Consider the following 72,089-nt stretch of genomic DNA (forward strand, 5'->3'; position numbering starts at 1 on the left):
TATTGTTGTTTTGGCTGCAGTTAAGAGAAGCTTAAATGTTATACTTACATATGCCACTTGTCCCTCAGACAGAATTGCTTCACTGAAAAAGGTGCTCCTTCGGTCAGTTTCTGCTCTGGACAAGAAGTAATTTTAGAAAACAATACATTTTTCTCCCTTTGACCTGGCACAACATTTTTCTGGCAAATTTTCATTTTTGTAACAGCAACGATAAAACTGCTTACTATAGATTGCGGCCCAAATCATTCCAGCTTATTCCTTACATTATACCGTGGAGCAAGATTCAAGCAGTGGCGCAAAGAAGAACATGGATGTGAAGTTCCATCTGGAATGTGGAAGAAACACAAAATACATTTTGTAATAACACATGCAAAATATTACAATTGAGTGCATTGAAAGTCGGTGTCCAACGACATTATGTACTGAAGTGTACTACACTGTACGTAGTCATTATACTTATGAAAAGTATACGGTGATTCCAGCATTGCCAAACTATAATAATTAGAGAAAAAGTTTTAAGATAAATGTTGTGTGGAATTTTTAAAAAATCAGTGTAAATTGCTCTGCAAGCTCATATATCACAAAACACAATAAAAGGGGAGACTTTCCACCATTTTTGTGTATCATAGGGGAACATTGAGCTGTGGGGTTAGTACTCACCTGAGTAGCATATTCCCAATCCCAACACATTTTGTGGGATTAGACCTAATTATTGTTTCCCCTGAGAGTTCCCTGGATTATAATTTGTTAGCCACAGGGAACTTGCAGGTGTGGGAGCAGAATGTGCGGTTCAGCTGTAGGCCTTTAAAGGGCTGCAGCTGCTGTTTAAAGTTTTCCAGACAAACCTTGATATGACTATTTTCTTACTTGTTTATCAACTTACAATGGAGCACTGCCAAGACAAAGGCCCTGGAATTTCTGTCACAGCAGGATGTAGGTTAATGGAGCACTGCCTTTTTGGCACTGCAGGCACCCTACCTAGAATAGAGGCACAGATTATGACACAATTTTTTTTTTTCCCATTGATTATTTTGTTTTTCGCTTAGTTTTCAATACCACACTCAAAGCAGAGGTTACACCTTCATTAGAAGTCAAAGACAAGGCCCTGAATTTTCCTCCAGGACAAGGCTTTTATCTGCTGCCCTGATCCCGCTGTGACCACTGCCCATTTTTCTTGGGTCAGCAATGATTAATGAGGCAGGCTGAGCTCCCAGTGGGATTTCCATTAGCTGGAGTAAGCCTGCAACTGCCGGGAAGAAGATGTAGCAGTTTGACAACCACAGTAGCACTGAGTTAAAGGGGCAGAAGAGACCCAACTTTATTCCTGGAAAAATCTATCAATTTTTTTTTAAAAGACAAGGTCTATCACCAGCCTTATCCAGGTGGTCTCTGGATTGGTGGTGATAGTGGCGGAAGGCAAGGAAATAAAGTGAATTTCTGGACTGCACGCGGTTCACAAACCCGGAAGTCCCGCCGGTAATTGTGTTTCCCGCACCATGGGTAACTAGACGGGTTGCAGCCAGCAGCCTTTTGGCCATTTAAATCCCTGTTTGACAGATGGGGATAAAAGGTGAGTAATTACAGCAGGGCAATCAGTTCTCTCAGACATACTTTTGGCTGGGAGTTCTTTGTGTTTAGACGAAAATTCTTGGTTCACACTCAGAATTGTTCTGTTTACACATATTTACCTACTTTTTGGACCACCTCAAATTGACAACATCAGGATGGGGATGCAATGGCTGCATTCACCAGTACATCCGAGGATGAGGAACATCACTATCCTTGCCAGGCACTTCTGCCACTTGCAGCTCCACAACACAGAAGTATGCCACAGAGGTCTGCACAAGAGCAGAAAGGGGAACAACAGAGGAACCAATGTCGCAGGAGGCACTACCCTCATGAGAGGACCTACAGACCGAGGCTGAGCTTCCAGGACCTTTCTGAGGAGCAGTGCCTATGAAGGCTCAGAGTGAGTCACCAGGTGGTCGCAGACACCTGCAGCCTCCTTCATGCAGAGCTGCTCTCAGCTGAACCTGGTGGCATCGCACTGCCTGTGGCAGTTAAAGTGATCACTGCCCTCAACTTCTTCGCCTCCGGATCTTTCCTGAGTGCCACTGGTGACATCGCCGGGGTCTCTCAGTCATCTGCCCACAAGTACATAAGACACTTGTTTGTTTCGCAGGGCGTCCCACTACGTCAACTTCCCCATCGATAACCTCAGCCAGACGGAAAGGGCAGTGGGTTTCCGCTCTGTGGCTGGCTTCCCACGTGTACAGGGTGCAATTGATTGCATGCATATAGCAATCCCAGAACCTCCACATGAGCCAGGACTATCCATCAACATAAAGGGATATCACTCCATCAACACGCAGCTCATTTGCGACCACTGGAAAAGATTCCTTCTCGTGTTTGCCAGATTTCCTGGCAGCTGCCATGATTCATTCATTCTGCGGGAATCCAACATCTCAGCCCTCTTCCCCGCACCAAACAGCCTTAGGGACGGGCTCCTCAGAAACAAGGGATGCCCCCTGCACACGTGGCTCATGGCGCCTGTGAGAAACCCCATCAGCGAGGCACAGTTTCTGTCTGCCTGAGTCCGAACGGCCATTGTCAGGGCCTGAATGAATTCATTTGTGAGCTGTGCTTGAAGCTCAATGGAGGCTAGCCTTCTCTCCATCGCAGACATCCCCGCACTTACCTGCACCACTATCTCAGACATTCCCTCCCGTACCTGTGCCACCATTCCTCCAATGCAGGAGGTGGACTCCTCCATCCTCTGCGCTATTGTGGAGAGTGTGTGTAGCACCTGTTCCAGTACCTTGCAAATGTGCTGTTGTCCCTTGATCACACTCCTTTTAAAGGATGGCCCCGGAGTTCAGCATCTGCGTCCAGCTGATGCAGAGCCTGGAGATAAGTCCACCCACCCACATGGACTCTCCACAGCTGCCCCTGCCACCAGTGTCTGCTCGTGCTCACTTGTGTGTGGTGACTTACTGGGTGCCAACCCAACTAACTGACTACTAGGACCCACCGAGGTGTGAGTATCTGCGCTGGTGGATGGCTCACTAAGATAAAAGGCCAGGAGCTCCTCTGAGGAATCGCCCCCTCCCGTCACTTTGGTCACTGAAGGGCCTGGAAGAGAACAGAAGGCAATATTAAGCTTCATCACAGATGTGTCATGTTGCAATGAGCATACTGAGGTGTTCAACATGCCAAGCATTGTTAACATCAATTCATGTTGTGTGTGATGAATGTTAAAGTTGTGTCACCAGACACTTGTAGGATGCCAGTCTCAGCACCCCTGACAGGTACTCGAGGGTGCGGCTGATCTGCAGGGTCTCCTCCTCCGCCTCTGTGACCACCACTATTTGTTGTGGCCCCCTCCAGTCCTCACCCTCTCTTGTGCATTTTGTGCTCTCTTCTCCCAGAAGGGGAGAAAAAACAGACGTGTGAGTGAGTGATGGTGAAGTGGCCAACCGATTAATGCATTGCTTTGGGTGAGGCTGACCATGAAAGAGATGCATCAGAGGGTGACTATCGGACAGAGACATCACATTGGATCAGGATTGGGGTGAGTGGTAGTGGTGGGTTCACAAATGGGGAGGTGAGGAAATGCTCAGGAAGTGAAGGGAAGTTGATGATGAGCCTTACGTGGGTGTGAGGAGTGATGTGATAGAGTAGTCTTGGCAGTCAGAATGATGTAAGAGGGACGGGGGGTCTTGTGCAACATGGAATGCAGGAGAATCAGTAAGTGTACTCACTTTTGCTGACCTAATTAGGTCATTGAATCACTTCCTGCACTGGACAAATGTGAGGGAGATGTTGCTGCTGCTGGTGACGTCCTCTGCCACTTCGAACCGGGCCTCCTTGGTGGCAGAGGCAAAGCGCTTCCTCCTGTCGGCCAGGTAGAATATTTCCCTCCTCCTCCTCACCCCGGCCAGCAGCACAAGTGAGGCGTCACTGTATCTTGGAGCTGGCTTGCCCCTCTGCTGTTCCATTCTACGTGGTTGCTCCTTTGTCGAGCAAAAGCCATTGATGCAATGGCTCTTTAAATCCAAACACTCAAGCTGACAGCGGGTCATGCGGGTACGCAGTCCGCCTGCTCCGCAGCTCTTGGATGACAAACCCGGAATCAACGTTACGAGCCATCAATTAAGTCGTGATTGTGTGGGGGACGGTAAGTTTGTATCTTTCGGGTTACCCACGCGCCCATTGACACCCCTCCCAAACCCCCGCTGCCACCCCGCCGGCATTTTAAAATCATGCCCATGAGGTCAAGTGAAATCCTATATACATGCGCCAAAAAGTTTACAATGCAAGGGAGGTGTCTTTACCCAGTTAAACACTATAGGGTAAAAATTCTGCTGCAACACTTAGACAGTAAGATTCCGACCATTAACTTTAATGGATGCAAAGACATAGGCTGGAAGTACATAATTTCCTGATATGTGCGACTAAGGAGCAGCACAGTATAATTGTTATCTGAATCCCAGTACTATACATAAAAGGTTAAGTTTCAGAATATAGCGAGCATGGGTTTGCTCAATGAAGCTGCTTTTTGCAGTGTGAATAAGCAAGAAATATTGGAAGCAATCCCAAATCATTATTCAAATGTCTGTCAGGAGGCTGTGCAAAGGGTCATTTCTACCAACGCTACTTTGAGGAGAAGGGGCCAAATAGGAGAATAGTTTGTGGACTTGAAAAAAACCACCGAAGTAAGGCTACCCACCAATATCTTCTACAAATAGATGGGCTGAGTATGTATGGTGATACATTGAGTGCAGTCTGGCTCTGGTGCCTGCTGATCTCCCTGGCATGCCTTCTTTCATCTTAGATCAGTTCAACCATGAAATACTGTGATTAACGTGCTTTGAATGCACCCCCATCATTAATGTCCTACCAACTGGCATTGGACTCTGTGCTGGAAGTTAGCTGTCCAGGCACTCCTTGAGCTGGAGTGAAAGTTTATGTTGTAAGAGTTTTCCATATCTGCTCTTTTACAATCTTTCCATTCTGCTGAACTCTTCTAAATGTTTCAGTTATTGTTAGCTTCCCAGTGATTTTGCAGACAATACCTGGCAGTTTCTGTTTCCTCGTAAATATTCCCAGCAGGGTTTGATGCCAAAAAAGCCAAAAAAACAAAAGCAAAAAGGAAAAAAAAAACAAAATAACATTAAAAACCCACAAAAACCAGCAATTAAAAGACATTGAAAAAAAGTAAATAAGAACACTCATTAAAAACCCTTTAGGGGCTCCCTTGCACCTGGAGCATCTCTTTACATCCATTCCAGATGGGCAGGCTGACAACACATTGTGAACAATGAGAAATTGTCCGATTTCTGATTTACACACGTTATCTACTTACTTAAATATTACAATGAATCTGGTGCACAAAATGAGTGAGAGCAATACAGCTGTTAAACCCAATTGGAAAGTTGCGTAGAGATGGGTCCTGGGCAAGATCACAGGATGCCCAATTTTCCAGTGTCTATGCACCTGAATCATGTTGGGGAATAATCCTGGCAGCCGGATAGATTTCCTCTTTCTCGATCTAACATTTCCATTGCTGGATCCTCAAGCTAAAATGGACACAAAGCCAACAGGTGCTGCATTGAAAATGTTGTTTCTTCAAATTCTATGACTCTATTTTGCAGGGCTATGGTGAAAGGGCAGGGGAATGGGACTAATTGGATAGCTCTGTCAAAGAGACAGCACAGACACAATGGGCCAAATGGCCTCCTTCTGTGCTGTATAGTTCTATGATTTTATGAAATCTGTGAATGTCTCATGGCAGTTAATCCTTGTGCATCTTAGGATTCACGTCAGGAGGTGAGTGGTAATTCCTCCATAAATTTCAATGAACCAAAATGATTCAATCTGTAACCTCTGTTTTTGAAATGTAGCAAGGCTTCTATTAGGAGGCGTTTTGCAAAATATATTTTTCTGCTCTTTCAAACAATCATCCTAATCTCCAATTACATACACATGAGACTGTCCACATATCGTTCATAACTTTACCTTAGTACAAAAGAGGGTAACTAAATTTCCAATGCGCTGATACTACTGCCTCACCTTGATTACATCTTACTGAACTCCCTCTCCCCTGAGCTAATACACGAGGCTCCTGGTGAATGGTGGTGGGGAAAGCAGTGGTAACATTTCAACATGTACCCACTCTTATCTTTGTCCTGTGCAAATACCTTTATTACCAGCACCACTAGCAATCACAGCCTTTTCCGAAAAAAACCAGCGGACAAAGGAGGAGCCATAGTCATACAGAACAGAACAGACTATTGCAAAGAAGCATACCGACAACTGGACAACCAGGAACACTACAGACGGTTACCCGCAGATCCGACCAAAGAACACACCCACCAGCTCAACAAACTGATCAAGACCTTCGATCCAGACCTTCAAAGCATCCTACGCATTCTCATCCCACGTAATCCCCGCGTGGGAGACTTCTACTGCCTCCCAAAGATACACAAAGCCAACACACCCGGACGTCCCATCGTATCAGGCAACGGAACCCTGTGTGAGAACCTCTCTGGATACATCGAGGGCATCCTGAAACCCATCGTACAGGGAACCCCCAGCTTCTGTCGTGACACTACAGACTTCCTACAAAAACTCAGTACCCACGGACCAGTTGAACCAGGAACACTTCTCACCACGATGGACGTCTCGGCACTATACACCAGTATCCCCCACGATGACGGCATCGCTGCGACAGCATCAATACTCAACACCAACAACAGCCAATCTCCGGAAGCCATCCTACAACTCATCCGCTTCATCCTGGATCACAATGTCTTCACCTTCGATAACCAGTTCTTTACCCAAACACACGGAACAGCCATGGGGACCAAATTCGCACCCCAATACGCCAACATTTTCATGCACAAGTTCGAGCAGGACTTCTTCACTGCACAAGACCTCCAACCAACACTATACACCAGATACATCGACGACATTTTCTTTCTATGGACCCACGGCAAGGAATCACTAAAGAGACTACACGATAACATCAACAAGTTCCATCCCACCATCAAGCTCACCATGGACTACTCCTCAGAATCAGTTTCTTTCTTGGACACACGAATCTCCATCAAAGACGGGCACCTCAGCACCTCACTCTACCGCAAGCCCACGGACAACCTCACGATGCTCCACTTTTCCAGCTTCCACCCTAACCACGTCAAAGAGGCCATCCCCTATGGACAGGCCCTGCGAATACACAGGGTCTGCTCAGACGAGGAGGAACGCGATGGACACCTACAGACGCTGAAAGACGCCCTCGTAAGAACGGGATATGACGCTCGACTCATCGATCGACAGTTCCGACGGGCCACAGCAAAAAATCGCATAGACCTCCTCAGGAGACTAACACGGGACGCAACCAACAGAGTACCCTTTGTCGTCCAGTACTTCCCCGGAGCGGAGAAACTACGCCATGTTCTCCGCAGCCTTCAACATGTCATCAATGAGGACAAACACCTCGCTATGGCCATCCCCACACCTCCACTACTCGCCTTTAAACAGCCACCCAACCTCAAACAGACCATCGTTCGCAGCAAACTACCTAGCTTTCAAGAGAACAGCGTCCACGACGCCACACAACCCTGCCACGGTAACCTCTGCAAGACATGCCAGATCATCGACACAGATACCACCATCACACGAGATGACACCACCCACCAGGTGCATGGTTCATACTCCTGTGACTCAGCCAACGTTGTCTACCTCATACGTTGCAGGAAAGGATGCCCCAGAGCATGGTACATTGGCGAGACCATGCAGACGCTGCGACAACGGATGAACGGACACCGCGCAACAATCGCCAAACAGGAGGGTTCCCTCCCAGTCGGGGAACACTTCAGCAGTCATGGACATTCATCCACCGACCTTCGGGTAAGCGTACTCCAAGGCGGCCTTCGAGACACACGACAACGCAAAATCGTCGAGCAGAAATTGATAGCCAAGTTCCGCACCCATGAGGACGGCCTCAACCGGGATCTTGGGTTCATGTCACGCTACACGTTACCCCACCAGCGAACAAATGTTATCTGTTTTTAATATAATGGGTCATTTGCTGGCTCTCTCTGCCTTCCGGATGTTTCTGCCTCTCTCTGTGTTTTTTTTTCTCTTTTTTTTCCCTGTTTGTTTTTTTGTTGAATGTGTATTCGGGGGTTCTGCAGGTAACACCTCTCTGTCTGAACACGGTGATTGCCTTGGCAACGGGCAGTTGCAGGGGCAGTCTGTAAACACCATGTATTGTTCAATATGTATAAATGCGTAGGCTTCAAGGAGATCTTGAAACATTTGCCTGAGGAAGGAGAAAATCTCCGAAAGCTTGTGAATTTAAAATAAAATTGCTGGACTATAACTTGGTGTTGTAAAATTGTTTACAATTTTCTGAAAAAGACATTTAGAGCATTGCCATGATAATAGTAAAGTGCAAAGTATTATATTGTCACTAAATTGAAAATTGAACAGTAATCAAGAAACATGCTGATTGTAATGTCATGCTAGCAGATGACTTACCAATGTTATGTCAGAATATAGGTTTGTTTTCAGTTGATACCTTTATGAGTCATACTGTGAATACATATTACTCTTGTTAAAGTAGTAAAGTGTTGTATTGAATGCGAGAAATTTCTCTAGTAGTTTAGTAGTGCCGAGTCATCACTGCAAAAGATGGTCAACGTTAGCAAGGCATCCTTGTACCCACAGAGACAGTTCTATCAACCTTCAAAAGGAAGGTGATCAAAATCTCTTGTATCATGAAAGAGAGTTGACTCTATCAACTCTCAATATCAAATGCTAACAAAATGTATTTGATAAGACCCTCACTGTCTGTAATTGTAAGTACCAGGTAATGTAATCTATAATGTACCATAACCCAGGAAGTTTTGTAAACCTTACTGAATTTAATAAAATAATATACATGTAACAGTTAATGATGATGATGTATGATCAGCAAATGGATCAGGAATAAATAAAATTATTGCAACTCTTTCTGTCACATTTAGGTTCCATTGGGGGCAATATTGACTTTGTACGATAGTGTAAAATGGGTGAAAGCAAATCGGCAGTCCGTTTTACATCTTTCCCGACTTTTATTTCCATGACTTCATTGAAAAGTTCTTGTGGGAAAAATGATGGGAGCAATTCTAGAGCTTCAAATATTATACAGTTTTATAGTTGGCCACAATGCTACTGATACCTTTCAGCTCAGTGATTAAAAAGCAAATTTTCTCAGAAAAGTCTACATTGTAAATGTTAGTTGTGCTTGCAGATTGCTTTTCATCTGATTTATTTTCAAGCTTCTTCTGGGTTCTGGCCTACTTACCACATGTTATTCCCTGATCTGCTTACAGACGTCTACTAGTCCATCTCTCTCTCTAGTTGAGATGAGGTTTATAAGAGTGGGCTGAGGTGACTCTTGTTTTGAATTTACGCCCTCTTCTTCGTATGAGAAAATATCTACCCTACGTTTTATGTGTCACACTAAAGAGGAGGTGAAGTTTGAAACTTGCTGTGTAGAAACTGCTGCTCATGAACTGCAGCTTATAATTTAATGGCACATTATATTGGTACATCAATACACTCTGCTACCAGGTCACTAAACATGTAAGTATTAAAACCATTTTCTGACAGGCTAATAGGAATGTCAGATCTGTGAGATGACAGTAATGGTCTCTGGTTTGTGCAGTTGGGCAATGAAGCAGTAACAAACAAAGCAAATAGAATGCTGAATTATATTGCTAAATCACTGGAGCCTAAGTAAAGGGATGTCAGTACAAACTATACAGTGCTCTGGTCAGACTGCACCTTGAGGACTGTGTCCAGCTTTAGTTATCAAGATCGAATTCAAGTCTCAGCGAAGGTGCAGGGAAGAGCTTCTAGCATTAGAGGATTCAGTAATGAAGAAAGACTGGAGAAACATGGGCCGTTAAATTGGTTAAGACCCAAAAGTTACGTGGCTGCCTGGTGATTTCAATGATTGCTGCGTGCAGCCAGCGCTACCTGTGCTTTTGAGAGGCTGCACGCACCAACAGGGAGCCCCGATATCGGGAATGGTTAGCACCACTTAAAGGCAGCCTGCATCTCTTAAAGGGGAGGTGCACTGTGGCTGTAGGAAGTGGTGGAAGTCAATTGTGAAGTGAATTTGTGCCGCAATATAGTGAAGCATAGTGATGATGGGAACTCTGGAATTTTTAATGAGCAACAACTGGGCTACTCAATTTTTGTGGGAATCTTATAGTTTCAAACTATAAGATACGGGTCTGAACGGGATCTAAACGGAGATCAGAAATCGCACACGTTAAACACAGATGCAGGTCTCGTCCTTATGTTTAAAAATTGTTGTTCCATTTTAAAATATTGAATAAAGGCTACTCAAAACCACATCCCACATCCTCCAATCTGCACGCCAGACCCCACCAATCTGCTGATCTGAGTTTGTACCAGGCCTGCGCATGAGCGTGCATTAAGGTTCTCTGATGATGCACCAGAGGCCTTGGTGCAAGAGGTGGACAGAAGGAGGGGCATCCTATATCAAAAAGATAGTATGCAGGTACGGCAAGTGATTAGGAAGGCAAATGGAATCTTGTCATTTATTGCAAGGGGAATGGAATATAAAAGTAGAGATGTTTTGCTACATTTGTACAGGGCATTGGTGAGGCCACATCTAGAATACTATGTGCAGTTTTGGTCTCCCTATTTAAGAAAGGACATAATTGCCTTGGAGGCGGTTCAGAGAAGGTTCACTCTACTGATTCCCGGGATGAGGGGTTTATCTTATGAGGAAAGGTTGGACAAGTTGGGCCTGTATACACTGGAGTTTAGAAGAATGAGAGGTGATTTTATTGAAACATATAAGATCCTGAGGGGACTAGAAGGGGTAGATGCTGAGGGGATATTTCCCCTTGTGCGAGAGACTAGAACTAGGGACCACAGTTTAAAAATAAGGGGTCTCCCATTTAAGACGGAGATAAGGAGAATTTTTTTTCTCTTAAAGGGTCATGAGTCTGTGGAACTCCCTTCCCCAGAGAGCAGTGGAGGCAGGGTCATCAAATATTTTTAAGGCTGAGTTAGATAGATTCCTGATTAACAAGGGAATCAAAGGTTATAGGAGGTAGACGGGAAAGTAGGGTTGAGGTCACAATCAGATCAGCCATAATCTTATCAAATGGCAGAGCAGGCTCAAGGGGCCGAATGGCCTATTCCTGCTCTTAATTCGTATGTATGTTCGTATGTATATCTGCAGCAGGGGTGAGGCCCTCCAGACGTATGCTCCCAAGGCAGTTGGAGGCAGTAGGGGACGAGGTCAATGCAAGGAGCATAGCACCACGAACATGGATGCAGTGCAGGAAAAAGAGCAATGATTTGACACAAGTGGTCAAGGCGCATGAGTTCAACTGTCAAGTGGCATATCCCACCAAATGCTCCGCTAGCCTCATCCACTGCTCCACGACCACACCTGTTACTTTCACTAAAATAAATAGAGTTATCCAATAATTTGAATTAAGCAACCAAACAACACAGCAAAGTGGGAACTTAGAACAATATGAATTATCATCATTTTATTTAAGCAACCTTGTATTAAGGGGAGTAGACTGTATAACTGATAGATTCAGAATTGATGTGTAATTAAACAATGGAATAGAATAGATTTTCCTCTGCAGTGACATTTTGACATTTGTCATGTGAGATACTCTTGAAATATTACATTTACTGAGCAGAATTTGAGGCCAATAAGTTTTGCATTTTGTTTTTTGAAAATTAATATGACTGTTCAACCAATGCTGTTTACCAAATGGACTGTTAAAGTGAAACATGTGAGGTTGCCTTTTCTTGGAACAATAACCCATCTGATGCCATGTTCTGTAAGAGGACAGCATCCTGATCCCTGGGTTGTATCCAATATTCCATGCTGCTAGTTGCCAGTTTGAAAAATTTCCAAAATAATTTCAAGCATTGCATCACGCTGGATATAATTCGGTGAAAGGTGGTGCTGTTATCTGAACAATAACAGATGTTCCGATTTCCGAACTGTAAATTTGTGAAGTTGATTAAGTTATTAAAACTGGTGACTATTCCATAGCGGGGGTTTTCTACTTAGAATCATAGAATGGTTACAGACGAGAAGGGGGCCATTCATCCCATCGAGCCCATGCCGGCTCTTTGTAAGAGCAATCCAGTTAGTCTCATTCCCCCATTCTTTCCCGGTAGCCCTGCAAATTTTTTCCCTTCAAGTATTCATCCAATTCATTTTTGAAAGCCGCGATTGAATGTGCTTCCACTACCCTTTCAGGCAGCGCATTCCAGATCATAACAACTTGCTGCCTAAAAAAGCTTTTCCTCATGTCATTTTTGGTTCTTTTGCCAATTCACCTTAAATCTGTGTCCTCTGGTTATCGACCCTTCATGATTTTGAACACTTCTATCAAATCTCCTCTCAACATTCTCTGCTCTGAAGAGAACAACCCCAGCTTCTCCAGTCTATCCACTTAACTGAAGTACCTCATCCCTGGAACCATTCTAGTAAATCTTTTCTGCACCCTCTCTAAGGCCTTCACATCCTTCCTAAAGTACGGTGCCCAGAATTGGACTCAATACTCCAGTTGTGGCTGAACCAGTGTTTTATGAAGGTTCATCATAACTTCCTTGTTTTTGTACTCTATGCTTCTATTTATAAAGCCCAGGGTCCCGTATGCTTTTTTAACTGCTTTCTCAACCTGTCCTACCACCTTCAAAGATTTGTGCACATATACCCTCAGGTCTCCCTGTTCCTGCACCCCCTTTAGAATTGTACCATTTAGTTTATATTACCTCTCCTCGTTCTTCCTGCCAAAATGTATCACTTTGCACTTCTCTGTGTTAAATTTCATCTGCCATTTGTCCGCCCATTCCACCAGCCTGTCAATGTCCTCTTGAAGTCTATTACTATCCTCCTCACTGTTTACTACACTTCCAAGTTTTGTGTCATCTGCAAATTTTTAAATTGTGCCCTGTACACCCAAGTCCAAGTCATTAATATATATCAAAAAAAGCAGTGGTCCTAGTACTGACCCCTGGAGAACACCACTGTATACCTTCCTCCAGTCTGAAAAACAACCGTTCACCACTACTCTCTGTTTCCTGTCACTTAGCCAATTTCATATCCATGCTGCCACTGCTCCTTTTATTCCATGGGCTTTTTAAAAAGAATTTTGATTACTCATGCTTTTACATATAACTCAGCTTTGTTCAGGATCTATTAAAAAGGAGAACTTAAAAGGGTACATGGAAAGGTCAAGTGAATGGGACGAAGTGGATAGTTCTTTAAGCGAGCCGGTACAGGCGTGATGGGCTGAATGGCCTCCTTCTGTACTGTGATTCTATTCTATTGCTAAACAGTGTGTTCTAATTGATTCTTAACTGAGGATGAGTGCAGTCACTATGCATCCTTCCTTGGATATTTGGCCAAAGTATTGTGTGGGGTTTTACATAATGCAGTATATTCTATTCACACAAACAAACAGCCGTAAATGTTTTTACAGCATTTACCGTATAAAGAAATAAAACTGGGCCTCTCCCTTATTAGGGGTTTACTGGCAATGTGGTTCACTTTCATTTCCATCAATTATTGCATGTTGTTTAAATGTTATTGACTTAGTGAAATATGTCCTATAATGCATAGAATAATAAAATGAAATTTAAAATAGTTAACAGTACTGTGTATACTTCAGTCACTTTGAACTCAACCTGAGGGTTAAATACTAAGTGGGCTATCTTTAGGGTACAGGGAGATAGATAGACCCTTTGAGGAGGAAAACTACAGCTGTCTATCTCTGCCAAATCAGCCAGTACACAACACAAAACTCTTTGGACGTGATATTATTCCATCAACAATCATAAAGTCACAGTTAAGCAGCAAGAGCCAAAAAGTAGACCGTTGATCCATAGAAAAGACACACGCTGAGATTTTCTGTCAACAATTTCATTGGAAAATTGGGTGGAGAATGGAATGAAGAATGAGAAGGTCAAAGTTTCCCATGAGGTGAATTGGAATGTTTTGACAGACGAGCTGAGGGCCAGAAGGACAGTAATAAATGTCACCAGACTTTTTCTAGGGGTTTATGTGAACCTAAGCTGAATGAGCAAGGATATTTAGCTTTAAAACAAAGAGGAACTCGGGAAGTTGAGAACCTGAGACTTTGTTACACCAATGATCGGATCTCAGGTGAATGGGAACCCGCCCAAAAGACTTACATTTACACAGTACCTTATCACATTGTTAAAATGTCACAACGTGCTTCAAAGCATGAATTCTTGTGGAATGCAGTGACTGTTACACTTAAGATTCAGAACACATAGGCCTGAAATTCCTGAGGCGGGGTAGGACTTCTAACTTCCAGTCTGCTGTGACTTTGATCTTGTTCCAAATCTTTGGGTCAAGATAATTTGCATAGAGGATGCAAATTATCCCGGCAGGAGAGCAGGAGTATCAGAGCAGCACCTTGCTGTAACATCATGGGCTAGACTTTCTGGCTGAATATGCTTTAACACTGTTGAAAAATTCACACAAGTTCAAAATTGCCATTAGTAAGCCTGCATTTGTTGAAGTTATGGGTCTGACTTGTGCCAGGATCTGGTCCTAGATTGCAGATATATGTGTAAACAATTTTACAACACCAAGTTATATTCCAGCAATTTTATTTTAAATTCACAAGCTTTCGGAGGCTACCTCCTTCCTCAGGTGAACGATGTGAAAATATACATATATCGATGCTACATGATCCAATGCTACATATATCGCAGATATATGTAGCATTGGAGGCAGAACTGCCAGAATTTCTGAGGATGATCCCAATTTAACATAAGAACATAAGAAATAGGAGCAGGAGTAGGCCAATCGGCCCCTCGAGCCTGCTCCGCCATTCAATAAGATCATGGCTGATCTGATCCTAACCTCAAATCTAAATTCATGTCCAATTTCCTGCCCGATCCCCGTAACCCCTAATTCCCTTTACTTCTAGGAAACTGTCTATTTCTGTTTTAAATTTATTTAATGGTGTAGCTTCCACAGCTTCCTGGGGCAGCAAATTCCACAGACCTACTACCCTCTGAGTGAAGAAGTTTCTCCTCATCTCAGTTTTGAAAGAGCAGCCCCTTATTCTAAGACTATGCCCCCTCATTCTAGTTTCACCCATCCTTGGGAACATCCTTACCGCATCCACCCGATCAAGCCCCTTCACAATCTTATATGTTTCAATAAGATCGCCTCCCATTCTTCTGAACTCCAATGAGTTGAGTCCCAATCTACTCAACCTCCCCTCATATGTCTGCCCCCTCATCCCTGGGATTAACCGAGTGAACCTTCTTTGTACTGCCTCGAGAGCAAGTATGTCTTTTCTTAAGTATGGAGACCAAAACTGTATGCAGTATTCCAGGTGCGGTCTCACCAATACCTTATATAACTGCAGCAATACCTCCCTGTTTTTATATTCTATCCCCCTAGCAATAAAAGCCAACATTCCGTTGGCCTTCTTGATCATCTGCTGCACCTGCATACTAACCTTTTGATTTTCTTGCACTAGGATTCCCAGATCCCTTTGTACTGCAGTACTTTCCAGTTTCTCGCCAATAAGATAATAACTTGCTCTCTGATTTTTCCTGCCAAAGTGCATAACCTCTCATTTTCCAATATTGTATTGCATATCTTTTATGATGGTATCAGTTCCGGGGGGGGCGGTGGGGGGAGGGAGAATTGCAAGAAGCACACGCCCCTGCTGCCAGCAGAATTTGGCAGCATGAAAAGAGACCCAGCAGAACTAGCTTCTGGTCTGCCTGCCTTGTTTGTGCATCTCCCCCCACCCCACCTCCCACCCAGCCCAGGAATTTCAGACACAAGGAATCTGAGTTATTCTCCATTGTGCTGTCAAGTTCCAGAATTTCTCACTTTTGGCAGAGTACTTTATAGGGCCCTATCTCGACTGCACCTTTTGGATTAACATAGTGGAAAGACATGATACATCAAGCATGGTGGACAAACGCTGGCCCTTTATCATACTCACCAAACTCCAAATGTACTTAAGATAAGGGCATTGGACAGATTAGTGAGGGTATTCAAAATATTCCTAAACTAAGCAGCCTGGTTTCACCCAGATTTACAGTGACAAGACAATATTTCCAGACATAAACCAATTTACGTGGGATCAGTAGTTAATTTGCTTGCACAATCGGTTGGAAACCAGAAAGCCTCGCTGGAACATCGGAATGCAGCTGTTCAGAATTCCATCACTATTGGGATATTCAGCACCACATTTCCTTTTAATTTTAAGTGTGGATGGCAATGATCTGAGATCATGCAACAGACCAATTTGAACATGGTTTAGTAATATAAAATGAAGATGGCAGTACCTCTACCCAGAATAACAGCTTCAGGTTCATTCCTGCGCTTGTGCAATACTGTTCACAATTTACTCTCCAAGCTTCAGCGGTTCAGAGAAGTCACCAATCTCATTGCAATATTTTGAAGTGCATTGAGTGTAAGTAGGCATTTAAAGGCATATTACTAGTCTCTGACACAATGGTTGTCCAACTTTCTTTTCCGTTTTTCCCAATTTGTTTTAGCAGGGGGCAGTTTTTCTCAGCTGTTTATAAAATCATTAAAATAAAATGCAATTTATTACCTTTTCCCAGCATGAAAGCTGTAGGGGGCAGGTCATGCCTCAAGATGTTTGGATGCACAGAATTCATTTGAAGATATCTGAGCAAAACCCAACTGAGTCTGAATTTCTAAATGTCTTAAAGGTTCTCTTCCACAAATAAGTACTGCCATTTTTCCTTTATAAAACATGCATGGTCTTGATGGATAAAATCTGGAAGGACCTTCGCAATTTACAAGTTAACTTTCAAGCCACAATCTTTATTTTCAGCATTGATCGTGAGTGGCAGCTGAAACAGAGGAAAGGTTCCTTTCAATTTTAGCCAGTGATGATACAAGGTCCCCTCCTCATGACATTCAGCAAGCAAATCATTTTTGCACATGATGTAACAGGAAGTGTGCATATTTTAAAATCTGCATTCAGGGCAACAGTCACCGGGTAGTCTCATGATGCTAATCTTAATTTACTGCCCACTAGAAATGGGAACGTTTATTTTTTCTAACAAATAACCTAATATTCGTAACTTGTCTCAGTTTATTTCTCATTTGTAATGCGCCCCAATTTATTTGTTGTGAATAGTAAGAAAGGCTAAACAGGCTGGGGCTCTTTTCTTTAGAAAAGTGAAGAATACGGAGTGACCTGATTGAGGTCTTTAAGATAATGAAAGGGTTTGTTTGGATAGATGTAGAGAAAATGTTTCCACTTGTGGGGAGAGTCTAAAATATAAGAGCCACGAATAAATCTAATAGGGAATTCAGGAGAAACTTCTTTACCCAAAGAATGGTGAGGATGTGGAAGGCGCTACCACGAGGAGTAATTGAGGTGAATACCAGAGATGCATTTAAGGGGAAGCTAGATAAATACATGAGGGAGAAAGGAATAAAAGGATATGCTGATAGGGTTAGATAAAGAGGGGTGGGAGGAGGCTCGTGTGGAGCATAAACGCCGGCATAGACCAGCTGGGCCGAATGGCCTGTTTCTGTGCTGCAGACTCTATGTAACTCGATGTAATATGACTAACATGGTTTCCTTTATATCTCACACTTTAATGTTATCACTGATTAAAGTTAGGAGACATTCTGTTCTCTGCTATGTATATAATCTGTCTTGGCTGATTTTCCCTGTGGGCCCTCCTGTGATTGGAGTTTAATTGGCTATATATTCTGTTATGTATTAGAGGTCTGGTGCAGTTTTCCAATGTGTCAAAGTGTATATTTTTCTTAATTTATATATAATATTATAGTTTCAAATTAAATGATTCATTCTGTAATATTTAAGAAATAATATAGACAACATAATTGCATTGAAACATTTTAGGATATCATTATTATTTGTAAACAATTAAAATAATGATTTATTCATATAACTTCTTCATTCAGAAACCTAATAATACAGTACATTATCAGACGTATCTTTTGAATGTGAGTTTGTTTTGCTAATCTACATTGGCTCCCTGTCCACTAACGCCTCAATTTTAAAATTCTCATCTTTGAGTTCAAATCCCTCCATAGCCTCGCCCCCTCCCTAACTCTGTAACCTCTCCAGCCCTACAATCCTCCAAGAACTCTGCATTCCTCCAATTTTGGACTCTTGTGCATGCCCTTTGTCTGCCATTGGCGGCCGTGCCTTCAGTAGGGTTGCCAACTCTGGCTGAGCGTGTTCCTGGAGGTTTCACCACATGACCGTCCGCCTCCAACAGCCCCGCCCAATCAAACAGCCTTCTCCCCCATTGCCAATATTTTTATATTTAATAAAAAAAGAGTTCAAAGAAAACGGAAAAGAAACACAAATGATTTTCCTCCTGAGGTGCTCGCAACAGTGTCCAGGAGATTAATTTGTAATTCCTGGTGACTTCAGGACAATTCTGGAGGGTTGGCAAATGCAGCCTTCAACCGTCTAGGCCGTAAGCTCAGGCATTCCATCCCTAAATCACTCCGTCTCTCCACCTCTCTCTCTTCCTTTTAGACCCTCCTTACACCCTATCTCTTTGACCAAGATTTAAGTTACTTGTCCTAATAACTCCTTCTTTGGTTTGGTGTCAAAAAATATGTCTGATTACGCTCCTGTGAAGTGCCTTGGGACGTTTTTCTACATTAGAGGCACTATATAAATGCAAGTTGTTATTGTTACTTATCAGTGTTATTGAATTTTTTTTCCCCTGAGATTGTACTGTATAGACAAAGATAAGCAACTTCTGAATATAATGCTTTTTATAATTTTGGAATATTAAAATTTATAATTGATTTTTCTTTCTCCAACTCCATGCCTAGGTACAGTTCCACACATGCTGCCAGAACTTCAGTTATCAGGTAGAAGTGGCCATTCCTTAACCATGAGTCCAGACAATGAGAGTCAGCAAGGTATTCAAATATGTAGCCATGCTTTGGGATCACTGGACAATAATCAGGAGCACTGAAGGCGATTGTAGCAAACCAGCTGAGATCCACTCAGCATAGACCTGCAATTGAACCTGAGACCTTCTGCTCGCTTAAATTCTACTCCACTGCAATGAGCATAACTGTTATGAATGACAGGCAGGATCATTAATAAGCTCATTGGACAGTGCATCAAAGGTGAAAGGAAATTGTTTATAAAATGGATTATAGGTGGACTGATGATGCACCAACGCAGTACATACTTGATTGAATGGGACACAGGTTCTCCTCTGCAATAGTCTCAGCGAAGGCTAACTGAGTGAAATGCTAAACCGAGAGAGGTGCTTACCTTAGCAGATGGGTGGCATTGGAGAGAGAACGAGACACATCACTGTCAAACTGACAGGAGATGTGGTGCCGGTTGACAACTATTTAGTATCATCTCTTTGAGACTGTTTAAACATGCCTTCTAATGGTTCCAACAGTCAACAGTATTTTACTATCCACAGAGAATTTTGCGGTTATGTGGAGAGACTAGAGAAGCTGGGATTGTTCTCCTTAGAGCAGGGAAGGTTAAGCAGAGATTTAACAGAGATATTCAAAATTAAGAGGGATTTTTATAGGGTAAATAAGGAGAAACTGGTGAGTGAGTTAGTAACCAGAGGGCACGGATTTAAGATAATTGGCAAAAGAACCAGAGGGCAGATGAGGAGAATTTTTTTACACAGCGTGTTGTTAAGATCTGGAATGCACTACTGGAAAGGGTGCTGGAAGTAGATTCAGTAGTAACTTTCAAAAGGGAATTAGCTAAATGCTTGAAAAGGAAAAAATTGCAGGGCCATGGAGAAGAAGCGGGGAAGGGGGACTAAGTGGATAGCTGTTTCAAAGAGTCTCAAAGATGAGCTGAATGGCTTCCTTCTGTGCTGTATGGTTCTATCTTTCTGACTGAGGAGGATTTGGAAGGTAGAGTGGAGAGAAAAAAAAGAAAAAAAAATACAAAAATAAAGTGGAAGAAAAGCACTTTAGTCAAAGTCTACATTCCTACTTTGATCTCTTATTGTCAAATGTGTTCAAATCCTGAAGTAACTATGGCATGAAATAAATTTATTTGGCATTTTATAATAAGAAAAAAATGCAAGCAGGTGATAATCCTGTGCCATTTCCACCTTTTATTTTGCTATATTCCACGTGTCAGATAAGTTAAACTTTGGCTCTCTTCCAATGGCTTACAAGTTTAGACATTACCTCTGAGCCATAATGACCAGGAACGACTGAGAATTAATCCTTGGTCAGTCTTGAACTCACTGAACTCAGTCGGCGCAGCAATAAGAGGCTCTAGGATTGGCTGAAGCACCTTTGAGTTAGGGAAAAAAGAATTGATAATGACTCCTGCTCCTGATCACTAATCAGTGACTCGTGTAGGAAGTGCTCATGTGTGGATATCAGATAAAACAAGATTGAACTTAGTGATAATATCCCCCAGACTCGATTACAATCAAGAACTATACATAAATAATAGATGCTTGGGTGAGATACTAGGAGGCAGCTAACACCAATGGGACCATATCTAGTTAGGAGTCAACTCCATTTAGACGAGGGGAACGGAGGAAAATTGGCAAGAAAAAGAGTTCATTTTATCTTACCTAAAATTTAATTTCTGAAAAAAATTATTATTAGCCTTCATTTAAACCATGATAGAGAATTACCTGCAGTATTGAAATATAAAAATGCTACATTATAAACCTTTTGCTCCCAGGAGATTAGAGAATGTTATTAACTTCTAAAGAAACTGCCGTTAATGAAAGTGGCAAACCATATACTGTACCTTAATTTCTGCATTACTGCTTGGATTTTCATATTTCCACAAAATAGTATTATTAAAAATGCCCCTAAAGGTCGGCTAAATACATTAAAGTATTACAAATGACATGTGGTGGCCGTCAATGTTTGTTGGACATGAGATGGATAGCTTTATGTGCAAGCTTTTAGAAACATTATCTCTTAAGTATTTCTGCTATGTACTGTAGCAGTGAAACTAAAGTAGCCATGACACAAATGTTATTTAGTTCGACGTGCATTTCAGAGCATCGCCCTGGTGTGAGTGATTCTAACAACTTGCATTAATACTTATTGTTCATTGGCAAATGATATTTTTTCTTAGAAATCACCTAAGGAAGTGTTAATTTACAATACTTGTATAAAAAGATGGAGTATGAACAATTTTTTGAAACATAGAGCAAAACTAGATACTGTAAAGAAACTTTAATGCCAGCATTTTTGCAAAGGTTAATTGTAAATATGGGTTGAAATTATATTGTGTTAACATAATAACCAGTGTATTAATGCACTTGTATGAAATTCCTCTGATTGCTATTTTAATGAAGACATTAACCGATTTCAAATAAATTAATACGTCATTATTAATATCACAAAACATGATGTAATTGCATTAAAACTAGGCATAACTTTAGGGATCTAATTGTATCTGTGTCAAAGATTTTAAGGCATCAAATTCCCATTAAGTTACGAGGAGAGATTACACAAATTGGGGTTGTATTCTCTGGAGTTTCGAAGGTTAAGGGGTGATCTGATCGAAGTTTATAAGATATTAAGGGGAACAGATAGGGTGGATAGAGAGAAACTATTTCCGCTGGTTGGGGATTCTAGGAGTAGGGGACACAGTCTAAAAATTAGAGTCAGACCTTTCAGGAGTGAGATTAGAGAACATTACTACACACAAAGGGTGGTAGAAATTTGGAACTCTCTTCCGCAAATGGCAATTGATACTAGCTCAATTGCTAAATTTAAATCTGAGATAGATAGCTTTTTGGCAATCAAAAGTATTAAGGGATATGGGCCAAAGGCAGGTATATGGAGTTAGATCACAGATCAGCCATGATCTTATCAAATGGCGGAGCAGGCACGAGGGGCTGAATGGCCCACTGCTGTTCCTATATTCCTATTTGTATAGTGCCTTTCACATCATCAGGATGCCCCAAAGTGCTTCACAGCCAAAGGATTAACTTAAATTGTGGTCAGTGTTGTGTAGATAAATGTGGCAACCAATTTGCATACGACAAGGTCCCATAAACAGCAATAGGATGAATGGCCAGTTAATCTGTTTTAGTAGTGTTGATTGGATAACTATTTGCCAGAGCACAAAGAGAATACCACAGGATGTGCCATGGTATCTTTTATATCCATCTGACAAGCCGACAGGGCTTCAGTTTAGCATCTTGTCTGGTCTGCTACCTTACCTGGAAGACTATTCCCATTTCTAACCTCACAAAAAAAGACCCATCTTTTGTTTCTTTACTTTTTCCAATTCCACCGCCTTTTGCCTTGCACCATCATCCCTTTTGTCATTTAATGAGTCCAGCCCTCCTCCCTATCACAGACCTTCCTTTTTGTTCTTTCCTCCCCTCCTTCTTTCCCTGGCTCCATACTTGCTTATAAACTGTTAAATCTCTAACTTCTTCCAGTTCTGACAAAAGGTCATCGACCTGAAATGTTAACTCTGCTTCTCTTCCCCACAAATGTTACCTGACCTGTTGAGTATTTCCAGCATTTTCTGTTTTTATTTCAGATTTCCAGCATCCACAGTATTTTGCTTTTGCTCATTTGATCCTTTTTCCTACACATTCATCTCCTTGAACCTTTCTTCAGTTTTCGCTTTCAACCTTCCTTCATCAGTCCTTGTAGAATATTGATCCCACAGGTGGAAGAATACATGATCACCTCTTCTTCATGATGCTGATGGTACATACAGTAGCTAACCCCAAACTGAACACAACACAAGTCTGAGGCATAATATAATCTGCATAGGTATCAGAATACCAACATCCAAATTGATAGTGTCCTCAAATAAAATGTAGCCATTTTGGTAAAGCTGTTTAGTATAAACTAGGTACATGACTTAATGGTATGTTTACTGAAAACATGCTTTTTATGGAATAAGCCAAATAGATTCTTCATCTATTCCTAACCAGTAACTCCCCCCAAGTTCATAAAGGTACTCCCTCACAGTTCACTGAAGCACTCTTTCCCTGTAATGTCCTCAATATCACAGAGGCACTAGCCCCCATAACCTTTCCAATTCACAAAAATACTCTACCCTGTAACTTCCCCAGTTCACAGAAACACTCTCTCCTTCTACCTGCTCCCAGTGCATGAAGACAGATTATTGTTCTCCACCCAAACAATTAACCTAGCTTTTATCTTTTCAGACTTGATGGACCTGCTGTGTATTTCCAGCATTTCCGCTTCTATTAGAAATGTAACCATATTTGTATGAGGCAAAAATAACTATAGATAATTGCTTCAACAACTAACTGAATTGAATATAAAAAATAGATGCAATCAGACCCATTTAAGATTATTGCGGGTTGGTAATGGCATTATTCCAGGCCATTGTGATTGGCTATAAAAAGTGTGCCTATTTCCATATAGTGTACAAATCTGCCTAAGGCCAATTCATGGACACCAGGAGAACTGCCCTGCTCTTCTTCATATGGTGCCATGGGATCTTTTACATCCACCTGAACTGGCTGACAAGGCTTCAGTTTACATCTGAAAGACATCACCTCTGATATTACTCCCTCAATACTGTACTGAAGTGTCAACCTAGATTACGTGCGCAAGTCCTGCAGTGGGGCTTGAACCCATGACATTCTGACTGAAAGATGAGGGTACTACAAGCCAAGCTGGCACTTGGTTGCCTCTTCAGATTAGAATGCCCCCTACCTCCACACCTCTTTAGTTTGGTATAGTCTACAAATTTGCTTTGAGTTTGTTAATTCATGTCATTAATGTAAGTTAGAAACAGTAGAGGTCCCAAAATTGATTCCTGGGGCTCAGTATTACCCCACTCCTTTGATAGGAATTTAAAGGTAGGAAGCGGAGTACCTATCACTTTGAGCTTATATAGAAGTTTTCATGAGCAACTTTGTCAAAAGCCCTTGGAGTTCCAGGTACACCAGGTCTATGTTTTTCCACATACCCTTGGGTTGTTTCTTAAAGTCTAGGTTAGGAAAAATCTTCCCTTCAAAAGCCTTATTGGATCATTGTCATATTGGATACTCCTCAATTTTACTCCTTTGTTTTACCCAATATCAATGCAAGAAGGTTTTTGAAAATTTGCACCAAGTTAGCTTGTTTCGAGTAAAACTTCCCTTGTCTTTATTGACTCCCTCAAGATGAGTGCTAGCACCTATTCATATAATAGAGTATTACAACCCAAGAAAATAACTACTTATTTTTCTGTAAAATGCTATTGTCAGTCACAAGAAACCAGATATTTTATTTTTCAATAAGTTGCCCTAGTCTACTGCAGTCTTACAATGTACACTCTCTCGCTGTCAGGTGATACAAAGCCACACTGGTGGCAAAAACAGAAGCACGAAGGTCAGTGTAAATCCATATTTTGTGATTGAACAGGAAAGGTCACAAACTAGATTACAATGCATGTGACCAAAACTTTTTAAAAATCCACAGGAGTGCAGTTGAACTTAGTTTCTAAATCATTGGTGTTTTACATTCATAGGCTGCTAACCTTCACTTTCACTCTCGCAAGTTAGAACATATTCTGAACCAGAATGTTACATCTTTGCTACAAACTCCTGACAATTAGTCTATCACAGATGATTTTGGCAGAATTGTTTTACTGAGATAAGCAAACACAAACAGTTGTAAGAGGTAGACATATCTTAACATAGAGCAAACGTTTCAGATATATTCTCGTGCGCTACAATACAAAACTATCACAAAGGACAGGGCTGCAGAAGTGTGACGTCCTGTCCATTCTGATAGTTTACTTCTAATTTTGTATATCTACATAAAAATGCATTTATATAAATGCAAGTTCCTTTAAAAAGTCATAAGTGTTTGACGGCTACCTTTTTGCTCAACTCCCCCATCCAAAAAGAATAAGGTGTTGCATTAAGTTGCAGAGGGCTCGGTGTAAATTACAAGATATTATGAAAGGAGGCTGCAAACTGCATCAACATATTAAAAAGCAACATACAACTCTGATTTAGTCACTAGTCACATTAATTGCTGCTGTATACATTCCCTGTACACTTACCAGATTGCTTTCCCCAGAAATATAAAAAAGATAGCAAATGTTATCTCTACATAATTTGGCAGCTGTTTCAGTATAGCAGCACACTCAGCAAACATTCCAATCCATTTCAACCTCAAAATACTATTCAGAGGATATTCTATCCAAATCTGTTTTTAAACTGAGTTCTTGTACTCAATGGAGATAATAACCAGCCTGCCTCCTGCTTATCTTGGGAATTTTTTCTCCTATATTTATAGGTCACAGTTGCCATTACTAATGTGTGAGACTTAAGCGATCACAGTCAACTATTACAGCCTGATCCTATCATCACATTACGCTACAAGGTGCTTCCAGCAGGCATGCCAGGTCACCAGATAGCAATCTAAAGCAGAAGCCCCAACAACATGCACCTCCCTGAAAAGGGGTGTGAAGCCTATGGTGTCCTTGCAGCTATTCCTGCTAAGTCACTTAAGCTAAGTCACTTAAGACCACAGCAAGTCAAATCTGGGATGTTTTCTGAGATGTTAAACTGAGGCCCTGTTACTATCAATGAGTAAGGTGCTCTCCTAGTGTTCTGGCCAACATTTCTCCCTCACCCACCACCAAAAACAAATTAACTAGTCATTTATTGGACCTTGCTGCGAACAAATCGCTGCCATATTTGCCTAAATAAGTGACTATACTTCAAATGGAATTAATTGGATATGCCAAGTGCTTTGGGGCATTGAGAATGTAAGAGGCCATACAAACAAGTTCTCATTGCTCAGCTACTCCTTGGATAAACTCAAGTGAGCCACTGGCAATGCCTATCAATGGCCTTTTGTAAAATGCAGTTTCAGGTGAGTTCAATTGTTTTTAATTCCAAGGTTACAGTTTAAAACAAACAAACAAACAATCACATTGATCCAAATCATTTAGATGATGGGTAAGCAATCACATTTAAATTTTAATAAATCAAACTTGCCACACTGATTTCTGTTTCCACTTACTGAAGTATATTTTAGTGTACATGAGTAATCACTGAATGGAAAGTTACAAAACTTTGGTAGAATTTTCTCTTCCCTTCACCTAAAGATGTGCTGACTCTTGAAGTTCCCCCAGGTACTGGCTATGCTCCAGTATTTCATCTACATGGCCATTCACATGCAAGGTTAAATGGTGAAGATCAGGCTATTCAACTGTGGAAGGGCATCATAGCCAAACCCAATCCTGCCCACACAATAGAAGGGCCTAGATTGGCAACAGGATCCTTGACTAAAATTGTTCTCCTTCCTAAAGTCAGGGACACTGAAGCTAACTGCACTGTAGCCCCACCCAGGTTCAGCTAACTCAGGTGATATCTATGGTGATATCATTACCACTTCTCACATACCCACATAGGAAAAAGTACAAGAGATGAGGCAGTTTCTCCCTCATCACCCTTTCCCCCCCCCCTCAAACAGAATCTAGTCCCAGTAAATAAAATTTCAAGTTTGTTTACTACAAAGAATACAGTTGATGCCTTTTCCAAAATCTTTTATTAACAAAAATTTAATCCGATTTAAATAGTACAAAATACACTGCTCTTTGCAACAAAGTACAAAGAAAACTGAAAAAAAAAATTGTCACAGTTTTAATGGCAACAAGTTGGATAAAGCACTTGTCATTAAAGCTTATCGTAAAGTTATAATTTCACATTCAAGTAACATTTACATATTTGTGCTTAGGTTTTTCATTCCACTTAAAATGATCCTCTTTCTTTAGTATTAACTGCCAGTTGACAGGTGGCAAAGCCACCTTAGAGCTATAAACATTTGCAAAAATTAACTGCCACAGTTAATGAACATGCATGAGAAAAGCTACAAGGGGCATTAACAATGCTATTAGATTCTGATTACAAAATGTTGATACTGTGCAACTTAACAGTTCAAAGCTTTAATTTTCCAAAAGCCAAGTGCATTGTTCAGTTTTTTTATATATATCAGACTTAAGACATTTCATTCCACATTTATAGGTGAAACTAGAAGAATTTTAATTCTGACTGCAGGAAAATTTTAGTTAAAAACAGGCTCCAGAATCTTCACACATTGCTCAGAAACTAAAGGGATATTTTGATAAGTGGATTATAGAAGTTGCAAAATACAATTCATATTCAAAATTCAACACAATATATTTTAGAAACAAGATTATACATATATAGCTTACAAATACCCGTGTGAAGAGTTCACTTCCTGATTGGCCAATGTGGCTTACAATTAAAAAATTGTTTTTCCCAATTTCCATTGGCTATCAACCGTCAGACCTCCATGAAGTTTGAAAAGTAGCAAGTCAGGAATGAGCACCAAGATTCTTCAGTAATTAGAATCCCTGCAGGTTTTTTTTTTCCACAAGCAAAAACAAAGAGTGCACTGCAGTCAAAGCCCTGAGAAACACACAATATTGCACTATTAAACCTCCAAATCAGAAATCAAATTGGAGTTCTAACAGCAAAAATTAGCAGCACACTAGAGAAAGGAGAAGCAGTGTGAGTAGTAAAATAATTCCCCCTAAAACCAATACCATGAAATGCCATAGTGTATTTCGTGAACACATTAATGCAAGCTTATTGTCATTCACATAAGTGCTTTCCTTAAAGTGAACCCCAAATATAAAATTACTCATGCACATGTGGAATTTTGAAAACCAAAATCAGTCTTTTGTTGCTCCAATACTCCCAAGATAAACCCAGTACTGTAGTTCAGGCCACACTGAATGAAAAGGTAAGCTAATGCTCCACCCAATAACATTTCAACTTTTTGCACTTTTGAGTTTTAGTTGCCAGAATTTACAATGCATGCCATTAATTTAGGGATCCACTTTAAATGTGAATTTGGCATTCAGTCCCAGATTTCAACCACTCCACCCCCGTCGTTTAAGTACTTTGTCATCGCCCGGCAATGGTTATGCAGTCAAATGAACATTCTTGCAACATTAATATGTAAGCACCTTCAGAAAAGACATGGCAATATTAAAGCCAGATATCAGACACACATTTGTAGTGAACAAGTTAACAGCATATATAACTGTCCTGAGTATCTCTCCCATCCCCTTACACCCACCCCCAAAAGTATTAGGATAGTATTTAGACCAAAAATATTTATCTGCACTTGAAAGTCATATCGCTTACAATTTTGTTCCATTCAGCTGGTCTGCATTTGTAAAGGCAACAAATTGATAGTTATGCACAACATTCCCTTTAAGATAACATGAATTGAGTACAGATTTATAACTGAAAAAGGTATAAAATTGTACTCTTTGGTAAATTTACAAAGAAAAATGGCAATTATTTTTCCAAAACTATTAATTTGCTCAGCAATTAAAACAGCATTGGCAGTACATTTTTGAGAAGTGGAAAACACCCTCTGTAAAAGGCAACATTGTATGAGAGTGTTTTGTTTAAGAGGACATAGAAAAACAAATGTAAACATTGATCTTTGGCTCTCTCAACAGAGATAATCAGTCCCCAATAGTTCAGACTTCTTTCCCCCCCCACCCCCCCCCCCTTAACTGTCAGATATAGTGCTCATTTAGTGGTAGTACACAATTCTAATAAATTAAGGATATTCCCTCTTCCATTCAGCATATTTGGCTGTTTAACAAGAGTGAAATTTAACCTATGTATCAGGGACTCAAATTTTGAGAGTTGGGAGGTTTTCATTATTCTAATGTTTAGGTTGACTAAATTTTCCCTTTATTTCCGATCTTCAGTTCAGGTTTAACATCTTCCCCTCCTCTGCATCTCTCTGCCAACCACGGCTAGAACATTTCTCAGCTCCTTCTCAACCCAAACCGCATTCTCTCGCGTAATTCAGTCTTCTATTGATCAGTCCGTCATAGGCCTTCAGTCACTTCCTTTCAAATCTTCCTCTTGCAGTAGTGAAGTGCTCTATACTTCTTTATCAATGTTTACTTTGAACCAACCAAATCACTATTAAACTTAATGTTAGATTCCCCTCAAATTTCAAATGATACTTCACGTCGCATCTCTTCTGTGAAGGTAGGGTTAGGGTCAACCTGAAGAGAAAAAAAAAAGACAAGGGATTATTTCAAAACCGTACCAAGTCTCTGCAAAGTAGTGTCGAACAATCTAGTCTTACTACCTCAAATTTAAAAATCTAATAATTTGTTACAATGAGAAAGAAATCTAGCTTCCTCATTAAAACTTAGATTATTTTTTTAAAAGTTAATTTGTTCACACCTCTGAATAAACTGGTGGTGGCTGAAATCTGAACTCCTGAATGTAAGCAAATATGGGGCTCCCAAATTCGTGCTGCAAATTATCAGTCTGTGGAAGGGATGGAAATTGTCTGGCAAGGTCTTCCTCAGTCACAACATCAGCATAGTTGGGTGGAGCTGTGAAGAGAACACAGCAAGGGAGAGCTTTAAAAATTGCATCACTGTCAACAAGTAGTCACCAAACTAGAAGAAACGTGAACCCAATATCTCAATAGCTCTCAGCTGAATAAGTATTAGACTTTATTGATTCTGTAAGTTTAAAAAGGTAAGAATTCTGGTTCTCAATTAGGTTATGTTACATAGTGTTGTAATAGATACTAACTGGAGGGGAAGAATTCTTACCTTCAGGCTGTTCTGGCAGGGCAAGTCGAAGCCAACTCATGTCCATACTGAACTGGCTACAAACACTTGATGTTCTGCTTCCAAAGCAGTTGTATGGGATCGTACCTATAACTATGGGAAGCTCCAGCAACAACTTTTTAGAACCTGGAATGTGTACATAGACCTATACAAGAACAAAAGTAAAACTAGGATTAAAAACTGAAAATGCATTGCTATACTTTTTACAAATAGCAGTTTTCAAGAGATATGAACACCTATTTCATTTCTGTTACAACCTTAAGTGTTAGTTGCTTATGTGCACTTAAGTGGCATTTATGGGAAAGGTGCTAAAGATCATAAAAGGATTTAAAAGACTAAATAAAAGTAGTGCAATATTAAGATACCTTCAGACATCATATGGGCCTATGTTTTAGTATGTAATTAATATACTCACAGCTAAAGAGTATTCCACCCTGACGATGCAGCAGTCTAGAATAGATGGGTTCACTGGTGGAATTTTGAGGGCTTTTCCATTCCATGACTCTGTGCTACCAGAAGCAACATGGTTTCCACGAACATTTGCAACCATTTGTCGAAAGGTCTTGGTTTTCTCATTTGCAAGATAGGTCTGCGTTTGAAAGATAGCAGCTTTTGGCACAATAAGGCGTGAAGAACAATTCTCAAACTCTGCATAGATCGGGATTGCTTCACCTGTTGCAAAATAACTCAGAATTAAACAATGAAAAGCACGCTTCAAAAAAAAAAATCTGAAAATGAACATTTCTTATTTAACTCACCATTACAGAAGCCGCTTCTCTCAATTTTGGCACTTATTGATATTGGTCCAGAGGTAAAAAACCAACAACCGACTGTCTTCTCTTTACTTTTTGACACTGAAGACTGAAAAGGAAATAGATAAATACATAATCAGAAACTAAAATAGTAATTTTATAAAATTAGGAGATTTCTTGAGGTGGAATCTGAAGCATTGTGATGTTTAGTTACTAAACTAACTTGTCCCTTTCAAAGTCACTGCTCGGGTATGGTGGAGAAGTGGTCTAAATGGATCACAGTCAATTTTAAGTTAATTGCTGTTAGTGAGGATGCTTGCAAAGTCCAGCTCCAGGTCAATCTATAAACTTCCCTCACCAACAGGATCTAAGTTGTAATCGACTTGGGTATGAAATAATCGGCTTGCTTTATTTTTTTTTTATACTTTTAACTTTGAGGTGCCTGATTGCATGTAATCAGATTTGCACATAAATAAACTGTTCACATAATATAATGGATTTGTATGTAATGTCCCTTTTGTAAGTTCCTCAGAACATAATCAACACCAATGATCTCCACTGTATTTATCAGGAGATGCACTATTTACATTTTAGTGAACAATACTCCATGGCTGGCTAACAGTTTTCTACTAATAACTTGTTTTAAAAATAATAAATTGCTTTAACTCTTATGGACCAGTTAGTGCTGCATTCATATTGCCGAACTGCTTAAGAGGCAGTCTTAGAGTGCCCCAGCATCTTTGTACAAACTGCCACATTAATATTGGTGTGCAGATTTTGCAACTTAAAATACTGACTTTGATTCAGGCCACCATACAATGAACTCTGGGAAGTTTGTACAGGCCAACAAACACACCTACAGTTTCCTGGCCCGTGCTAAGCAGCCCGTCAGGAAGAGGCAAATACCACTTTCTCCTGAGGCTCCCATAAGAACCACTTTTTTTTTAAATGGGCCCTGGATCCTTTGGAGGCAAAAACATCTTCTTTGCTTTATTGTGCTGTTGACAGCAGCTCAGTAAAATAAAACTGCAACCAAGTAAATGCAGGTGTGTTCTCTTAGAAGTTATTTGATGCAATGACAGTAATTCAAAGAGTTTACAAAAATATTTTTATTATATGAAAATACAAAACAACTTACCAGGAAATTTGGTGCGTTAACATCAATTTGGCTTGTCACGGAGAATTCTCTCTTCACAATTTGGTTTGGGACACAAGGCCGCTCCAGTATTGCTGTCACCCAGTATTTAACACTGCCATATTTTCCATTGAAGGATGTGACCAATGGCCTATGTTTTAGACAAATAAAATGCATTATAAAACTTTTGCTAATATTTATTTTTCCAAATCACATTTTTGAATATGTACCAGTCTGTATCTTACCCTTGTGGAAGATGAAAGCTGAATGGAAATTCATGTTTCCCTGGTTGTAATGTAATAAAGCACCCTTGATCACCTGAAGGAAGTAATAACAAGTTTATAGAGATCGAAAACAAAAGAGCTCATCAGTCAGCATCTATATTTAGAAAAGCCAAGTTAATGTTTCAAGTAGTACTTGACTGGGGCAGAGATCACATTATATAGAAGGTCTTTCTAGATAACACTTGGACCATGTGATCGCCTGGACTGGTTTTGATTGCCTGAGGGGGATGGTGAGGAATTTTGTAGAGTATTTTTGCCTTGGAGGGGAAAGAGGGGAGGAAAGAACAAAAGGTAAGGTCTGTGATAGGGCAGAAGTCATTAAATGACAAAAGGGATGATGTGCAAAGCAAGGAGGGTGAAATGCAACAAGTTAAGAAACAAAAGCAGAAAAGCAACTTCTGTATTTGACAATTATATAGATGTATTCAGTAGCTTGGGCTGTACTTGAAACTCTGCAAGTCTCTTTACCATCTTGAAAGTCCAGTGGATAGCTGATGCAATTACAGCTATAGCTTTAATGTAGAAAGTTTCAGGTCAATGATTGACCTACACCAGTGTGAAATTAAGTATCTTAACTACAGACAGCTATCAGATCAATGATTGCCCAAAATTGAAACTAAATAAGTAAAATGTAACCTTAAGGGCTGTGCCCTTTGTACATGAAAAGAGCATACAAAACAATGCAACTTCAGCAGATGGTGGATCTTGTGCATTTTTAATTCCTTTATATTAAGTAAATAAGAAATATCTCTTAAAATAATGTTTCTACAAAAGCAGATATAGTGAGGGTTTTGTTAATAAATAAAATAGTATAACTATTGAGATGAATGATAATGGTAACTATTCGAAGACAGGGTCTCAGAATAGTTACCGTTAATCATAGAAGATTTAAGGCACAGAAGGCCATTCGGCCCGTCGTATCTGCACTGGCCAAAAATGAGCCACCCAGCCTAATCCCACGTTCCAGCACTTGGTCCGTAGTCTTGTAGGTTATGGCATTTCAAGTGCATATCCAAGTACTTTTTAAATGTGATGAGGGTTTCTGCCTCTACCACCCTTTCAGGCAGAGTTCCAGACCCCCACCATCCTCTGGTGAATTTTTTTTCCCCTCAGCTCCCCTCTACCAATTACTTTAAATCTATACCCCCCTCCCCCCGGTTATTGACCTCTCTGCTAAGAGAGTGGATAGGAAGGACCTATTTCCATCCAGGCCCTTTATAATTTTGTATACCTCAATTATATCACCCCTCAGCCTCCTCTGTTCCAAACCCCCCCCCCAGCCTATCCAATCTTTCCTCATAGCTAAAATTCTCCAGTCCCAGCAACATCCACGTAAATCTCTTCTGTACCCTCTTTAGTGCAATTACAACCTTCCTGTAATGTGGTGACCAGAATTGTATGCAGTACTCAAGCTGTGGCCTAACTAATGTTTTATACAATTCTAGCATAACCTCCCTGCTCTTATATTCTATGCTTCAGCCAATAAAGGAAAACATCCCATATGCCTTCTTAACCACCTTATCCACCTGTCCTGCCACCTTCGGGGATCTGTGGACATCCACTCCAAGGACCCTCAGTTCCTCTACACCTCTCAGTATCCTCCCATTTGTGTATTCCCTTGCCTTGTTTGCCCTCCCCAAATGCATTACCATTTGCCACTTTTCTGCCCACTTAACCAATCCATTGATATTTTCCTGCAGTCTCCAACTTTCCTCCAATCACAAGGCCAATTTTTGTATCATCTGCAAACTTCTTAATGATTTGGACTTAAATGTAGGGGGCATGATTAATATATACCACTAAAAGCAAGGGACCCAATACTGAGCCCTGCAAAACCCCACTAGAAACAGCCCTCCAGTCACAAGGAGCCTGAGGCTCAAAGAGGACAGTACAGCTTGTTGATGCCTTTCCCAGTCAGTGAGCTACAGCAGCTGACTCTGTGAATTTTATGCATTCAGTCTTCCGCCTCTCGATCATGTCAATCTGCTGTATCATATTCTGGTTAACTTATTCTAATCTCCCAACAAGTTAAAAGTATTACACCATGCAACAGTTAAGGAGGACTTGGTGCACTTTTGTGCTCCACAGCTTAATTTTGCAAAGCAGCCTGTACACTGACCCACTGTAATGCTTTTCCTCTTAAAATATCCGATGTCTCCCAAGTTTTGATGGTGAGCTGGACTCTTGCGGGGGGGGGGGGGGGGGGTTAAATTGGGAATGTTGCCTGCAATACGTGCAAAGAAAATAAGAGCGACCCCTCTCCCTTTACGAGTGTTTGTTAATCCTCAGCATGCAACTGGGACCAGCCACCTGGTTACCTGTCGGCTGCCGCAGGGTCTGCTGGTGCTGCAGGTACACCACTTCCTCCCGGTACCTCGGCGCGACCGTCCCGGTGACCGCACTCGACGCTGCCAGGTTGTCGCTCCAGTTGACGCGGGCGCAACCCTTCGCTTCCAACCTCAGAGCCGCCAACTTCAGCTCGTCGCTCAGCTCCAGCAGCACTTGCCCCGACACCACGTCGCCGCTCGAGTAGCTGCTCACCCCTTCGCTGTCGAAGACGATGCCGAAGGTCCTCACCTTCACCCCCATCGCAGTCAGGCGCCTTCAGCTGGGTTTTATTCACCGGCTACACCGAAGGGGCCAAATAAAAGCCCGTTGTTTTTTTAAGAAAAACGGTATAGATTTGCACCAGTTTATTCCAGCATAAATCATCGATATTGGAGTCTTGCTCGTCGCCCTTTTGGAAGAAAATAAATCACTGCGACCGTGATACTGTAAAGGGGGTTACAGTATGAGTAAGACTTTCACTCAGCTCCCTAGCACGCTCCCCATCAACAATCAACCGCCTCCCGTTCAAACCCATTGGCTGCCTCCGCCAAGTAACCGCCCCCCGCGGCGGCCAGAACCCCGCTTTCCTCTGTTCCGATTGGTGGCGGCGCCTGTCAGTCACCGCCGGCTCCACACCCCGGTGCGCAGGAGCGGTTTCACTCGCTGGTTGGTGCTGGCCCCCAGCTGATCGGCGCGTGATCGCCAATCAGAGGCAGGGACTTGCACGTGTACACGGTCGCCATTGGACGGCGGGACGCACCGGTCCCAGGCCCCCGGCCAATAGCGAGGGGGCTTCCGACATGTGAACAGTCCCTGCTCGTCTCGGCGTAAACAACCGTCAGCTAGGCCGCTGTTGCCAAGGGAACCGGAGGTGGGTCGGGGGAGTAAGCTCACTTATTTCTATCTATGCAAAGATACAGCTGTTGCTTTTTTTTTAATGCCTTTCCCAATCCGTGAGCTGCAGCAGCTGACTCTGTGAATTTTGTACATTCAGTCTACGCCTCTCGATCATATCAATTTGCCGTATCATGTTCTGGTTAACTTATTCTAGAATATTTAAACCGAATGTCTCAGCCCATTTTCGGGTTTTCAGTTGCTTTTGGGGTTCAGTTTGAAACTGGTCCGGAGTCCCTGGATTTTCGCTCACTTCTGACATCGACGTACCGACTGCCAACTTCTGCCTTAAATCCCATTCCTCATTCTCCTCCGACTTCAGATCAACACTAGGTTAGGTCTGCCAACCTTCCAGGAATTAATGATTCATCACTTGGACACTGCTGCGAGCAACCCAGGAGAAAAATCATAGGGGCATTAAAACAATTGTATTTTTTTTCATTTTCTTTGAACACTTGTTTATTAGTTATAAAAACATTGAAGATGTTTGACTGGATGGGGCAGTTGGAGGTGGGAGGTCATGTGATGAAATCTCCAGGAATACATTTAACCAGAGTTGGCAACCCTACCTGTGGCTACCCTCACAACATCACCATCTCAGTTGGTCCCTTTTACGTCTATAGTTAGCGACAAGGCAATCTCTGATTTCATCTCCCAAAACATTGACATCTGCAACCCCACCACCCTCATCTTCTGCCTTGGAAAAACTACCTCTCCCAGCTCTCTCACCAGCTCGCTCTCTAATTCCCAACTCCCTCTCCTCTGGTCCTCCACCCATTACATAATGCTCTGCTGTTGAAGAGCCAAACAGATGTCGATGTCTCATCCTGACCAAATCACTATCTCTCACTTCCCTTTGTTCAGCTTCCACCTCTGCACCCTTATGTCAGGGCCACAGGCTAGATTGCACCTGGCACCTGACTGGACTTGTTGTCCACCATGGAAACCTGGCTTGACCATGTCAAGCATTACTGCACTTTCCTCTCCATGGCCAAATCCTCTTGCAATGCCAGGATCATTCTGGAGGGTTGGGACAATCCATGATTACTTTTCTTTATGACAACTGCCTCCTCAAATTCTCTTCTCCACCCTTCCGTACTCAGCTCTAACATTGTGCAGGGGGCTCATGGACTTCTTTGCCTCAAAGATTAAGATAATCTGCACAGGCACGTCATCTGCCATCTCCTCCTCCTGCCCCCTGTCCAGTCGCCACCCCTAAATCAGATTTTGTCCCATCTCCCTTCTGCCCTCTCCAAGCTCATCTCTCCCATGAGATCCATCTCTCCTTCGACTTCCTCCCCACCCCACCTCTGACCACTCAACTACTTGTTCTGGCTCCAGTTCTTTTTAACTTGTTAATGGCTCATTTTGCTGTCCCTGTCCCTTTTAATATTCCTGTAATTACCACCTCTGCTCAAAAAGCCAGATGTTAACCCATCTGTTCTCTTTAATTACTTCCCCATTTCAAATCTTCCTTTCTTCTCTAAGGTTCTTGAATTTGTTAACACCACCCAACTTTGTGCTCATTGCTCCCACAGTTCCTTGTTTGAATACTTTCAGCCAAGCTTCCATCCTGCCCACAGCGATGAGACTATCCTGGGCAAAGTCTCAGTGACATCCTCTGAGACTGTGACCGTGAACTTGATGGATTGTTCTTCCCTCTCCTACTTAGCCTCTCTGCAACATTTGACATGTGGAATCACACTTCTTCACCACCACCTCTCCTCCATAGCGCATCTTTGTGAAACTTCTCCTACATGGTTCCACTCCTACATGTCCCTGCATAGCCACTGCATCTCCAGCAATGGCTTTTCCTCCTGTCGCAGAGTTCTGCAAGGATCCATTTTTGGGACAGCTTCCATATGCTGTCAACACCCAGCCTTTCCTTTCCACTACCTCCATCAACTGCTTCAGTGCTGGCAGACTTTCTGTTTGACATGGTTGTAGATGAGCCTCAATTTCTTGTAATTGAATATTGGAAGGACCAAAGCCATTATTTTTGGCCCCTGCCAAAAACTCTGCACCCTTGCCACAACTTCCATTGACTCCCTGGCTGCTCACTGAGCCTGAACCAGGCATCATGTAACCATGGCATTTTATTCAAGCTGAACTTCAAATGCCATCACCAAGATTTCTTGCTTGCACCTTCACACCATTGCCCAGCTATGGCCCGACTTTACACTCAGTGATTCCAAAACCCTTATCCAATCATTCACCATCTGAAGACCAGATTTCTCCAATGCTTTGCTTGATGACTTCCATCCTCTATAAACCACAAATTGCCTACATCTCTGCTGACTGCATCCTATCCCACGGTAAGCCCAGCCGACCTATCATCCCCATTCTCTGATCTACACTGGTTCCTTGTCTCCTAACTCATCAAATTTAAAATCTGTATCTTCATCTACAAATCTACAGTCTTGCGCTACTGTACATCTGCAATCTTCTAAAACTTCACATCCTTTCCCATGCCTTATGGTCTTCTGATCCTGGTCTTCTGTGTACCCCCTCCCTCCACTCCACTATAGGTGGCAGAGCCTTCAGACTACTCTCAGAAATGTTGTTCCTAAACTCCTCCACCTCTCTACCTCCCTTCCCACCTTTTCAAAACCCACCTCTTCGAGTAAGCTTCCGGTCACCTCTCCAAACTTTCTCACAAAGGTTTAGTGTCTCTTGCTCTTCCTCTTTGAAGAAGTGCTTTGGGGGATTTTTCTACATTAAAGTTGCTAAATAAATGAAAGTTGTTGCTCACAAATTCAACTGCTAATCTGACTCTAGAGTTCAACCATTTTGCAGCAACACAAATTGATAGAATAACTGCACTCGTAGACTGTTTTACTTTGAACACACTTGCTTGAGCAAAAATGACAATGAATACAATACAAAAAAAAATAAACAGGCTGAGCCAGGCAGTTTAAATCCACCTGTTTGACCAAACTTTTGGGCATCCATCCTAGTCTCTGCTTCTTTGGCTCACTGTCCATTTTCTTGATTACATTTCTGTGAAGCACCTTGGGATGTTTTTCTACATTAAAGGCGCTATATAAATGCAAATTGTTGTTGTTAGTGAGCTTGCTCAGTGACACTTCATCTGACAATTTGGTCTCTATTAAATAATGTCACCATTGATCTCAATCAACAGACAGTTCCTTGTCTTCACTCTATTCACTTGTTGCTCTTTAAGAATGATCCCCCTGACTGCTTAGTAGACAGATTAGCGATTCAGTCCTGCATGCCAATAGAATAGCATTGATACACAGTAGAACAGAACTTCACAATCATTTAATTAGCTTGATTGTTTTACCACTTCTAAATCTTTTCTATTGTGGCAGACGGGCACCAATTTGCCCACAAAAGGGAGACTTTACTGCTGTTGACTCCTGTGAACGTCACATTTTTGGAGACCTCAGTAAAAGTGGATGCTTATTCTGAATTTTTTGAATACAGAGTTCCTGTTTGTATAAACTCTGGAGGGTGCTGCATTCAGGTTAGCAGGTGTCTTATCATGGCCGCCATCAGCCAGCCTAGTTTTTACCTTCCCATTTCTGATGTGGACACAATTTAAGTATTTATATTGGATCCTTTGCATTGAATCACCAGGATGACACCAGGGATGGAAAATTATTGTTTTCTATATATAGTGTCAGCCTTGGCTCAATGGTAGCACTCTCAACTCTGAGTCAGAAGGTCGTGGGTTCATAGTCCCACTCTAGAGACTTGAGCACATAACCTAGTCTGGTGCTTCAGTGCAGTACTGAGGGAGTACTCTCTTTCAGATGAGATGTTAAACCGAGGCCCCGTCTGCTTTCTCAGGTGGACGTAAAAGATCCCATGGCACTATTTCGGAGAAGAGCAGGCACGTTCTCCCCGGTGTCCTGGCCAGTATTTATCCCTCAACATCACTAATACAGATTATCTGGTTATTATCACATTGCTGACTGTGCGCAAATTGGCTGCTGCGTTTTCTACATTACAACTGTAACTACACTTCAAATGTACGTTATTGGCTGTAAAATGCTTTGGGACGTCCTGAGGTCGTGAAAGGCACTATATAAATGCAACTCTTTTTCTTTCTTTATGAGGAAAGACTTGAGAAATTGGGACTATTTCCATAGGAACAGAGAAGGATTAGAGGAGATTTAATGGATTTTTAAAAATTCTGAAGTATCTTGATAGAATGAATGGGGAAGGAGTATTTCTTCTTGTGGGGAAGTCAATGTCAAGCAGTTATCAATTTAAAATTTTCATTGAGGGTGGGAAAAAGTTTAGAAGAAATATCTTTTTGTCAAACATTGTTGGAGCTTGGAATCCTTTGCCACAAGGAGTGGTTGAGACAGAGACCATTGCATTTTTTGAGAGAAAAGTGGACATATATTTGAAGCTGGAGAAGATACAGGGCTATGGAAAGAGAGCAGAACAGTGGGATTAGTTTTGGATTGCTCTAGCAAAGAGCTGGTGCAGACATAAAGAGCAGAATGTGCTATAAACTTCTGTGGTTCTATATATGGATCCTCTTGGTATACCTTTAAAAGGGGAACAGAAAACAATGAAAAAATTGTTTGATTCTAAAACATACACACTTTAGTGATCTGACTGCAATAGATTCAATAATAGCAGCTACATATCTATTATGCACATTTTTCTAAAATATCTTTCACCTTCTCTCAGCTGTTTTAAAACTACACCAAGAGAATGCAAGTGTATGGCTGGTCCCCACTGAAACTGCCTGGGACAGAAGTGAGTTTTTTTCTCCACAAATGCTATGCTTTTATCCCTCCTGTTGTTTGAACAGCCCCACATATAAATGGGGAGGGAGAAACTGCCGACGATTCTGAATATAAATATGCAACTATATTCTACTACCTTTATTAAATATTTGCTGATGGTTCTAGTGAAAAACTCAGCTGCGCTTTGTGCTTTAATCATCTTTTTGTCTTGTATTCCAATATATTACAGAGCATAACTGAACTTCCATTAGGACAATTGGAGACAATCAAAGAGATGGTGTACAATATGTGAAAAAAAAAGAAAGAGCAAACTTGCATTTAAATAGTGCCTTTCAGAACCTCAGGATAGCCCAAAATACTTCACAGCCAATGAAGTACTTTTTGAAATGTAGTCATGGTTGTAATGTAGGGAAATACAGCAACCACTTTGTACACAGTAAGGTCCTACAAACGGCAATGAGACAGGGCCTCAGTTTAACGAATCATCTGAAAGACGGCTCTTCTTGCAGTGTGGCACCTCTCTCAGTACTGCACTGTAGGGTGTGCTCAAGCCTCTAAAGTGGAGTGTCAGCCCAGTTGTTGATGTTGTTTGAAGATCTTCGACCATCGAGATCATCGAGGAACTAAAGAGAGATTTCACAGGTTGGAGGACCGTGAAACCCCTCTTCACGGTGCACTGGTGAGAAGCGATCAAGGCCAACATCATGAGGTTCTTCATCCACAAAGGTGTTCAGAAGACGAGAGAGAGACAGAGGGAAGTATCACAGCTCCAGAAAAGCATGTAGGATCTACTCCAGCTACAGTTGATGGGGGTTGTTGTCGGGGAAGAATTCAGAGAGGAGAAGGGCCAGCAAGCCTCGCTCTTCGCCTCCAAGGCCTCAAAGATCATCTTCTGGTCTAGAGCCTGCGCCGTGGAGCAGGGCGAGAAGTGCTCGCACTTCTTCTTCCAGAAGCTGCACAGAGAGACCACTGTGATCAGCGGTCTGAAGGAGGAAGACGGCTTGGTCTTCGCAGGCTGACATACTGAGGATCAGCAAATCCTTTTATGCTGGGCGGTATGACGCGAAGCCCACAGACAGCATGGCCTCCCAGTCCTTCCTGTCCTCTATCACAGAAGTCTTAGAGGACAGCAAGTGGGAGAGCATGGATCGGCTGCTGACCTTGGATGTCCTGACAAAGGCCGTCCGGTCCTTCGAAAAGAGTAGAACTCCCGGAGGTGACGGCTTACTGGTCGAGTTGTACTCGGCTCTGTTGGACTGGATAGGCCCAGACCTACTGAAAGTGTACGGGGGTATGCTTCTGGCAGGCAGCACGTCAGAGTCCATGAGGAAAGGCATCATCACCCTCATCTACAAGTGGACGGGGGAGAGGGAAGAAATCAGAAATTGGTGACTCATTTCCTTGCTAAATGTCGACTACAATATTCTGTCCAAAGCCATTGCCAACAGGCTCAAGTCTGCTCTGGAGCAGGTGATCCACTTGGTATGTGGGTGGGGTGATCCCTCTCCATAACCGGCAGGAACCTGGTGATAAGGTGTGAGGTACTCGCGGTGCTGCTCTACGTGGCCCAGGTCTGGCCCATTCCCCACGACTCCGCCGTCACAGTCACCCGAGCTATCTTCCACTTTGGAGGTCCAAGGTAGAACATGTCCATGGGGTCACCATGTACAAGCTCCCAGACGAAGGGGGGAAGAGCGTCCCCAATGCCGCTTTGATCCTGATGGCCACCTTTGTGTGTGGCTGACTCAGGATGTGTGTAGAGCCCCAGTACACAAACACCAAGCGTAATTACTTGCTGAGTTTCTACCTGTCCAACACACTGAGAAGGCTGGGTCTGGCCACGCTGGCCGAGCAGGCGCATGACAGCCCATCGAGCTGGACATTCCCCGCCCCCCCCCCCCCCCACCACCTGTCCCAGGTGGAGAAGTTCCTGAGGAGGAACCCCTTCGACCACAAGGCCATCAGACAATGGTCGACACGAAACGTCCTGAGAGTCCTGCAAGGAAAGGAGAGGGTGGACTTGATTGGTTTTCTTCCCCGACCACATGGTCGATGCCATTTGGCAGAACATCTCGTCCCTAGCGCTGAAAAACAGGCACTACAATGTAGCCTGGATGGTGGTGAGAAAGGCCCTTGTAGTGCAGTCCTTCCAACACGCACGGAACCTCAGCGCCACTGTGAGTTGCCCTCGAGGTTGTGGCGGGGAGGAGACAGTCGTTCACCTCCTGATGGGCTGCCCCTTCGCGAAGAGAGTGTGGTGAGAGATGCATTGGTATCTGTCCCAGTTCATCCCCAACAGTTCGGTAACACAAGACACTGTGCTTTACGGGCTGTTCCCCTGGACGCACACCGAGACAGACATCACCAGCGGCTGGAAGACCATCAACTCGGCGAAGGAGGCCCTTTGGATCACCCGAAACCCGCTGGCCTTCCAGCTGAAGGAGTTGTCCATGACTGAGTGTTGCTGACTGGCACACTCCAAGGTCCAGGAGTACGTGCTACGGGATGCACTGAAGCGAGGTGCAACCTACGCAAAGGCTCTATGGGGAAAAACTACTGTATAAAGCCACCCCACCTTGTATTGTATTGTAACCATGAATCATAAGGAATATACTGTGTTTGAATTGTAATATTGAGATCGCATTGTGTACCATCTGTAATGTATTGGTTTGAATTGTACTGGTTTGAAATTATGATATTTACATTGAACTGTGTGTATCTTAAAATTCTATGAAATAAGGTATATTTTGAAATTAAGAAACAATAAAATATACCAAAATCTACAAAAGTAAAGTCAATGTGACTTTCCATTTTAACCATTATTGTGTTAGCAAACATATGGATATGTATCTTATTTTATTATTGAGTCTATTAAACCTTTTTTTGCAACCAAAATTCACCGATACATAATTTTTAACTAACTTTTCAAAATATATTTTTTTTAAACTAAGAATGTTTGTTAGTTTACTTGTGATTAGCCACACTGAAGGTGGTAACAGCTGAAATTGCAGGTGAGAAATTTGTGTTGTGGCTGAAACCGGTGTGAAATGGGCATCGAGACAGGAAGATGCACCTGAAGATATCGGCCCAAGGCCCACTGGATAAATCTGGTGAGCTGCAGACACCAATCGGACATCCCGATGCAGCTCGCCGGTCGGAGCTTTAGGAAATTTGGCCGGTGTCTACGCTGGTTCTACATAATTTGCTATTTACCTATTTACTATAGGTAAATTTACTATTTACAAGGTGTTGGCCGTAGCTTAGTGGTAGCACTCTTGCCTCTGAGTCAGAAGGACGTGGGCTCAACAATCCACTCCAGAGACTTGAACACATAATCCAGGCTGACATTCCAGTGCAGTACTGAGGGAGTGCTGCACTATTGGAGGTGACATCTATTGAATGAGACGTTAAACTGAGGCCTGTTTGCCCTCTTGGTGGGGGGGGGAAGATCCCATGGCATTATTTCAAGGAAGAGCAGGGGAGTTCTCCCAATATTTCTTGAGCCCTGACCAATATTTATCCCTCAAGCAACATAGCTAAAAAAAAATTATTTAGTGATAATCACATTGCTGTTTGTGGGATCTTGTTGTGCACAAATTGGGCTGCTGCATTTCCCTACATTACAACAGTGAATACGCTTCAAAAGTACTTAATTGGCTGCAAAGCGCTTTGGGACGTCCTGAGGTCGTGAGAGGCGCTATATAGATGCAAGTACTTTCTTTATTACTATTTATTGCTGCTGTAGGCTCCTGTTCAGGAGGTTGAGTGACGAGCTGGGTTGCATTCATACTATCTTGTGCTGTATGCTGTTATTATTCTTGTTAACATTAATGTTATCTTTCTGTTATTGACCTCTTTATTCCATCAATTTTTTTGTATACATTATACTGCAGCAGCAAGTCTTGAATTTAATTCAGTTTCTAGTAGCTTAAGAATATTTTAAGTAACCAGAAATTGAATTAATAAAGGACTTAGCGACAATTATATTGTACCTAACTGTACAGCAGTCATTTAGATAAGGCACGTAGGGCCAATATTGCTCTTTTAATTAAAAAGTGAGAGAATGCTCATTTTTCTCCCTAATTAACAACCTGTTCATGAAATCACAGGAACATGTGGCTTTGAAATGTGTGATTTCTCAGATTGCAATTTTCTTACCAGATCCTTACTTGTGAAGAAAAACAGGCATTCTGTTTTTTATTAAAAAAGCAAGAATTTCACTCCCTTGCTTGCTTAGCCAAAGTATTTACTACTGTAATTGAATTGCTGGATTTAGTTGCCACAATGCTGCAGTTGTAGTATTACTGTGCGAACAGCAAAAACAGTTCATGCTGTTAAGTTAAAATTAATATTGTGTAACAACTTGGAAAGTTTTTTCAAGGCCTACATGTGTATAACCAATGCAATTGAATATGAGTTTCTGCGCAAATCGATAGGGGCGATTTTAACCCTGCATGCCCAGCGTAAACTGGGCGGGTGGGCAGTTAAAATCACCTGGGGGACTTACTCGCCTACGTCCCGCTCTCTTCTGCAGTCTTCGATTTTAACCTGTTCTTCTGAGCAGGTGGGAAGGACACCTGCCGGAAACCAGTGGGGTCCTTTTTAAATATGCAAATTAGGCTTCAATGACATCATTGGAGCTTGGCTGCTATTTTAACAATGGGCTTGAATGGGAAAGCAGTTGTGGCTTTTGGAGCTGGGGTCAGAGGAGGCCCAACAGGTAAGTTTTTTTCACTTTTTTTTTAACTTTCCTTGTAAGGCCAGGAAGAGCAGGAGTGCACCTCTGGGCCCCATAAGGAATGTTTAGGCCTCCTTTGCCGCAGGCTCTGCTTCTCCAATTGCAACGCACTCCCAACACCCCCTCCCACAACTTACCTGAGTTCTGGGGACCATTCCTTTGGCCTCCTGCCGCCCAACATTGCGATCCGGCCTGCCCACCAGTTGCTGCTTCTCGCTAGTTTCAGACAGCCAACTGACTGGTGGTATGCAGATTAGGCCCAGGAGTTAAATTCTCCCAGGTCTCACACTGCTGAGGTCAGGTTGGTTTGCTGCTCACCTCGGCCCCACTCCGCCCAATTCCTGCCCCAAGTTGAATTTGTGGATAATAGATCAGCAGTTCAGAGTGATACATAAAGCAAAGGAAAAGCTGAAGTAGCCCATGAGCTAAATTTCCGAGTATGCATTGTTGGAGAGGAACTTTACTCATTGCTATTGCATATCGGAAAAGCTTAGGCAGTGAACCTGCAGTTTTCCAAAATTTGCTGACAATGGGTGAGGTTGCTCGATCAATCAAGTTGGAGATAAATATCTGTAATGGAGGAAAATCTTTCAATTATCTAAAGCAGAATAATTATATAAATACATTTTGGATCTTCAGAGATCAAATGTATTTGCTTAGAACTATCCAATCTGCAGTTGAAGCTAAGGCCTGAAAACTTATTTAAAGCAGCTGAATTTTCTTTTGGCAACGGTTTGGTGAAGGAAGGGGGCTGCATAAGAGGCCAGAGTTGGAGGAATGGAGAGTTTGGATGGGCAATGTACGGCTGGAGGAGAATACTTAGATAGGACGGAGCATAGCCATGGGGGCATGTAAAAGACAAGGATATGGGGTTTAAATTTGAAGCATTGGGGATGGTGAGCCTTTGTAGACCAGCGAGGATGAGACTGATGGACAAGTGCGACTTCAGGTAGGACAGGTTAGGAGCAGTGGAGTCTTGGACAAACTGGATTTTAGAAAGGGTGGAGGATGGGAAGCTGGCAAGGCGAGCATTGGAGTAGTTGAACCTGAAGATGACAGGCATATTTAAGAATTTCAGCAGTGGAGCAGCTGAAACACGGGTGAAAGTGAGCGATGGTACAAAGGTGGAAATAGGCGGTCTTAGTAATGGAGAGGATAGGGGATTTGAAGCTCAACACAAGGTTGAACAGAATGCTAAGGTCGAGAACAGGCTGGTTCAGCCTGAGACAGTATCCAGAAAGGAATGGAATCAATGGCAAGGGAGTGGGGTTTGTGGTAGGGGACTGAAGATGATGGCATCAGACCCAATGTTGAACTGGAGGAAATTAAGTCTTATCCAAGACTGGATGTTGGGTAAGCAGTCTGACAGCACAAAGGCTGTGGAAGAGTTGAGAGAGGTGGTAGAGAAGTAGAGCTGGATAAGAAAAGAACATAAGAAATAGGAGCAGGAATAGGTCATACGGCCCCTCGATCCTGCTCCGCCATTCAATAAGATCATGGCTGATTTTCAGCCTTAACTCCACTTTCCTGCCTGATCCCCATATCCCTTGATTCCCTTAGAGTACAAAAATCTATCAATCTCAGTCTTGAATATACTCAACGACTGAGCATCCACAGCCCTCTGGGGTAGAGAATTCCAAAGATTCCCAACCCTCTGAGTGAAGAAATTCCTCCTTATCTCAGTCCTAAATGGCTGACCCCTTATCCTGAGACTATGCCCCCTAGTTCTAGCCAGGGGAAACAGCCTCTCAGCATCTACCCTGTCAAGCCCTCTCAGAATCTTATTCAATGAGATCCCCTCTCATTCTTCTAAACTCCAGAGAGTATCGGCCCATTCTACTCAATTTCTCCTCATAGGACAACCCTCTCATCCCAGGAATCAATCTAATGAACCTTCGTTGCACTGCCTCTAGGACAAGTATATCCTTCCTTAGGTAAGGAGACCAAAACTGTACACAGTATTCCAGATGTGGTCTAAAGCAAGGCACCCTTACTCTTGTCGACCAACCCCCTTGCAATAAAGGCCAACCTACTATTTGTATTCCTAACTGCTTTCTGTAACTGTATGTTAACTTTCTGTATTTCATGTACAAGGACACCCAAATCTCTCTCAACACCAACATTTAATACTTCCTCACCATTTAAAAAATATTCTGTTTTTCTATTCTTCCTACCAAAGTGACAAACCTCACATTTTGCTACATTATACACCATCTGCCACCTTCCTACGCACTCACTTAACCTGTCTCTATCCCTTTGCAGCCTCTTTGTGTCCTCCTCACAGCTTACTTTCCCACTTAGCTTTGTATCATCAGCAAACTTGGATACATTACACTTGGTCCCTTCATCTAAGTCATTAATATAGATTGTAAATAGCTGAGGCCCAAGCACTGATCCTTGCGGCACCAAACTAGTTACAGCCTGCCAACCCGAAAATGAGCAGTGTATTCCTACTCTCTGTTTTCTGTCCATTAACCAATCCTCTATCTATACTAATATATTATCCCAAACCCCATGAGAACCTTATCTTATGTAACAACCTTTTGTGTGGCACCTTATGGAATGCCTTTTGAAAATCCAAATATACTACATCCACTGGTTCCCCTTTATCTACCCTGCTAGTTACATCCTCAAAAAACTCTAATAGATTTGTTAAACACGATTTCCCTTTCATAAAATTATGTTGACTCTGCTTAATCATATTATGATTTTCTAAGTACTCCGTTACCACATCCTTAGTAATAGATTCCAGCATTTTCCCGACTACTGATGTCAGGCTAACTGGCCTGTAGTTCCCTGTTTTCTCTCTCCCTCCTTTCTTGAGTAGCGGTGTTACATTTGCTACCTCCCAATCCACTGGGACCATTCTAGAATCTAGGGAATTTTGGAAGATCACAACCGAAGCATCCACTATCTCTACAGCCACCTCTTTTAGAACCCTCGGATGTAGGCCATCAGGTCTAGGGGATTTGTCAGCTTTTGGTCCCATTAATTTCTCCAGTACTTTTGCTTTACTAATATTAATTACTTTTAAGTTCCACTCTGTCATTAGACCCATGGTTCCCCTCTATTTCTGGTATACTTTTTGTGTCTTCTACTGTGAAGACAGATACAAAATAGTTGTTTAAAGGCTCTGCCATTTCCTTATTCCTCATTATAAATTCTCCTGTCTCAGCCTCTAAGGATGTTATCAGTGTACATGTGAAAGCTGACCCCATGTTAGTGGACGATGTCGCCAAGGGACATCTTGTAGATGAGGAAGAGGAGGAGGCCAAGGATAGATCATTGGGGGATTCCAGATGTAATGGTGCTGGGAAGAAAAACAATTGCTGGAGTTGTCTTGACTACGATTGGATAGGTAGGAGTGGAACCTAGCGATGGCAATCCCACAACTGTACAATGAAGAAAGGGTATTGGAGGAGGATGGTGTGGTCAACCATGTCAAAAGCTGCAAAGAGGTCAAGGAGGACGGAGGAGGCATGATTGAACACAATCGCAGAGGATGTTATTTTTCACTTTGATTTGGTTTTCTGGTGCCTCCCTGGAGGTCCTTGTGGAGGAGATCAGGTCAGGGAGGGAGGTCCTCTTCTTTAACACCTGCAGGAGCATCTCTAGGGCCACATTTGTGCAGGGCTGGAGGTGGCCTGCAACATCACTCTTCAGTGTAGTAAAAGGTTCAATGACCTCACAAAAGCAACAGTGTGTACAGCTCTTCATCTTTCCATCTCTCTCAACAACACCTGACAACACTCCTTTCACTCCCTCCCAACTCTGAACAATTCCCTCCCCTCCATCGCATCCTTCAACATACAATCACAGGGGCACACCGCAATGCCTCTCTTTGTCACATTCCAACCACTCTCACCTCTTCCTTTGCTCTCTTCACACCACACACTAACAGCATTCTCTTCTCACATCTGAGCATTTGCACAACCACCAACTCATCCCAGCATTCGTTCATCACCTCCCCTTTCCTTAATACTTCCTTTGGTCACCCTTGGTCAGGGGCGGGCGATCAAAATTTTTGGAAAGAAAATATTTTTCCTTTTCTTCAAGAATCCGGCTGCTCCCTGGCCTGGACTCTCCAGTCAACGCTATGCACCCATCTGGAGGCCGGTATGCCTCATCTCACTGGCCGCCAGTTCTATTCTGCGTTCCGACTGAGCAGGAGAACCAGGAATTTCTGTGGTGGGTGTCCCAGTCCCTGGCTGCACCCCTTGGGCCACCCTCTGATGTCATTGGCCTTGTAAGTGGTGAACTGAGGTTCTGTCCCTTACATGGCCATTCGGAAATTTCCAGATACAGTGGGAACTCCGCCAAACTGGAACTCTGCCGTTTTCCGGTGGATGCATTCAGTTACAGTGAGAGGCCGGCAGAACCCCTGAGTAAATTCAGGACCTGCATGAACATTTCACAACAAAACTACAATACCAGCAACAGGCTCTTTTACACAGGAAGTCTTTTTCACCAGTGCTTACTGCACTTCATTCATATGTGCCTACTATGGGCTCAGGCAGTGAATCAGCAATTGCTCACAAAAAACTGTGTGGGCTAGGCCTGTCTCCCCTCAGGGCTCATCCTACCCAAGTCTGGCTGCTAATGGATTGGACCAGGCCCCTCCTCCCTCAAAATCGCTCCTAGAAGTGATTCCAACTGTTATATACTGTTGGTGGGAATTCTCGTGAAAACAGGAATTCAGCATTTGTATTTCACCCTTTAAGCTTTCATATTTCAACGTTTTTTTTTGCTTCAATACAAGTGAAGGAATGTTGGGTGTACCTAGAGCCCACGTTACAAAGTCCATGTAATTACTTGTTTTCACGTCATACTTATAATCAGGTCATTCTTGAGTTATCGGCTTCTTGGAGCTGAGTCAGCTTTTTTGAAGTCGTTGGCCTGCTTTTGCTGGTATCTTAGCTCGGCCTGTATAGTCGCTGATATTTTAATCTTTAGTTTCAGTTTTGATTTCCAGTTTAACTTTGTTTGGCTACTGTTTTATTTTTATGGTTTTTGCTTTTCAGTGTTTTTCTTGATCTTTGGTGCTTAATTTCAGCATCTTTTTAGTTCCAGAGTCTATGTTTTATTTCATTCCCCTTTTATTAAGGTAAAATTGGAGTTAAATCGGGTGCAAAAAATGTAAAATATTATTGTTTCCTACCTGATTGAGTAGTTTCAGTATTCGACAAATGGAATGAATGAGTCCTCTGTCTTGCTGTAAGTCAAATAACATTTTTGATTTGGAAAAACAAAAGAAATTAATTCCTATAAATCCTTAACATGACTCACAGAAACATCCCCAAGCATTCACATATAATGAATTACTGTTCTTATGTGGTCAAACACAGATGTCATTTTGTGCACCTCAAAATCCCACAAACAACAATGAGATGAATCACTAATGAATTTATTTTTGCCTGAGGGAAGAATATTGTACAAGGCACTGGGAGAACTCCCTTCTCTTTAAATAATACAATAGGATCTTTAGTGTCCACCTGAACCACCATAACAGGCAGACCCTCTGAAGGATGGCACCTCCACCGATGAAGAACTCCCTCAGTACTGTACTGGAGTATCAAGTAGATTGGGCATGTTCAGGCTTGATCCACGGGCTAAATTTGGCCCATAGATTTGTTTTACTTGTCCGGGGACAGTGGATGATGGTGCAGCAACAAAAAGGTAAGTGAGGTACAGGCAGCTGCTCAAGTTTTGTCCCTGTTTGACCACATAAGAACAGTGCCTGCCCAAAGTAATTCATTATATGTGAATGCTTTGGGATGTTTCTCAATGTCATGTTAAGGATATATAGGAATGTAATTTAGATTTGGAAGGAGGAGTTACTTTTAATATTTTTTAAGCAAAGTGTGTGCTAAATGGAAGTTGTTTTACCCAGAGAGTAAACAAAAGCAATTTGTTAGCTTGTCTGGATAATTGAAAAACACATCACACTATTATGTTGGAAAGACCTTTGATCCCTGTCTGTCTAAAAAGAGGGAGATAAAAATTCCAGAATCGAGCTGTAAAATATATTTAATATATAAAGTTAAAACACAAAATTAAAAAAATCAAATTTAAGCTGCAAATTAAACTTATCTGAGGGAAAACTCAATTAAAAAACAAGATTTTTTCAGAGTTGAGAGAAACAATTCATTCTGTGCTGGTGGTGCATAGCCGTTCTTAGTTTGTGGGACAATTTGTCTGGTTAATTCCGATAACGAACGAGACTCCTCTATGCTAAATAGTTACGTGATCCCCGAGCAGCCTTCCGCGGACAGGTGAGCACCGCAGAGACTGGTGTGCATAGTGGACATGGATAATAATATTATGACTGAATTTGGGGGATGGGGGGGAAGGAATTAAGGGACACGTCATTTGGGTGTGGGAGGTAGCTGGCAGCGCCAGGCTCTAAATTTGAACATGGCAATAGACAGGGATAGAGGGCAGCACAGAAAATATAAAATCAAATGTGTGTCTGGGCTAGGGGGACAATGCCGCATGATCCTCTCCTCTACAGCCAATCAGAGATAAACATAAGTGATTCCCCCAGTGGTTTGTTTTGTCATTCTGTTTTGGATCTTCCACAGCTGCTGTAGCCGCTCCCACAATTGTTGCAATGCAAACACTGACCATGGGAACAGCGTCTGGACAGGATGAGCAACTGAAGTTTGTTTACCTCAGTGTTATCAGTATATTCATTAGTGTGTATGTGTGATACATTTCCAATTGTTCTTGGTTTTTTATTAAGTGTTATATTCCTCAAACCTAGTTAAAATTGATTTGGTATAGTACATAAAAGCTAACATTTTATTATGTACTAAATAATTGGATAAATAAAACTTGTCACATCTTTGTATTGTTGGAGATGGATTTTCAGAGAGGCAGTTAGTTAACCCAGAAGATTGTACTCTGAAACTGGATTTACAAAGGTGCCTGTACATTTCTTTTATTGCCCCCCATAACTATATGGTTGGAAGCAGTACTGCCTAGGAGTATTTTCATTGTATATTGCATTCTTCCATTTGAGGTAAATCACCTTTCTGCAGACTGCAATAAGGGACCTAGAATTGGTAAAGTTTCTACTGATGCCAAAATAATTACATTTTGTTCTTCCTGTTTGTTCAAATGTGCCATCTAGTGGTTCTTGAGTAGACCAGCTGTATGAAGCAGGTCTCTTGCGCCATCTAATGTTCGTACAAAATGTTGACAATCCACTTGATTCCTGACAAAGCTTTCCTCAGGCAATAGAACTGCAGCCTCATCCTGAAAGCATTCTGTTAAGCTGTACTCTGCACAAAAATGAGACTGACAAAATATTCCATATAATCTATGGAAAAGAATCCTTAATGCAAGCTTTGAGAACTGATTATGTTGTGCTGGGCAATTTCTATGCATTCAAAGGATGTAGTTTTATGAGAAGAATAATACTGTATTATGATTCTCCATACTTATGAATAGCATTTACTGTCATCTCTACTTATTTTCTTTTGTTAAATATATACCAGATTACATGAGATCTGTAATCTGCAAAATATACATCTCCAGTTTATTTTCTTTATCAATATTCCAATTCAGTTTGAATATTTGAATCATTCTACCTACACTTGGACGCCCACTACAATTAGTCCTGTATTTAACAAAGTGTTTTAGCTACTACTTGCTAGAATGCAAAGTATCTTATTTAATGAAGTATTTGCAGTTTAATTGTTTGATTTGAACATTTTAATTCAAATAACTGTTACATGTTAAGGTGCCTGGCAGCTACAGTTCGAGAGCATTTAACCTTTGAATAGAAACCTGAGTTTACATCCCAGCCTTTCAAAATCTCGCTTCTACTGGGGTGAGTTTTGTTAGTGTCGTCTGGTTATCTGTTGAAAGTATACCTGTTATCCTGAAAATTTGAAAATAGGAGAGGCAGGTTCTAAATATCAGGGACATTGTATTTATTTGTATTCATTCATGGGATGTGGGCGTTGCTGGCAAAGCCAGCATTTAATGATGTATATTACCACAAATATTTAAATAACTTAAAGGGAGATTTTTCGCTTCAGTGTTCTTATCACAGAACTTTGCCTGCTGGGAATGCATATTGGGAAAACCATGATTTTGCATCCATTAAAATGAATGGACAAAAATAAAATCACTGGTTTGCGCAGTTTCCTAATATACAGTGTCAGTGGGTTCAGCTCCTCACTGGGACCATCAAAGCAGAAAATCTCCCCGCTAATATTTTCATTTTTTCACTATTATATATTTGCTTCAAATGCATTTAATGTGTTATAGTTTCCGCACATCAGTAAATACTCGTAGTTTGATCTGGAATGTGCTTGATTTACTCTTTTCCCACTTCTCAATCAGTTGGATTAATACTCTATTGTATTTGGATTAGACATAACCTAAGCTCTAAACTATATATCAAAATACAATAAGGTGTTAATTTCACTGGGGACTGTGAGGGGTGGGGGAGGAAACAAATTAACCCCCTCCTCAAATTCTGCAACTCTGAAAAAGGTCCTTTTATACCAGACTGAGTCATAGAGAGCAGCGTTCTCCCGCATTTATACTGCCCTCACTCTGCCTGCCTCCCCCTGAACCAGCGGCAAAATGCTTTGCATATGCGCATAGGAGAGGTGACAAATTGTCCACTGTGCAATGTAATTTTCATGATATCATCAACAGATGACATCATGACATTCAAAACATCCAGTGTAATAGAGTTACGTTATGACATCATTCGCGATGATGGTGCATGTGTGATGATGTCATGCTATAAATGTGGTGACATTTGCAGGAGGCATTTTGAGATCGGGTTGCCACTGGTTCAGTGCTTTTAGCGTCCAGAGGATGGGAGATGCTCGTCTTTAAAAGTTAATCACTTTTCATTATGTCAAACTGCAATGAAATTTCAGAATCATGCCTTCAAGGAGCAATGTGGGTAAAACTGCCCCATTCAGTGAAGAAGCCCCAGAGGTCTTACTGCAGGGGGTACATCTTTTTGTGGTCGAGGGCCATCCTGCAGCAAAGGCAGCAGCTCAAGCTGCAAGGAAGGAATGTAGAAAGCAGGTCAACAACATCTAAGTTTGCAAGATGAGTAAGATGTTTTTCAGGCACTCGTGGAAATGCAAAAATAAGTGGATTCCCGTTTTGCATATATTATCTTTTTCTGGCTAGGAGTTGTGCTATGAGGAAATGGGACTCCCCTTTCCTCCTCAGTCATACTGGATACGAAAAACATGTTTACTTTTCCACAGCTCACTTGTTTGCAATACAAGTTGCAGGACACACTTGCAGTGAGCTACCCTAACACCTTTCACATGGTGCTTGAAGTTTTAGTGAAACTCAATATTTGCACCACAAACACCTTGGCAAAGCGGTATCCCTGGGAAGAAGATGTTGTTGGCATAGGGATGCTGTGATGGGTATGGGATGAGTCCCTCTAAATGTGTTCTGCTTAAAGGCCAAGGCTGCACATAACCACCAGAGGAGGCCCCAAACTGGCAGGGGTCCTACGACTATCAAGACCCTTGCTCCCCAAGAAGAGAACACCATTATTGTGTTCCAGAGGGAAACTGGAAGGCATTGAGAACATTCAGGCATATAATGCTACGGAGATCATGGGATGGGGTTTGGAGATCTTTGGGGGAGGGGACGGGGTCGCTGCAGGTAGGCTTGTTGGGCCTGGGGGAAGCACTTCTGCTCCTCTGGGCCCACAAGCAGTGGGCACTTAACGGCTGTTTTGGGCCTTCTTGCCTCCTCTCATGTGGCGTGAAGCAGAAGGCCCGGGAATCCTGGCCCCCAGGGTTAAAAATTAAAAACCATTCAAAATGGAGGCCCGCAGCCTTCTTGAAAGCTTTCAGTGAGCGACCCACCTCCTAAGAGCGGGTTGGTCACCTGCCCCTCATCCCGACTCCGTTAAACCGGAAATGGGCTGGTTGGAGGCAGGATGGGGTCGGGTTGTGGATTTAAAAAATTTTTTACTGCCCACCCCACCCATTCTTCCGGGTTAAAATTTAGGCCTATGATTGGACTCACTACTGATTCAATCATTGCAACTTACCTTTGCATAAATACAAATAAAGAACATGCCATGCTTCCCCACATCAGTGGACAAACTTATTTGACTTAAACAAGGTTTCTAATGGTCTTCCAGCATTTATAATCTCAGTCTTTTCTTAGCCCTACCTACTGTTACAATACATTAACTTACTGCATCTCTGTGTTTATCCAAAGACTTTCCAACTCAATGGATGTGAGTTATTTTTTCAATTGCCAAGGTGAGCTAAAAGATCTTATTATTTGTAATCTGAGAAAAAAATTAAAGTTAACACAGCATCTTAACTACCGATTCTGAGTTTTTTTTTTAACTTGTGTACATGCACTATGCTTTGAAACACATTTAATTGTAACTTTTTTTGCCAAAAGATCTCATGACATGACAACCTGATCACCTAATAGCTATGCTGTCCCCACCTTCCCACAATATGGGGACTGAGGACTGCTTCAGTATGAAAGAATCGTAGCTATTTCCTGGATAGTGCATTCACATGCAAGTTAACATTGTGACCTCCCCTTTAAGGGATTGTAGGCCCTTCCCATTCATCTAGACATTTGGGTTGTGATGCAGAACTCTGGTAGTCACACATGTGCCAACTATGATGACTTGAACTCTTGCAAATTGATAAAATATCTGTACCCTCTTTTGGTGCCTCCTTTTGCCTCGGCATGTGATGAGGCCTGTGCATGCCTGTAGCATAGTCTCTTTTTAAAAAAAAATACACATTCGCCTCATAAAATCAGATGTATAATAAATTGGATAAGCGAGGTCTCGTGTCCGATTTTGTGACTATTACCTGTAGAAAACGAGGTCCAGCTGGTGGCATGGGGCCTCCAAAAATTACCCTTTGTGTGAAATGTATACTCAGCTTCTCTCAACTGCATTTGCTCTTTTGCAGATGTTTCAGGCAATAACTTTGGGTGAAATGTTAAAATTATTCTATAGGTCATTGAACCTATGTGAGTGGTAAATATGGTATAGAGAGGCCATTGATGTTTAGGGACTGATTGTCCAATAGAATGGCCGCCTACATTTTGTAGCAGGTAGCTGTATATTTAGCTGTTTACACATTAATCTGCTCCCCTGAAAAGGGTGGCAGCTGGATTAATATGAGATTGGGGTAGTAGCAGGAGTGCAACAAGCAGAGACAAGGTAGGACCACAGATCCAGTTAACTCCCACAACAGAACTTCAAAAGAGCTGTGGTTGGTCTACAGGATGTATAATGAGTTGTCTACTGTAGAGCAGCTGTGCGTAGAAGCAAAATACTAATTATTTTGGAAATCATTGCTGTTTGATCTTAATAAAATGATGCATTGCCCTATTATGGTTTAACAAGGCATTGGCAATAATTAATAACTATTATCAAAATCTTGAATTGTAATTTTCTTTCAATTATTTTTTTGTTTTCCTTTTAAATTGTGTAGGGTTTATTGTGGAGGCTTAACACCAATTTAGTGTATGTATGTATATTTCTCAAGTTGAACCATGCATGTCAAGTCTTACTGTTCTGGCAGTAATGTTTATTAATATTTACTGCTTCTGCAGTGATCTGCTGGCATGGATTCAATTTGGGAGCTCAGTTTTTAATATTATGATAATACATCCAGCAATCATAGTTGTTGAACTTTTCATTCTGCAAAGATTGAAGCGGGGGTAGGGGGGTGGGGTTTGATGGAGCAGTGCGGTATTTGAAAATTTCAGGGTAAATAAGAAGTTCTGTAGGAGTCAATCATCAGTATGCTTGATCAGGAGGAGCTCACGTTTATATTGTGTCTTAATACATCACTCAGGACTTCCCAAAGTGCTTTTTCTACAGCGAATTACTTTGAAGTGCAGTCATTGTTGCTATGTAGGCAAAGTTGCACTACAAAGGTCCACAAACAGCAATGAGAGAAATTATATTTTTAGTGGTATTGCTTCAAGGAAGAATGATGGCCAGGACACCAAAAGTACTCTCTCTGTTCTTTGAATAGTGTTATAGAATTTTTAATGTCAACCTGAGCAGGCGTCAAGGCCTCAGTTTAATGTCTCATCTGAAAGAAGCCACCTCCGATACCTGACCTGCTGAGTGTTTGCAGCATTTTCTGTTTTTGTTGCTCCTAGTGAGTTGGAAGGTATGGTGGATTGCTCCTGAGCAATGCTTAGTTCCCAGGCACAGTGAAGTGCAAAAAGGCGTGGACAACTGTTATGTCAGGCCTTTGTCCCCGCTGTACTGCCCTGGGATTTTCTGGGGTTTTCCAAAGCTGTGGAGTGCAGGCCCAGCATTGTAATTGTACGGGGACGGGGCAATGCCAGAGATTTCGGGCAATATGGTGCTTGTGCCATCAATGATCTATTTCTTTTTTCACCAAGTCAAGCATTTTGTTTAATGTTCACGCCCTTAATTTTGCTAAGAAAGCCATTTAGAAGAAATGTTTTTATAAATTATTAATTCCTATATACAGCTCTAACATATGCACTAAGACCTAGAATTTCTGATTGGGGTGCACCTTCCACTGGGTGAGACTTCTACCTGTCCTGGCAATCCCCCCAACCCCAGCTGTATTTCCAGTACCCAGGTTATTTGCATGCAGTGGGAGGAAGAAGGCAGTCACTGAGCTGCCTGGAGGAAAAGTTTTTTCTCTCTTTTAAACTTGTTTATGCTGTTGTTGGGGTCCATGCACAGTTTGCCCCTGAGAGCGCTTGCACAGGCTCATTGATTCTTCCTCTGGGACCCCCTCCGGTGACCTTCAAATACTGGATGCTGGGACATAACGGATGGCATAGTGTCCAGCAATGTATTGAGGCAAACAGCGGGAAATATGGCAGAGGTGGTATCTCTCTCAATTTAATCTAATTTGCATGTGTGTGCCACAACCCAGAAATACTGAAAGTGGGGGCTGGTTGGAAAATCTGGCCCCAAGAAACAACAGGTTACAACGGGAGAGATAAATTCTAGCCCATTTCTTTTGGCACAGTCAATACGTCTCTTGTTTTACCTGCTGGGAAGTGTAATCCTATGCTGATACCCTTCCATCATTTGGCTACACCTGATTATTGACAATTTAATATTTTGGGGAAGCTGGAATTTTAAGCCTTAAATCCGTGGCACTCTGTAGAAACGAGCACCACTTGATTGCTTTAAAGTAAAATGTAAACCAGCTTCTAGGTTCCATTTATATTGTAGCTATTAATTTTGGCCGAGTTGCTCCCAATATTGGTTTCCAGTCAGACAGTTCCTTGTTGATGCTGCCTGGCTACAATTGACATTCTCCTGGCATTAAGAGGAGTCTCATATGCTTCGTTATAAACATGTGCAGAGCTGTACTCCCAACTGTTATAATTTAAATATTTTAATTCCACAAGCAGATTTCTTTTTGTTCTTGGGATGTAGTAAACACTGACAAACCAGTATTTATTGTTATCACTAATTGCCCTGAGGGAATTGAGATTTGACCACGTATTATAGGACTTTAGTCAGTGTAGGGCAGACTGGGTATGGGTGGTAGGTTCCCTTCCCTATAGCACATTAATGAAGCAGTTGGATTTTTACGACGATCCAGCTGCTTTCGTAGACATTTTCTGGGGCTGGCTCACAAATTACCAGATTTATTGAATTAAATTTCACAATTTTCCACGGTGGGATTGAATTCACAACTTCTTGGTTGATAATCCAGTACCGCGCACTCATTACAGTTAAATAAGTTTTGGATAAGTTTAAAAACTACCCAGAAGGTCTAAGGGACTCATTGAGCACTTTTTATTGATAAATATTGTTATAAATTAGATAGCCAGGTGGTGAAGGATAGAATACTAAAGCCTAGTCTTCAGTTGCTTCTAAGCCTTTATTCACAGAGCTCCACATTACACCCCCTCCTATAAATAGAGACAAGAGAGTCCCCAATTGATACCCACCACCTGAATACAATTAACACTAATTGACATAAATCACATAGATACAATTAACAAATGTGACTCCGTACTGGAGTTATACTCCCTGTAGTGTTGAACCGCTTCACAAAAGCACTAATGTCACAGTATAAATGCACCATTGGTTGAGAGCATCTTTACTGAATTCTACTATAAATCAGCACTTCATAATTTGAGTGTAATTTTCAAATTTGGAATAATTAATTCTTAGTTTTTGATTTGTCCAATCTACAATTTCAGAAGGAACCAGAAAATTCATTCTAAACTAAACAGAGTAACTTTACAAGTCCACACTGCTGGTGGGAAGCCTTACCTGCCAGGCAGCACATATTGGAAATTAATATTAATGATTGGGAAATCTTGGGCAATGCCTGCCCAAATTTCCAATCTGCACTGCTGGTGAGTGAGGCTCCCTGAATGGACTTGGAAAATTACCTATAGCTTTTCTGTCATTGTGGAACTTTGATAAATCTTAGTTTGATGTATATTTTATTTGCATTCAATCTTCTCTTTACTTTGTTTAAAGTGACTATTGTTAAGGTAATGAAAAGAATGAAGACTGATTACAAAAGTGTATATTAATTCTGTTTGCTTGTGCCTATTTTCCCATAGAACAAGCTCATTGCAGGTAATTGTCATGCTATTAAGTATCTGTATATTGCTGCATATTTTGATATATTCTAAGATGTGCATTAATAATGATTGTCATTTAATTAATGGTACCTCATAACAAGAAGCAATTTTTCTGCTGAGTTAAGCAGCAGGAGTCTATTAATGTATTCCTTAAATCAATAAGGATGGCCCCAGTTGTATCAAGAGTAGTGTAGGGTTGTAGGAAGCATGCAGCATTAATTGAGATAATTTCTGTCTTCTACATACACTGTAATGCATATATTTATTTTCTTTAAAATTGAATTAGTTACTTTGAAGTTGGTTGTCTGCATCAGAAGACTTTGCTAAGAGTCATGCTGGATGGGAGTATAGATCAGAGAATTGGGCGCTGGGGTTAATGGTCTGATTCACTTTGTGGCCAGAAAACTGGGAGTTCTTTGAATCAGGCGCACTAACTTCTGGAGCCAATTCTCCGATCTGTAGGGAGCAATTTTGGGGTTCACCTAGAAGGATAGATTTTCTGAGTTCTTACCAGTGGGGAGATAGCTGATGTACTGCCTGTGATTTTCCAATGGGTAGGTACCTCACCATAGGAGAGGACTTGAAAAATCTAGCCATTAGAATAATATGGAATAGTACTATATAAGCAAGGGTAAAATTAACAATCTTTCTGGAGACCAAACACACTGGAGCTAGTGGCCATTTTGATCCTTGGGTTTAATTTTGTACAGAAGACAATAAATTCATATAATCATTTATACACAAAGCTAGTTTAGTCTCTATCTACTTGTATACGGTGACAATATCTTAGACTTTGTCATAGCATGTAATACAGATTGGAGTTTTTCATTTCAGCCCATAATTTCCCTGTCCATTAAAACCAATGGATAGAAAATCGTGGACCGACAAGCACACAAACGAAAAATTCCAGCCACAATATAATATAGTTCCTCTTCTGTAGTGTTACTCAACAAAAAATGTTTCTCTTCCTTTTTCCCTGCTTTCCAACTCTTAATTATTTTTGTGGACTCTGCCTTTTTGTTTTCTCTGTCTCCGTCTCTGTGTGTATGACTGTCCCATACTATTCCCATTGTGGTGTATTCTCCGTGTCCGACTCATCCTATTATTTCTGTCTTACACTATCTGCAAGTCTCTCCTCTCCTCTGTCTCTTCTGTATGTCTCCAATATCTCTCTGTGGCTCTCAGCATGCACCTTTACTGATATATTCAATATTTATCCCTTACTTAGAGAATGTAGCAAGATGGGAGGCACCATGGACATGGGTACTGCAATCAGTCAGGGAGAGGCTGTCAGAGAGGTCCTGCAATATCCGTGGAGGAGTGAGAAGGTGGATAGAATCATAGAATCATAGAAGTTACAACATGGAAACAGGCCCTTCGGCCCAACATGTCCATGTCGCCCAGTTTATACCACTAAGCTAGTCCCAATTGCCTGCACTAATAGTAATCCATAGTGTGAGAGACCAGCGGGATCTGGGAATAATTGGTGAAATTGTTGTTGTTTGAGTCTGCGGGGGAGGGGGGACGCTGGCTGGGTTCTGGGAGCATCCATGTGGGAGGGATGCTTTTTACTTGCCTTTCACAGCTGCATTATGGTTTACCTTTTAAGACAAGGTCAAAAATCAGATGGGGTGTATTTGGCCTTGGTGAGGTTATAAATCTTACAGTGTTTGTTGGAGAGCTTTGTGGAGTTTTTAGGTAGGCTCAGTTTCTTGAACAATCAGGAACAGACTTTTCCAAACACTTTAGTTCAGATCTGTCATAGTGCAATGTGCAAATTTTGTAGTGGAGCTGCTTTGGATTGTGAGGGGTTTTTAATATACTTTCAATTTCTTTTTCTGGAGATGCAGTTAGTGGTGTGAATGAAGTCATTTATGTCACGCATATACAAACACTACTGAAAAGTTTAGCTGACCATTTCAGTGGGAAGGTTACCTTTAAATAAAGTTTCTTGTGTATGAGGAAATAATAAAACTCCTGTTTCAAAAATCAGAAAACTCCCTTTAAATGTTTTAAAATGACAAGATTGGCTCTTTTACTTTTACTGTTGACTAGAAGTGCACTAGTTTATTCCGTCAAATTATTCACCAGACTCTTGTATTTAAATATGCCTTCCAATTTGCCACCCGATCTGATGTAATTTATAATTGCAAACTGCTAAGTAATTTTGGCATATCGCCTCATCCCAGAATACTACAGTATCCACTGTTGCATGAAACCAAAATTCTTTGCACTTAATTCAACCCTAAACCAGCCAGTAATTATATAGTCAACCCAGAGGCCATGAATGACATTACCAGATGAATCCATGTATACACAAACTTATACATGTATCTAATTCACAGGTCTTTGATCTTTATGAAATTCTGTAACACCCACGAAGAACAGACTGATTACTTGAACCATTCTTCTCGGGTGTTAAAAATTTCAAAGAATGTGTTGTATCGCAAAGCAAATTGCTGTTGTCTCCTGTCAAACTTGGGGTTATCAATTGTAATACTTTAGATAAGCTTGTTCCTTTTTCATTTGGTCACTGCAAGTAAACAGTAATGGCTGGTTTGTGATGCCAAGTTTGCTGACTGATTTTTTAAAAATTTAGACCAGCTGCAGCAAATTCTGGGCCAGTGTCACTTGCCATTGACTCGTGTGCAGATACCCTCTGGCACCTACATGTAAATAGTGCAAAAGTGTGTTTTTACATAATATGACATCTTATTGATGCATTTGCAGGAACTCAGTTATAATGGGCTCGATGTTACCAGGCCTGCGGGTTTCCGGCGGGTTGGGTTTCGGGAGCGTGGTCAACACGCTCGGTGAAATTAGTGGGTTGCCTGCGCGATCGTAGCAGGCAACACACTAATAGGAATCAAATACCTGCTCCTCCGGGGTCCGCGCTACTGGTCTGCGCGTCGGGCGGGCTGCGCATGCGCAGTACGATCTGTCAGCTGGAGGCTCTCTAGTTAAAGGGGCAGTCCTCCACTGACAGATGCTGCAACCAAAGGAACAAATTTCAGCATGGAGCAGCCCAGGGGGAAGGCTGCTCCCAGTTTAATGATGCCTCACCCCAGGTATCATCAGATGGGGTGAGGAGGAGGGCGAAGACAGAGACCTTCCACCCGGCGGGCGGAAGGAAGCGGCCAGCCTCTGCCACCAAGAAGGCCTGGCTCGAGGTGGCAGAAGGGGTCACCTGTGCAACCAACATATCGCCCACCTGCATACAGTGCAGGAGGCGCTGCAATGACCTCAGTAGGTCAGCCACAGTGAGAACACGAAGTCTTTCCCCTACACTCCATCTGCCACAACACTGCCCCAACCCCACATCTCCTTCGGCACCGCCAACACTACTCTGTCACATCACCCCTCATACCCACTCAAACCCCATCCTCATCTTACCTCCACCTACTCACCTCGCCAGTACTCATCCTGCCACTAACACGCGACCCAATCCTCATACAATCTCATGGCTCTATCCCATACTCACCCTCTCGTGCATCTCCCTCACGGCCAGCCTCACTCAACCTGCCACCACCTGTGCTGCAGCCACAGGGCATGCATCACATATGTGCAGTAGGCAGCGTAAGGCAAATGTTTTGTGAGCATGAAGGGGGTGCACAAGGGTGTCGGAGGGTTTGCCATGGGTGTTACCTATATTGAATTTCAGAGCAACAAACAGCACACATTATATTGGCACCACCACTGCCATGTCTCCGCGAATCCTGTCTGTTGTGTCCAATAATGCCCGCTCCTGGGTATCACTATGAGGACCCACCACTGATGCCACCCATTGTGTTACTGCAGAGTAGGTGCAGGTGTATTTGCAGGGCTCTTCCGCGCAGACGACTGAGAGACATCGGCGGTGTAGCCGGCTGCACCCTGGAAGGATGCGGAGGAGAAGTTGTGGAGGGCAGTGGTGACTTTGACAGCGACAGGTAAGCACTTGGTGCTGGGGCCAGCCAGGAGCAGCTCGGCATGAAAGAGCCTGCAGATCTCCACGACTACATGTCGAGCGAATCTGCGCCTCCGTGTGCACTGCTGCTCGGAGAGGTCCGGGGAGCTTCGCCTCGGTCTGTGGACCATGTGGCGAGGGTAGTGCCCTCTGCGATGCGTCTCTCTCTGCGGTAGCCCTCCCTCCTGCTGTGCAGGTGGGCGTGCAACAACACCGTGTTGGGGGGCTCCACGTCTCTGCGGCGGACTGCGTGGACTGCGAGGCTGCTGGGGCTGGTCATGCTGTTCGTCCTCCGAGGGTGTCCACGCACCACCCATCTGGCAGGTGTTGGTCTGAGGGGTTGCGCAGGGTAGGTGGGTGGTTCCTCGGACTGGGGCTGCGGTTTCGTGTCGTTCTGTCCTCTGGCTTGGCGGGGGGTGGTGGGGGGCAGGGGTTGCCCTATGTGACGCGGTGGCCTCCTGCGTGGGTGAGGGCTCTCCCCCGTGGAGTGCACCTTGGCAGCTGCCACAGGCTGCTGGCTGCAACACGCCTGGTTGGAGAGAGACTGTTTCCCCCAGTGTGTGAAACAGTCTGCGATGCAGGTAAAATCCCACACTTCCTCTTTTGACAGCTGATTCAGCTCATTAACTGACCTCAACAAGCAAGGTAAGTACTCTCAAGTGGAACCCCGCTGGCTTTAATTGCCTGCGGGATTCCCACCAGCGGGGGCCACGCACGCAGCCCCGCACGTCATCGGGGAACCCGGAAGTGGTCGGGATCGCGGTGCGATCCGGTCACGTGACCTCATATCGGGATTTTCGGGGCCCCCCCGCTGGAAACCCGCAGGAGACCCGACCCTAAAATCGAGCCCAATATGTCTGTTGCAGTCATTCTTATTGTTAATGTCTGAATATTGATCGGATCAAAGTATTTATGAATGGTATAACAGCACACTCAGCACAACATACAAAATTATTTCATATACATGTTACAATGGGTATCATTTTATCTGTAATTTATTGGATTTCAACAAGCCAAGCAATCTCAATATGTTTTGGCTAAAGTTGTTAAATTAAACTATATTCGGTCCTATACTATGGGCCCATGTAACTGGATTAATCAGACCATTCCTTCTTTTGTTATTCGCTACAGAAATAATCATTCTCCATGGATTGATATAAGTGCAGTTCCACGTAGGTAAATATGAAAATAGTGCATTTTAGGAAAAAGAACAGAGAAAGAAAGTATACTGTAAAGAATGACATTCTCAATGGAATGAAGGAACAAGAAGATCTGGAGTGTGGATGCATGGATCTTTAAAAACTTAAATACTTAAAGAAGAAAAATGTTAGAGTTGAGAGGAAGAAAAAGCAGATGGCTCTAATGTGGCACAGGTACAATGGACCAAGTGGCAGACGCCTGTGCAGTTCAGAAAAAAAGTTGAGGTCTTTGAAAAGATCTCGCACATGAATTACAATGACATCTTTTTCTTGCAGGGTTTGGGGTATGCACTGAAATCTTCAGCACACAGTCAAAATTGAGGTGATTTGGGATTGCAGTGAGTACCCTACTTTGTCTTTTGCTGCATCATATCAAGTAAATTCTTGGTAAATGTTTAAAGAAGCTGCTCTAGATCTGTTGTTATATAAGAGCCTGAAAGAAAACTCTTGCTGTTTCTGACCAGCAGATAATTTAAAGCAGAATGCTTATTGATTAGTTCTGAGGATATCAATGAATTTATTCAACTGTTGCCCTGCTGGGAATTTCAAGTAGTCATTCCTGTTTCTACAGCTGTATAAATGGTTTAGAAATATTTCTTTAGGATTGTTCTGTGAAAGATGTGACTGCATTTTCATAGCAGAGAGATTTCCTCCAGTGAATGCTGCTGATAGATCTTTGCAATGAGTTTATTTGAGAATAGTGATAGTAAGCTGTTAATTTGCTGTTCGCTATAGGAAAGGAAAGTCAATGTGGTAATGGCATCATTCTTTTGATTATGCAGTTGGTGATGAGGGTAGAAGGGTGGAGATTGTAGGCACTCTTAAGATTGATGTTGATCTCAGATTGTTGGGATGATACAATGAAATCCCATTACTGCCACAACAAACACTCCTTAATGCTTGTGTCATTACTGAACAGTACAACAGGAAAAAAAAATCAACTCATTTTCTAATCTTTTAAGCCAAAGAACCTTCCTCTGCAAAGAAAGATTTGTGTTACCATCATCGACTAATGGCAGATAAACATTAAATGAAATGAATCAAAATAAAATTGGAGGTCTTAAGAAACAACTTGATTGCTCTTCATATGAGAATCTAGATAGGAAATGAAGCATTCTGTAGGGGGTGGTCGTGTGTGTCAGCTTCACCTCTGACTTCTGAGCGGTCCGAATCGCTCCCACTCCCTGGGTTCTAGACCTTGGACTTATTTGGGGGTTGTGACAAAGTGCAGCAGACAACTGATTTTGGTGCAAGAAACTTTGACCTTTATTCAAGAAAGGAAATACAACACAACAATCTTAACGCTCTGATAAAATGGGGAACACTTCAGTACACGCGAGGGAAATTACAGTAGAAAGATACCTTACCCCTCCCAAATCCCACTGTACTAGTTAGGTTGGACTCTAAAGGACCAGGGATAATGCTCACCAAACGAAACCTTGACAGTAATTCACCCAGAGGTAAGTCAGAAATAGATTGTAGAGTGGAAACTTTGCGGATCTTCGGTTTTCTCCCGAGTTGGTTTTCTTTGGTAGCGGTGGCTCAATATTACCCGGTTGGTTGGTGGTAATATGCGGTTGGTTGTTTCGTAAGGCCCTTGTTGCCGCGAGGTGTCTGATGGTCACTGGGACTGTTGCTCTGGTTTCTTATTGTGTGTCGGCCTGCTTCTAGAGCTGCTGTCCTTCCCTGTCGAACTGCTTTTCTTGTTGTCTGCTGGAAACTGCTCTTCTTTCCAGACACAGGCAGAACCAAGACAAGCAGCCCACCAGAGCCAGCAAGACAGAGAGAGAGAGAGCTTTCGCCTTGTCGATGTCTCTCTTACAATTGTAAACAATTTTACAACACCAAGTTATAGTCCAGCAATTTTATTTTAAATTCACAAGCTTTCGGAGATTTTCTCCTTCCTCAGGCAAATGTTTCAAGATCTCCTTGAAGCCTACGCATTTATACATATTGAACAATAATAAATGGTGTTTACAGACTGCCCCTGCAACTGCCCGTTGCCAAGGCAATCACCGTGTTCAGACAGAGAGGTGTTACCTGCAGAACCTCCGAATACACATTCAATAAAAAAACAAACAGGGAAAAAAAAACAGAGAAAAAAAAACACAGAGAGAGGCAGAAACATCCGGAAGGCAGAGAGAGCCAGCAAATGACCCATTATATTAAAAACAGATAACATTTGTTCGCTGGTGGGGTAACGTGTAGCGTGACATGAACCCAAGATCCCGGTTGAGGCCGTCCTCATGGGTGCGGAACTTGGCTATCAATTTCTGCTCGACGATTTTGCGTTGTCGTGTGTCTCGAAGGCCGCCTTGGAGTACGCTTACCCGAAGGTCGGTGGATGAATGTCCATGACTGCTGAAGTGTTCCTCGACTGGGAGGGAACCCTCCTGTTTGACGATTGTTGCGCGGTGTCCGTTCATCCGTTGTCGCAGCGTCTGCATGGTCTCGCCAATGTACCATGCTCTGGGGCATCCTTTCCTGCAACGTATGAGGTAGACAACGTTGGCTGAGTCACAGGAGTATGAACCATGCACCTGGTGGGTGGTGTCATCTCGTGTGATGGTGGTATCTGTGTCGATGATCTGGCATGTCTTGCAGAGGTTACCGTGGCAGGGTTGTGTGGCGTCGTGGACGCTGTTCTCTTGAAAGCTAGGTAGTTTGCTGCGAACGATGGTCTGTTTGAGGTTGGGTGGCTGTTTAAAGGCGAGTAGTGGAGGTGTGGGGATGGCCATAGCGAGGTGTTTGTCCTCATTGATGACATGTTGAAGGCTGCGGAGAACATGGCGTAGTTTCTCCGCTCCGGGGAAGTACTGGACGACAAAGGGTACTCTGTTGGTTGCGTCCCGTGTTAGTCTCCTGAGGAGGTCTATGCGATTTTTTGCTGTGGCCCGTCGGAACTGTCGATCGATGAGTCGAGCGTCATATCCCGTTCTTACTAGGGCGTCTTTCAGCGTCTGTAGGTGTCCATCGCGTTCCTCCTCGTCTGAGCAGACCCTGTGTATTCGCAGGGCCTGTCCATAGGGGATGGCCTCTTTGACGTGGTTAGGGTGGAAGCTGGAAAAGTGGAGCATCGTGAGGTTGTCCGTGGGCTTGCGGTAGAGTGAGGTGCTGAGGTGCCCGTCTTTGATGGAGATTCGTGTGTCCAAGAAAGAAATCTCTTACAATGGTCTGTTAAAAACAGTTCTTACAAAGTTCTTTGATGGCCTTTTGATGGTCCCAATCATATTGCAAATTGCTTCTCCCAATGTGTCATTGTTTTAATTCTGATTTAGAGCTTGTCACATAAGGCTTCCTTTTGTATCCAATGTCCTAGGTGTTGGTTTTGCTTTAAAAACAAAGGCATGGCCCCACGATGTCTGGAACGGTTACCTCTTTCAATGGGTGATTTGTATATTCTGAGAGCTTGCAGGTAACACCTGTCTGTCTGCACACTGATTGCCTTGGCAACGGGCAGTTGAAAAAACTGTCTGTAATCACCAAGCATTGTTCTGTGAATTATAAATGCGATTTCATTTTGAGGATTTCATTTCGTTCACCTGAGGAAGGAGGAAGCCTCCGAAAGCTTGTGAATTTAAAATAAAATTGCTGGACTATAACTTGGTGTTGTAAAATTGTTTACAATTGTCAACCCCAGTCCATCACCGGCATCTCCACATCTTTCAATGGGGGTGATTGTCGACCCCCTGCTGTCCGTTTTGCATTAAAACAGAGACATGTATGAAGCTCCACGGCGTGTGTGTTGTTGATTTCGTCTGGTGACCTCTCACCTATCCTTCCATCTTAGGATTTTAGTCAGGGTCCACAGTTTTTCCATACTCAGTGAAAAGGTGAATTTCTTTAGGGTTTTTCTCTGAGTTTATTGGGGGATCTGTGAATTTTGAGAATCTTACAATTCCCCTTCCTTGCTGCTAGATCACAGCTATATTCTGACCGGGAAATTCAAATTTGAATTGATGAAGACAAGGTAGGTCTGCTGTATAAGGTCAAACTGGACCAGATGAATCCAGATTTGAGGCTGCAACTGGAGTTCAAGATTGACCGAGACAACATGCATCAAATCATATCAGTACAAAAAAAAGCTTGTTGAAGTTCAACAGGTTAATGTTTTTATTAATAGCACATTTCCAACCAAATTGCTCACGTGAGTTGATTCAGTGATAATTAGGCCCCCACGCTTTAGAATTCCCTCCCTAAACCCCTCTGCCTCTCCACCTCACTTTCTGTAAAACCTCTCTTTTTCTTGTCTGATTATGCCTCTGTGAAATGCCTTAGAACGTTTTTTGACATTAAAGGCACTATAGACATGCGAGTTGTCATTGATATTGTGGAACTGAATTTGGAACAATCCCTTCGAGAACCATAATTCTGCTTTAAGGCAAATTTGTGAACATGCGCTAAACATATACGATAAAATAATAGCCAATAAAAATGGACTAAGTTGAGTCTTGACAAGCAAAGGTGTCTAGCTCAGAGGAAAGTTAATTCCTGCAATGGAATTTCTTAGAATATAGAGGGATAGCTGAAAATATATTGCAAAGAGAGCCTAATTATAAAATAAATGCAGTCAATAGTAGCCTCTGTCCTCTCATTTTACATATAAAGTTACCATTTGGTATTTTTCAGTGTTAACTAATATATAACACACAATTAATCAATTACGTTGATTCGCAAGACAATGATCGATGTTGGAAAAAGTTTGATTTTTAGTGAATAAATGGGTAAATAGAAATTTTGTTAACCATAGGGACAGAATTCCTCATGCCACTAACATTAGTGAAGAGAATATGTGTGAAAACACAAGGAATTTCTGGAGCTGGGTGCTCACGCACGGGTATTCGCAAAAAGCGGGCACTGCATGGTCAAATTTCTAGGCCAGTATCTCATTGCTGTTTGTGGGACCTTACTATTCACAAATCGGCTGTCATGTTTGTCTACACAATACTAGTGATTACGCTTCAAAAGCAATTCATTGGCTGTGAAGTGCCTCAAGATGTCCTGAGGGTGTTTTAGATGCAACATAAATGAAAATTCTTTCTTTATCTTACCTCTACCACCACAGATACCTTTCATCGTCTCCAGGTTCAACTTCTCTAACCCTGTCCTTGCTGCCCTATCCAGCTTATCTGGAACTCTGCTGCCTGCATCCCATCCCATACAAAGTCCCACTGTTTCCCTCACCTCCTCCTCAGCAACCTTCACTGGCTCCTAATCCCCCAGCAGATTGATTTCAAAATCCTTGTCCATGCCCATAAATCCTACCATGGACTTGCCCCACTGTACCTCTATATCCCAGCTAGTGTCCTCCATTCATGTATGTGTTCCCTTACCCCCCACTCCATCATCAGTAGCAGAGTTTACACACCCCATAGCCCAGCACTCTTGAACTGTCATCCCAGAGACCTTTTGCCTTGTTACATCTCTTCCTCACTTTCAAAAGCCTCCCCAAAACTACTTTGAAACCTACACTTTCTCTTCTCCCAAATTGTAGATCCGTGTCTGGTCCTTCTATATAGAACACAGTGCTGGAATATTTTACTAATATTAAATGCACAGTTCTGAGCATGGTATGGAACAGAGCTGTAATTTTTTTTCTCATTTTTAATGGTAGCGGGAAGGTTCCAAGATAGTTACTTTTTTCCCTGTGCTAAACATGTAGGGGAAAAATTTGATAGGGCCTATTATTGGGCGTAGGTAGCGTGATCCACTATTAACCCACGCCCAATGGCCCCTGCGCAGGCAGGATGAGAACTTCGTCCTGCCTCAGTACTCACCTGTAAGCCAGGCCTTGCACATCGATTCAATGCAACTCACACTTTCCACCAGAAGGGGGAGCTCCAATCTCTTAAAGGGAGGATGTCTCGTTAAAATCTCTTAAAGGTAGACAATACCTGTTATTTTCTAAAAATTACAGTCTGCTGTCTGCGCGGAGTCTGAACGGAGATCTGCCATCACACACGTGAAACACAGATGCAAGTCCTGTCCCTATGTTACACATTGATGAGTTATGCTAAAACATTGCATAAAGGTTGCACACTACTAAATCTCACATCCTCCAATCTGCATGCCAGATCTCACCAATCTGCCAATCTGAGGCCTGTGAGAGTATGTGCACCAAGGTTCTCTAGATGCACTAGAGGCCATGGTGCAAGTGGTGGACATAAGGGTGGGAGGGGGGGGGGGAAAGGCCCTCCAGACATATGCCCAAAAGGCAATGGGAGGCAGTAGAGGACGAAGTCAATGCCAGGCGCATAGCACCACGAATATGGATGCAATGCAGGAAGAAGTTCAGTACTTTGACATGAGTGGTCAAGGTGAGTGAGGTCAACTGTCAAGTGGCGTCTCCTACCAACTGCACCACTAGCCGCATCCACTGCTCCACGCACTAAACTCCCCAACACTCACACACCAACTCTTTCCATCAGTACTCAACTCTTCCAATCAGATGCTTCCTCTCACCCTTGCACATTACCACTGTTGCAAGCCGCCCACCCACAACTCATAGGCCACACACACTGGCAGCTATTCAACCATGACAGGCACATCACCCAGACACGTGTCCCGCTTTCTTGCAGAAGAAGGCGGCGCATAACAGGAGGCAGCAAGTGACAGTGGCATTTAGCCCCTCGAGCCTGTTCCGCCATTCAATGAGATCATGCTGGACCTGTGACCTAACTCCATATACCTGCCTTAGCCCCATATCCCTTAATACCTTTGATTCACATAAATTTATCAATCTCAGATTTAGAATTCACAATTGAATTAGCATCAACTGCTGTTTGCAGAAGAGCGTTCCAAACTTCTCCCACCCTTTTGCGTGTAGAAGCGTTTCCTAACTTCAATCCTGCACGTCCTGGCTCTAATTGCTAGGCTGTGTCCCCTTGTCCTAGTATTCAAGTGTGGGAGACTTCCAAAAACAGTTACAAATGTATCGGCAGCCAGAAGCAATAATCCAGTCACCAACCTATAAATCCTGCATGGTCCCTTTAAATAGCCCTGGTGGGGGTCCTTCAGGCACTCTAAGACACGTTCAGATGGTCGGGGTTAGAACTGTCCGTTGAGTTAAGCGTTAAGTCCCAAAATGGTGTCTATCATTTTAAATCTGCATTGCACACTGATTGTATCCATTTTCTTCTTACTTTACATGCTTCCAGTGTTTGGTATTTGCGCATGCGCTAACTCCTATACCAAGATGGCGTCCGGTGCACGTCACGCTAGAAACTTCATGCGCAGCCAAGACACCGTCTTGGATGTTCGAGAGGCAGCGTAGCGTCGAGACAACGGGCGCTACACAGCCCAATTTAGCACCTGTAGTATCTCCCCTATGCTGCCCTTTGTTCAGAGGCCTAAATAAACTGTATAATTACCTGGCTGTCTTAAATTTGAATAACTTTGTGTGAATAAACTGAATGTTGCAATGTCAGCTTGCACGTTTGGTACCTACACTCGCAGCCTTGTCCCCCCAATCATCCATAGTGCTTCACTGTCATCAACCCCAATACCACCGCTCATCCACCCCCTCAGTCTCAACAGTTTGAAAATCAGAATCTCTATTTTTGCTTTTGTTTTTTCTCTTGCTCTGCCTCTCTCTCAAATTATGGTTTGTCTCTCTGTATTCTGTCTCTCTCCAACCCAATGTCCTTCTGTGTGTGTATCTCTTCTGCCTCTGCCACACACCATGCTGGAAGTTCTGGCACAATGCCCCAAAGTGCATGCTTTACTCCAGCGAGATCAGTGATGCTTTTGTTGTTGACACATTTAAGTGGTTTATCAGCTGTTTCTC

At 42.4% G+C, this 72,089-nt stretch overlaps 1 protein-coding gene across 1 annotated transcript; it reads right to left on the minus strand.

The window, feature by feature from the left end:
• Positions 1-26,594: 26,594 nt before the first annotated feature.
• Positions 26,595-34,704, minus strand: LOC137301867 (arrestin domain-containing protein 4-like). Its single transcript, XM_067971570.1, has 8 exons — positions 34,198-34,704; positions 31,841-31,913; positions 31,599-31,746; positions 30,467-30,569; positions 30,124-30,380; positions 29,691-29,853; positions 29,311-29,465; positions 26,595-29,126 (listed from the first exon to the last, which is right to left on the minus strand). Exons 1-8 carry the CDS (start codon positions 34,466-34,468, stop codon positions 29,067-29,069), a joined length of 1,230 nt encoding a protein of 409 aa, XP_067827671.1. The 5' UTR covers positions 34,469-34,704; the 3' UTR covers positions 26,595-29,066.
• Positions 34,705-72,089: the final 37,385 nt, after the last annotated feature.

Source organism: Heptranchias perlo, chromosome 34 (genome assembly GCF_035084215.1).
Source record: "Heptranchias perlo isolate sHepPer1 chromosome 34, sHepPer1.hap1, whole genome shotgun sequence".
In the NCBI taxonomy this organism is placed as follows: Eukaryota; Metazoa; Chordata; class Chondrichthyes; order Hexanchiformes; family Hexanchidae; genus Heptranchias; species Heptranchias perlo.

Bases quoted from the DNA above. Each gene is read 5' to 3' on its own strand.
- LOC137301867 (XM_067971570.1), bottom strand. From the start codon at position 34,468: ATGGGGGTGAAGGTGAGGACCTTCGGCATCGTCTTCGACAGCGAAGGG. The intron at 31,747-31,840 runs GTAAGATACAGA...TCTAAAACATAG, and splicing joins AGCTTTCATCTTCCACAAGG to GCCATTGGTCACATCCTTCA. The intron at 29,854-30,123 runs GTGAGTATATTA...GTTCTTGTATAG, and splicing joins GGGTGGAATACTCTTTAGCT to GTCTATGTACACATTCCAGG.